This window comes from Melanostigma gelatinosum (genome assembly GCF_949748355.1).
Source record: "Melanostigma gelatinosum genome assembly, chromosome: 15".
Lineage (NCBI taxonomy): Eukaryota > Metazoa > Chordata > Actinopteri > Perciformes > Zoarcidae > Melanostigma > Melanostigma gelatinosum.
Window position 1 is genome coordinate 13,469,040 of NC_136648.1, and position 62,875 is coordinate 13,531,914.

A 62,875-nucleotide genomic window follows, 5' to 3' on the forward strand; every position below is an offset into this window, starting at 1 on the left:
TAACAAATTGTAATGCTCTTTATGCGGATAATACAGTTATCCAATACTTTATTAATACTGCACACAGGAATCCTACACCAAGCCTTTAACAAATTGCAAATGCACTTTTTCATTTAAAATTATTCCTGAATCCAAACAAGACTAAATATGTGCTGTTCTTATTATTATTATTATTATTATTATTATTATTGTGGACAGTAGTTTGCATATTCCCAATCTGAATGGACATGGTATTGTGAGTTGAAATATCTTGGTATCTGGCTGGATAAAAAAAATGTTTAAATTTCACATTGACACACTTGTCATCAACGAAATATTGGATATTTGTACAGAAACAAAGCTAATTTTCTCTGCTCAGTCCTGTCTGTCTGGGATTGTGGTGATGTTATAACAGATAACAGATCTGCCTCCACTCTCCGCCCGAGATTCAGTTTGTCTCTTCGCCCTGGGATTCATGACCATTGACTGTTGTTCTTCTCATCATTGCATCTTGTATAAAAAGGTTGGATGGGCATCTCAAACAGTAAGATGTGTCATTGGTTACTATTTATGTATAAAGCCCTAAATGGCAAATTGACCAGAGTTGGCCAGAGTCTCCTGTACCTTTGTAGCTGGTTCATTATTAGTCCGCTCTGCTTGATGCGACTCTTGAGGTTTCTTTGCAAGTTGTTTTGGGGTCGGTCTCTCTTTCTTGTGCCTGGCATTGGGTTTCTGGTGTGTGCGGCGGTTCGATCCCCATCTTCTTCTCTTGATCATCTCTTCCACAGGTTGTCTGCCCGTTCTCTGCGAGGGATCATTGTTGCTGATGGTATCTGGCCAGTGGATGCTGTTGAAGAAAGTTTGTCTTTGCGGTCTTGGTTGTACTCCACGTCTCTGATCCGTAGAGTAGTATAGGCTTCATAGTAGGGCTCAAGAGTCTGAGTTTGTGTATTTATTCTCTTTTAATTGTACGATCAACATCATTGAAAATGGGGGCATGCCATCAATGATTCCTGGATATTTAAATAAATGTGGAAAGACAGATAACATATTTTTGAGGATGTTTTGGCAGAAAATATCAGCAGTAAGTCTTGATTCATCTATAAATATAAATACACAAAACAAACACAAGCTGTGTGATTAGAGTTAATATGTTTTAAAAACATACCAACCAACAGAACTTTAAATGTTGATATGTATTCTGGAACTCAATCATCCTTTCACATCCCAAAATTTTTTTTGGGATGTGAAAGGATTTCTTTGGGGGTTTTGAATGTTGGGTCTTGGCAATGTTGTATTGCCTCCATCTTGTGAAAACACTTCAAAAACACTTCATCACTTTGTGTGAACAAAGCACGAAATAGCCTCAATGCATCTTTCTCAAGCTGCTGTGTCATCGTAGGGAAGCAGCTGCAGGTCACCTGTGCTTTGGTCCTATGTGTTCAGGGCTCAATGCTTGAGGTGGCCGAACAGGCCACTGACCGCTGTCGAGCTGATAGCGCCATAGAAGGTCTCCTGTGCTGTTGAATGAAAAGAAATAGTGCACAAAAAGACATGTAAGTGTTGATTCGGTGATGAAAGTAGCATTTGCTTGTTCTTTACTAGAATGGCAATCCCGATCCATTCATGGATGTCTCACATACACAAAGCACTAATGCAATTTGATTGATATAATTACAATTTTTGAAGTCAAGTATATCTGCTTCATGGGGTAATTAATCAATACAGATATATATATCAAATTAACTGCAACAAACCTTATTTTAATTTTATATTAGTACTGTTGCACTCTTCACAAAATAAACTATAAGCCCATTCCACACTTACAGCACGAAGCCGCAACACAATAGAAAAACGTGGCCACCGCCGCCCTGTTAATCGACCCATTTTAGCAAATCTAAAGAGAGGAGTTGACAATTTGCTGTCTGTAATAGCACTAGCTAAAAGAGACAAGTCACTGAGGCGGTGAAAACCCACTCTGTCTGAAATGATCGTGCTGGATCAGCTGTGGCATTGCGCGTCTCCCAACCGTGAAGAGCTGCAGGCCGAGCGCCGCTATAATTAAAGCGTTTATTGATTAGACTTTACGTGCTCCTGCGTCCTCTGGACCGTGAGCCGGAGGCACCGGGCGGGTCAGTCAGTCTTACTATGCTAATGTCTATGGTGATATAGCCACCGGTTTGAATCGATTATTGACGGGTTCCCTAAATGGACGCTTGATCCACAATTGAAGCTTTGGGGTCAATGGCAACGAGATTGATACCAGGCAGGAGGTCAACTTCATTTCAACTCCACCGGTTTCAGGAAATGAATTGGGAATGACTTTGTTAATTGAAATATTAATTGGAAAGTAAATGACATTTCTAAACTCCGAGAGGGATTTCTTTTCATCCCCTGGTATTGAGCCGAAATATACAAGGTCCATCTACGGAGACCCTGGGGAATGGGTCAAAGACCCTCAATCGTTGAGGATCAACCTCTCACTGGTTTCATTGACACATTCATATGTCTTAGTGTGTGTGTGCGTGTGTGCGTGTGTGTGTGTGTGTTAAGAGAAGACAGAGACCGATATAAAAATGAAAAGAGCATAACACCATAAAAGTCCTGAGGTAAAATAAAAGAGCAAAGCACCAGATGAGAAGTGGCCATCCCTCGCCTGCTGAAACAGAGAATAACAATGCTTGATGGTTTGATGGACCTCTGGTGGGTGCTGGTGCTCGGGGCAAAGCAGACCATCATGCAATCAGTCGGAGAAAGGTCGGCGTATTGATCGGCGCGTATGTCTCCACTGTTACATATCAAAAACATCTCTGCTCTTCTCAACACTTCTCTCTAAAGATGACCTGAAGTACACTGCTCTTTACAGCAGTCCTTCCCCAGACAGCCGTTCGGCCTGTCACGCTGAGGCACCACCCGACTCAAACCCAGACACATAGTTCTTTGTTACAGCGTACCTGGCCTTTATAGAAGTTTTTTCGGGCATTTTTCTTTTTCTTTACTCAAGATGAACTTATCAGTGTGAGTACACAGACAGGAAGGAGAGGGGGGAGGGATTTCATCTGATGGTCGGATTATTAAAACACTGCCAAATAATCACATGTCTTAATCTTGGAAATGAATGAATCAATAAGATTCGTCAGTGTTAGATAAAAGATATGATGAAACCTTGATCTGTCTGAAGCTGAGGGAAGCAGACAGCTAAATATATGCCACTCTCGTGTCTTGGCTTTCACGTGCGAATGTGTTTGCTTTCAGTCAAGCACAAAGCAGTATTCGTGTGTTTCACATCAGGAAACGCACCTCGCTGCCTCGGCCTGGTCTTTAAAACCTTGTATCTTTTGTAATAGACTAGCACAGAAGAGTACACAGAGGGAACAACCAAAGTTCAGGGTGTGTGAATCATGCATGAAGTGGGTGTGAACGCACACAGTGTGATCAGAGATCCGAAAGTTGTGGTTTGAGGCAGAGGAGTTTGGTTTCCTTATCCCCTTTCTCACATTTTCTCTGTGTATGGTTAACATATGCAATAACCACAGTGAATGCAGCCTTTAAGTGTGTGTCTGTGTGTGTCTGTGTGTGTTAACATGCATGCAAAGCCTATGCAAATGTGTTTTTAAGCGTGCCCTTGTGTCCATGCTTAGGGGGTCGACAATGTGCTTCTCATTCCCATTTGCGGTCGATATCGGATGAGGATATGAGAGTCAGTATTGATTGTAATTTCCTGTGACGCCACCTTCCGCTCTCCTGCTTTATCAGGAGACTAATACCTATCAGCTACGCTGTCGGCCAACCAACAGCTCTGGCTGCTGCCCAGGACAACAGTTCATGAATAAGAGAGGAACGAATAATCCAGCGAGGCATTTCTCCTCTGACAAACAGGTTGCCACAGGGATGATGATGATGAGGCTGGGATATTGGGTACGGAGAAATGTGTGTGTGTGTGTGTGTGTGTGTGTGTGTGTGTGTGTGTGTGTGTGTGTGTGTGTGTGTGTGTGTGTAGTGGCAAGTACATCAGTTCATGCAGGTCATTATGTGTGTGCTTGCTTGCATGTGCGTTTGTGTGTGTACGTAGTATGGTCTCAAGTGTATTTGTGTGTATTCTGCATCACACCAGCCAATTTTTTCATTGATTATAATGACAGGACATTTGGGACGACAGCCGTCGGTGTGCCTTGGGATTTGTGTTGTTGCCTGAATGAGTCAAGGGCGTGAAGCTAAGTTTAGCTTTCCATCCTGACTGCAGGTGGGCGGCCAATCAGGTGTCATTGTTGAAACGCTTTTGTGATTTGCTGGCTGAGATGTGCCAGATACATCCTGCAGCATGTACTCGGTTCTCCTCCATTTCATTTTGTTTTCTGTTTTTCTCTAATTCACACCTGTTTGTGGCTCAGCTTCCCTTCAACTCTCGCTTCGATGGATTTCAAAGGATACCCCTTTGTGTATCTTTTTATCTCTTTGTCGTTACCTCACCTTCTCTATATTTCTCTTTCACTTTCATCCTTTTCAGTATCTCGCTCGATCCATCCTCTCTTTCTTTCTCATTTTAAGCTTTCAATTGAGTCCATTATATTGTCAGTTTGCCTGGCTTTACGGTTGGTTAAATGCTGTGTTAGAAGTTGAAGGTTGACGCATGCCTCCTTCTGGATACACAAGTCATGCCCCGCTTTCTTCTATGTGTGCTCTTGAACTATATAAATGTGCTTTTCAATACTATTCTCTCCCTACTCCTCCATGGAGGCTATTTTCTATTACATTCCTCCTGGTAGTTCAAGTGGGCTGTGAAAATAAAATGGACTTGTCTCCATTCAAAACGACCATCTCTTTCATCACAGGCTGCCAAGAGTGAAGATAGACAGAGCTATGCTGATGATTATGTCAGGTCGTGTCCGATACCAAGATTGAGATTTGAGATTTAAAAAGAAAAGCTGGTAAATTCATTACAAGAACAAACATTTGGAAATTGAAGATAACTGTGACATGAGCGAGATATTTTACAGTTACAGCTAATATGATAACGTCCTCCATTTTAGACTCAAAGGTCGGCACTGTCAAGAGAGTTTACAGTTGTCAAGCGGTCCGAATTCACATGTCAAAGTTCACCAAAGTCAAAGAAATTTAATTTGGAAATGTCACAGATGTAAATGCTGACGTGAAGCCCAACAGTCAGGATCAAAAATAATTGCAACCTACTGTGTGGGAGTACCATACGTGGGCAGGTCCGTTAAGCAAAGCAGTTTGTGGCGTTCACAACCAGTTTATAAATGAGTTAAACACGGTACAAGCATTTCTGGTGAGAATATATGATGTGGCAGAATAAGTCATGTGTAGTTCAGTAAGCACATTCATTTCTTGGGTGTAAAGTAAGTTAAGAGAGTTTGTTTTGTTTCCTATGTGTTTATGAGGAGGAAGTGTTCATTGTACAAAATATTTGGGGTACAGCGTTATTTATCACCAGCTACATTTTCAGGCAGTAGATCCAGTGGATCGCCAGTAGGTGTCAGTGTTGCTATATGAGCAGTGTCTGTTGCGTAGCGTCACAGGGAAGTATTGCGTGAATACGCGAGAGGACGAAAATCTCTGTGTACAGGATGGAAGCAGGAGCGACTGTACACCTAAAGGCATATCTTTGTATTTTGTAGGTAAGCTGGTGATGTTATTAGTTACCCCGGGCTAGTACAATGTTATACTGTACGTTGTGTTAGCCAGCAGCTAATGCAAGATTCCCGACGGCCATTGCAGTAGTAGGAGCGCGAGGCGGCAGCCGCGGAAATGAGCCCTCGTGTGAGGGAGCCCCCGAAGCTGTTATTATCGTTTCATTACGACTGTTAGTATTAAATATGGTGTTATGCTGAGCAACATTTAGGTGTATGGAAATGTATAAGACAAATACAAGACGTATTACCCTCAAAGGAGTTTTTGAGGAGGTGTAACTGTTCATTTTGTGCATTTGTGATATTTTGAAACCGTTAATAAGAAAGGAAATGAGAATCTCTGTGTAGAACATGAAAGCAGAAAATACTGTGTAGCGACAGCATACCTAAAGGCATATTTTTTATTTTGCAGAACATTTTCATTAAATGTGTAGCACCAGGTTGAGCCTGTGTGACATCATTCTGTGCACCGCTACAGCATTTGACTGTGGTGTTATCTGATGTACCGGAGAAGGGCTTGCAATATCTGCCACTCTTCTCGGGAGGGACAGGTAAAGCAGACGTACGCAGAACTGAAAGCGTGGCTCCTGAGTCAACCAAAAATGCAACATTTCTGCCTTAATGTGACTTGTTAACTTTTGAAAAGCTTCATTTTCATTTGAATACATCTAGTGTGTGGGTGTGAGGGATGTTTGTCTGGTTTCTAATATGTGTATTAAATGTACAAGTTTGTGATGTGGGTGTGTTGGTCAGTCCCTCTCTGGCATTCGCCCCTCCGCCTGCTCCTGCGCTCGGTCTGATGGCTGATATCGAGCCCCCCCATCAGCCTTGTCTTTGTTCCATGGAGATTGTGTGCATTCTTATCACCAATGTCCGGGTTGGCCACGTTAATGGCACAGAAAGCCTTTGGGTGGGGTGCGTGCCAAAGTCTCTTCCTCTATGTCTGTCTTTTCCTCCACGCCCTCTGCCTCGTCTTCTCCTCTAGCCTGTCATGGCCTTGTTGAACCTGACGAGTGGAACGTCGTCAGGTTCATTGACTCCTTCAAGCTGAGGAACAGAAGAACTGCTCTTTTCTTTGAGTTGCTGGATATGACTCTGTTGGACTACCTGATTAAAATGAAAACTGCGAATTTACATGACATCAGGAGTGTAATCCAACAGGTAGGGATACAGTAGCATCAGACACATACAGTAGCATACAGTACAATACAGTAAAACTGTGAAAAAAATTACAAAAAATTACAAAAATTACAAAAATGAAAAATGAAAAATTAACAATTAACAATTAAAAATTACAAATTAAAAATTACAAACATTTTGTATAAAAATTACAGTAAAACTGTGAATTTACATGACATCAGGAGTGTAATCCAACAGGTAATAATACAGTAGCATCAGACACAACACTAATGTCAAAAAGCTTCCGGGCAGGTTTCTTTACTGAGAGACAGCATAGCGGAGACATCTGATTGGATAAAAGCTCTACTTAAAACTAGCTGCAACTGAGGAAGACAGTATAGCTATGCAATGAGATAATAAGCTGATGGGAAACATATTTTGAATACACGTAGTGTATTTATGAAAGATTATGAAATGATAAAATAGCTATAACTTTGGGATTCTGTCAGTGTCTAGGCCAGCAGAGAAGGCCTTCCTGGCCCTGAGGGCCCACTACTTAGCATACAGCTAATAATAATGATTCAATGCTCCTTTTAGACACCAACCTTTGACTTTTAAAGTAGAAGCAGTTTGTGGCTTTCAGAGTGAGTGTAAAGGAAAGTGATGAGACTCTGTGTGTGTGTGTGTGTATACACACATATATATATTTATGCTTGTACTTTTGACTGATGCTATGTTGTGTATGTGTTGCATTGTGGGCAGGGCTGTGGTGAATGGTCTGTTTCTCATCTTTGGCTTGTGAAAGGTGAACTCATTTTTTCCTCTCCCCACTCTGCGGCCACACCGAGTATAGTGACGGGTCGGGGGTGTGATGATGGGGGAGAGGCGGAAAGGGCTTGTGTTGTATAAGAGCCAGAAACTTGAATGATCAGAAGGACAAATAGATGTTTGCTTATTGCAACAGCAAGACTGTCTTACTGCTTTGATAACAACTCAAGCAAGCAGCAACATTGTTTTCTGTTTGGTGATTCAGATTGTCGAAGTTTGTGCTGAGAGATACTCAAGAATCGAAGGACAAAGCCAGAAGATGACATTCAGCCTGGTGTTAGCCGCTCTTCTTTGCTTCACCACATGGATGAGCGCTGTCCATGCAAGTGAGTACCGCAAAAATGTTCAAGATTTTTGGTTGAGCGTTTCTTGGGTAAAATGAAGGGTTCTTAATCTTTGTTTCTTGATGTCTGTCTTCTTTAGCCAACGCACCGGTGACCAGCTGTTGTGAAGGGTGGTCAACCACAAAAGTCCACTCTACATGTATTCGGGATTACACCATTCAGACTGATGGCGCCTGTTCAGGCAAAGCCGTAGTGTAAGTAGTCCTGCCAATTCACAATGTAATATAAATAAATATGTAATCAAGATGTATCTGGGAGGGTTCACCCAAATTGCAAAAATAACACAATTGAGGAACACATTTCCTCACTTACCTCCAGTGGTATACGTAGCCATGCAGACAGTTTGCGTTTTATTTGCCCAGGTTTCAGATACAGTGTCTGTCTGTGAGATTTCTGTCACCTCAACAATACAATAGGCGTGAATGGAATTTAATTTTGAGAGCATTGGAAAGTTAGATTAAAAAAAACAAAACAGCAAACATCTCTTTACAGAAAGTGTCCCTGCCATTCTGGGCAATCTAACTGTCAACAGTTTTCATCGGAACAACTTACTCCTGGAAAATAGTCCCTTTAAAAACAGTTCACAGTGAGAAGTTCATTTGGAGTAACAGGGATCCTTTCTGCAAAGAGATGCTGCTGTTATTTATTTTTTTAACACCAATTTCCAATGCATTGTGCTTGAATATTTAAAAACCTAAACGAACTATCCGCTGAAGGTAATTGAGAAAACTGGATTGTGTACTGACATGAAAATGATTTGATGGAAGTGCATTAACAATAACAACATTAAAACAATTATATTAATAAATCACAATCAATTACAGGTTTCTGGGAGTGAAAGGAAAGACGTTTTGCTCCGACCCTAACAGTCCCTGGGCGAAAAGAGTCATTCTGAAGGTGGACGAGGAGAAAAACAAACAAAAGGCACTGCAAGAGAAGAGACAAAATGAAGAAGGATCAACAAGCAGCACCACACCAGCAGTGTCCCTTCCGTTAACAAACACTCCACAGAAGAAAGGCAGAAATGGAAGGAACCGCCAGAAGCCCAGGGGAGGGAGAAGGGGCCAGAAAAAATGTGTGTGAGGAATCACCAGACAATTTGAAGTTACCAGTCAGCAAACGTGACTCTTTCCAATTGTACTTGTCCTGCCATATTCTGTGAATAGTAAACAACCATGAAACAAAAACAGACCTTTATATATTATTGTATCTACATGGAATGTATATTTAATTATATTTTGAACTTGTTGTCATAAACGTGTGTATGTCAAAAGAGCATAAAGTTTGACCTCCTGCAGCATTTGCCAATAAATTCTTCTCGAGCAAATTTGGTGTTTTTGTTGTGAACAAATGTAGCATGGTGTGGAACACAGTTGACATGTTGCAGTATGATGACAAATACAGTACACGTTGTCAGTAGCTCTCAGTGTGTTTACACAAATGAAACCCAGAGCTAAACAGAGATAACAAGTCGAGACACTAGTGTGTAGCTATACTGTGTACGTTTAACAAGGCAAAAGAAATAGAATAAATACTGTTTGGATCATAATAAATGACCGCCATCGAAGGCTTTCTGGGTATTTTGTGCAAGACACGAAAAGGGCATCATGCACATGATATTATGTACACCTCTTGCACAATACATGTGTATGCTGTATTTGTGACACTGATATAATCAACGTATCCTCACAACGCTTTGTACAAAAAAGTTACTCTTCATTTTTTGTGCGTTTTCCTACGAAAGTCCAGCAACTCGTGTCAATTTTCCTTGTTGCGTGCATGCAGTCTTCTCAAAATAGTCTTCATTCTTCACAGGAAGCAACAGTTTTAGTTTAGGCAACAAAACTACTGTGTTAGGTTTAAGAAAAGATGGTGGTTTGGGTTCTAACAACTACGGAAGTGTCTTTTCTTAAGTTCGGAATTTACAATCAATCAATCAATTTTGAGTTATTGTTTCACACGGGGCACTGACAGCGGTCTCCTGGGTCAAAGATAAAATATAAATAGATTTTATGGGATATCTACAAATGTCAGCGCTTTCATTTACTCAGGCATAGCCATGAATTCTGTATGTGAAAAGCCTGAATATAATATGTGGCAAACACTATATTGTTTTGACATTGGTCAATGCAGTGTTTTTTAAATGCCATTGCAGTCTCACTGTGACTGCAATGGCATCAAAAACTGTTCTGGAGTCAGGGGTCTGCAACAATCTCCCCGGTTTCCTTACTTTGGACGTGTCGTATGATCGTTTAAGTCCCGACTGTCTCTGTCTTGTTCGGTGGCCAGACTCTGACGGAGGAGTAGGCCAGAGAGCAGATTACTGTGATACTGCTGGTCATTTGTCATTCATGTATGGAGGTAAATGCTGCATACTCTTATAATTACATATTTGTATTGAGCATTATCATATTGAGCATCTCTATGTTGTACTCACATGTCAAAAGATCTCTTCAACCCACTGTGACGCACACAAAATACCACAGAAACTCCACAGAACTGAATGTCACCGTCAAGAACATAAAAAAACTGGTGTTGGTTGGAACAAGTTGTCCTAATAGAGATAATAATTATTAATACGCAACAAGTAATTATACATACATTTGTGTCGTTTTTTTGCTTTATAATAAATATATTACTTTCTACCCTTACTCGAATGGAATCTAAACCTAAAAATAATCAACAATCACTTTTGTCATCATTCATCTAACTGTAAAGCAGAATCTCTGTCTTTGTGTTCTTCACATATCTCAGAAACAGCTCATCTGGTCTACTTCACACATGTTAAGCGTATTGCTGGGGACCAAAGGGTGTATCATTCAATTTGTTGCAATTTGGACACCAGCCACGTTCATTGTTAATACACTTAATAAAACCACAGTTCACTTTGGCTGCTGGATGCTGGACAACTTTACAACCAGACTTTTCTTCACACAACTAGCTCAACCGAAAAGCCTACACAGGAACAGCACCACTCTGCCTTTGCAACTCAAATTGTGTACGTTTTTGCCTTTTATACAGTCTATGGTTTTTGTCACAGGTACACATAACACTAATAAGGTTGCCGCCACCCACATAACTCCTAAGCTGGCCCGGACGCCTTTGTGTGTCCCACCGGCTCGCTAATGGCCGCTGCGCTGCACTGATAGCACTGATAACGCGGTCCTGACACATTTTTTTAGTGCTTTGGGGACCTTTTGTAAGTTATTTTGGGGTACAGTGAGTTTGAATAGTATTCCATGGTTTTCATATCTAAAGATCAAAATGCATCTACAGCCGTTTGGGGCCCTTTTATTTTGGCCCCCAGGCCTATGGTTGCCTACCTTGCCTAACACTAAAGTCTGCCCCTGTTGTTGTGTTCCTGTGAACCAGAGTGTATTTCACTGGTGTTTGTTGCTATGAGTAGCCGTAACTTGGGTGTGTGACGCAACTGTCATGGAAGGTGTATTGCTGAGTGAAGCGCAGTGTTGAGTGTGAAGTTGTTTGTATGAGTCTGTAAGCAGCAACACCACATGCCAAGCATTTGGCCCTTGGTGAACAGGCATGCTTTGAACGGGTACTGTTTACGTGCATTCAATTTACCACGTGCACATTGTTTTGTTAGTTTTTTCGCATGTATATTAGTGCCTTGTGTCTAATAGTGATGTAGTAGTACGTGTGTGATATTTGTGAGGTTCTTTTGCTGTCTTTGTCAGGGATGTGTTTGGTTTTATTTGAAACTATGGCCATACCACCACAACCGCCACATCCTGAACGCTCAGTAGAGCATGCGTCTTGCGAGTGCATGTTTCTGTTTGCCTAATTCAGCAGAAGAGTTTCCTCTATTCTAAGAAAATCAATTACAAAGTTACATCATCAAAGAGGTCATGCAGCACTGAACATGTATGACAGAACTGTCAACCAAATACATAAATATCTACAAAAGTTGGTGTAAAAACATACAAGGAAATGCTGACTGATTAGAACCTCATTGTCATTTTTTTATTTACAATGAAGTTACTGTAAGTATGCCAAAGGTGTTAGTTACAGTGACTCCTCTCCTTTTTCATTGCATTGTTTTGGTTTTACAGCACACAACTGTTTTGGGTCACTCTCGTTACTCTCATTTACCCTGCAGCAAAAATGCCCCAATAAAAACCACCACGCTGTACGCAGACAGACAAAGTTGGCGACCAGCTGGTGAACATAGCAGCGCATTAAAAAACATAAAGAGCAATGCATTTTCCTCAGGAGTTGGTAGAGACCCAAACAGAGCTAAAACAATAATGAATGTTGGACTTATTCGTCAGGAGCCCAGAAACACAACTCCAAATGCATGTTGCTCTGCATCTGCTCATAATATATTTGCTATACCCCATTATTGTTACTGCCCTCATTATATGTATCATTTCTGTCCTATGCATTGATGTTGTAATTTCATTATGTTGTTTATTCTGTACACATGACATCTTTGCACTTTCTGGGAGATAGAGCCCTCCTCAGTTGCTCTTCCAGGTTTCTCCCCTTTTTTCTCCTTGTTTAAAGGTTTTTTGGGGGGAAGTTATTCCTTTTTGCGAGGGTCCGAAGACAGAGGATGCCGTTTATTGTAAAGCCCTCTGGGGCAAATTTGTGATTTGTGGTATTGAGCTAAATGAATACATTTTAATTGAATTGAATAGATAAACCCAGGCCAAGCCCCCTGCTTATACAACATACTATAAAGAGCCATGTGTTGAGTATGGGCCAATCGTTTACTGAGAACAAACTCCTCTGACTGGAGAATGTATTCATACAATGTTTAACTTTCATTTTGTGACATGACGTGTGAGCGTGTGTGTGTGTGTGTGTGTGTGTGTGTGTGTGTGTGTTGTACATTTCTGTGCACTGGAGAGGTGTTTTGTGGTTAACCCATCAGGAGGAAAGTGCAATCTCACACTGCTCCATGCAACATGAGACTGAATCTAACTCACTGGGAAGATAGTCATTGTCACACACACACACACGCACGCACACGCACACGCACACGCACACACACACACACACACACTGAAAGCATATATGAATATTCCAGCCCTCATGATGGACAATAATGGCACTTACATTAACACAAGCCTCAACACCAATAGTGTTATAGGTATGTATCAAACTGACAAAACATTCACACTAATATTTACGCTTGTATTTAGTCACAGTGGAAGTAACTGCTCATGCATTCAACAACTCAGTCACACATGGCAACAATGGTGGGCCACTAATTAAGGCGAAGGGTGGGGAAAACCCATTGCACAGTGGTTCGAGCAAACGTTGTATTAACCTCAAACGCTCTCCACTCTAAGCCCCTCAAACCTCTAGCTGTAGCACACTGGGACCGAGCTGTACTTTCTCTCTCCTCCCACGCATAGTAAATTACAGTTTGTGTTAGCTCCGCAAGATGATGGAAACATGTTCACTGAAAGCCCCTAAATCTTCCACCTGGTCAACCCCAAGCCCACCATGTCACACACAGTGAGGGAAGGTGGAGCATGGCGGCCACCAGAATGGGAGAAAATGATTCAACCGAGTTCACTGTGAATGACTCACCCACGGTCCATAGACCACGCTTAAAGTACACTTTTCAGTAAAGAAAGTTGGGGTTGGGCTTTGCAGAGGACAGGAAATCCTTATATGTATCATATATAAATATATATATAAATATATGTATTTTTTTATTTTCATTTTGTGTGTTCAAATGAAGTACATAAAGAGATGAGAAAAAGGGATGAGAAGAAAGCGGCTCTAGATTCTAAGATACCGATTTTAGCTTCGACAGTAATCCGTAACACACGATCACCAAAGCTTAGTCGTGACATTGTGACCATTTGTATTAGGTAATTCACTCAGAATCATTGCATATTCTTTACAGATTTACAGTCATCAAATAAACATATAATTGAAAATTATACACAATCTCTCTCTCTGTGTATAGCATACAAATATATATTCATACAGAGAGAGAGAGAAAGAGAGAGAGAGATATAGAGAGAGAGAGACCAAAGAAAAATCCCCCTAACTGCATTTTTCACTTGTTGATGTGATGTTCATGTCTTAACTAAGTGAACTCAACTTCACTATATTTTAGAGGAAAACATTGTACACATTGTACACATTGTACGTTTTACAAACAAAACATACGATGGACTTGCAAAATAAGATGGATTGTTACAGATTAAACTTTCCAACAGTATATAAAATAGTTAAAATTAGCTTTACCTCGATAACAGTAACATGCTAATTACACATGTACTAATAATGTACTAATAATATAAGTTTTAATAGTGTAACAGTCACAGGGGACATTATTCTGCAATTGGTGCTTTTACTTATGATACTTTAAGTAGGCTACATATTGCTGATAATACTTACGTACTTTTATTGAAGTAATATGAAGTACTATAAGCAGGAATGTTTGAGGTATTAACAGTCCGGTTTGCCTATATTTTTACTTTAGTAGTAAAAGCTCTGAATATTTTTGACTGCATACTCCTCTTTGGACTGCTGCCCAGACACTCAACTATGTTTACATGGCAAGTCGTTGTTTTGTGGCCTTTTTTTGGAAATTAAGCGCACAAAGACATGAGTTAAGGAGATGAGAAGAAGGCGCCTCTAGATGCTAAGATACCGATTTTAGCTTCGCCGGTAATCCGTCTATAACACACAATCACCAAAACGTAGCCGTGACATTGTGACCATTTTTATTAGGTAATTCACTCAGAATCATTGCATAATGAAAGTGTTATTTACAGATTTACATACAATTGAAAATTATACACAAAAAAGGTATAATTTCACTAAACTAAAATGAGGTAAATTTTACTTTGCAGTATGTATGAAAACATTCAAACGTCTGTGGAACTCAAATGGCAAAAGAGAATTTTGGAGCTGTGGCCTTTTCATTTTATTTTCAATTGTATGAGCGATGGTGTTTGGTAAAGGTAGCATGTTGGATTTGCCAGTCTTTTCCGTCTAGGTAGGCCATGCTGGTCTTTGTCCACACATTCTCGGGGTCAGAGCAGATCCTCTTATCTTTCACCGATATAAATCTATTAAAAATCACAACAAAGAAAATGCACATTCAGCAACATGTTGCAACGATATTGAAGAGAAAATCCTGAATCATTGTGCTTTATTCTGAAAAACAATACACCACAGTATACATGTACTACACTTTGAGAAACAGTGCACATTAACGTTGAACAGAGTGGATGACTTACACTACTGCGTGTATGGGGCATGGCGGTGTAGACTGTTTGTAGTAACTCTTCAGCTGTTCTCGGTGGACTTGAGTTCTTGAAAGTTTTCGACAACAACTGGCTATCCCACCTTTGAATAAAGACACACGACTCCATTGTTATCGTCATCACGGTTTCCATAATCATGAAATAATATATCACATCATATTAAATAAATGTAAAATGCACTCAAACATCTTCACATTGTTCTTACCTTGAGCTGAGGCTGTGGACACCATGATGGTTACAAGAAGAAGCGAGAGAAAAGAAAGGCTTGCCATTGCTTGTCTCTGGCTAAAATAGATATGACGCTTGTGTCTGCTCTGCAAGCCCTTTTTAAGCCCACCAACACATTCTTTTATGCAACTTGAAAGTAGAACACGCTGCACCCACAGATATGCTCATGGCAGGAAAGTAGAGTAGGCCTACATATTTCCTTCCGCTGCAGCTCACCGGTGTGGCCCTCGCCCCTCGCTTCAGTGGTCCGAGGGTGTCAAAACATGTTCCACTGGAAGAGGTTGTAGTCTGCACGTATTACAATAGCGTTTCGTTTTTTTCAGAATGCTTTTACATGTGACAGTTGGTCAGTATAAACTGTTCAAATTCTTTGTTTGTTAGGTTTGGAACACATAAGAATAGATGCAGTGATAACCTGTTGGACTCAAGACAACCTGGAAAACGAGACTCACAAAACCTTGTATGTTTACTGCAAAAGTCAGGGTTCATTTGATGACATTCTACTGTAACTCTGAAGCTGTCTAATGTTTGTTTTCTGCTGGTTTTTGAGGTGAGTGTTTCTTTGTGCTCCTGAAGCTGGCGTACTCATTTCTGCAACCACAGTGCATCGCAGGGGGAGAAAACAAATTCCTCTATGCTGCTCTGCATTTCCAGGTCATACAAACAGACACAGATGCACATGCATGAACCGATACATCAAACCACGATTCCACTGAAACCCACATGAGGATAAGCATGACAGCAAGGCCACTTCCGTCGAAAGTGAGTGTCCACAGTTGATTAGTCACGGCTGCCCATGTGCTGGTCAGCTTCTTGAGAGGTAAAGTGCCTGTTGTAAATACATCCTGAAACACAGCTAAGTCACAAAATCCCTACAGCAACATCAGGTAGAAGTGAAAGGATCCTCATTCCTCAAAAACATCAGGCAAAATGACATAACACTTCATTAATTCAATACATCATTAAAATGTCTGTGAGGAAGACCTTCAGGGTTGACCAAGAGCAAAGTTAGTCATAATGAGTTACACCTATGCAAACCCCATAAAGTTGATCAAGGAATAGTTTGAACATTGAATTCTTACTCTATTTCTATGAGTTTATATTGCTGTACATGTAATGCAGGTTTCCTAAATGTCCAACAGAGGGCGCTAACACATTCGCAGGCACCTGTCAGGAGAAGGGAAGAAAACCGAAGAAGAAGTTCAAGATAAACGCAAGTTAACGTTAGCTAAAAGATTATAAGTGAAAGTTCATCAGGACAAAGTGCATTGAGTTTTGGGACACTGTGGTTCATTCAAATATTTTAGGAGGACCCAAATGCATCGTGTTATCAATGAAAACATGAGCTGGTGAGTATCTTTGCTGTGCTAATGTTAGCATGTTGTTAGCTAGCCAGGTAGTGTTAGGTCTATTTCCACGACTGTGATGGGTTGTGATGTGACAAAAACACCGTTTTTTAAAATGAATGCAGTGTGCTATTTGCTAGCAGAAATTCCCGCTGCATTTGATTTCAGAATTAAAAAGGAACGTCATAGGGTTATACGATAAATGCAAGATGTTGTCATTGATTTTGCCTTTTTTCACAGTCAAACTGTGTGAGAGCCCAAGAGATGCTGACCGACACGTGAGGAAGGAAAGAAGGCCCATCGCAGGATTTGGACCACGATACACCATCCTTCACTTGGATTCCAGGTGAGCTTTAAAAACTGTATAAAATGATTTTTCTTTTCTTTTTAAGGCCTTTGTTTATTTTATTAAGCAAATTGAAAGTAAGCCATTGAAGGGTGATTTCAATTAAGGTGCTTTATTGAGACTGTCACAACAAAAATGTGTGTGTACATTTATTCATTGTTTTCTTTTAACCATGAATTGGAGGATTTTCTACTTTTTCAGTGGCTATATATGTAGGTTGTCTCGGCTTTACGTAACTTTATAGTGAGTTTCAGCTCTTTACTTAGCTCTCTGGACCGCAGCTCTACTGTTTTTGTTCATTCTCACCACTCTGTGTTTTTTTCGGGTGCAACAGGCAGCTGTTTTCAGCAACAACTAAAAAAAGCTCTTGAAAAACCATCGTTACCTGCTCACCAAACAGCAGACAGACACAGTTAGCGACTAGCTGGTGAACAAAGCTAGTCTCTTTAGCAGCTGAAGAGCCAGATAATTACATCAGGAGACCAACAACAGAGCAAAAAGACAATCATCATGTGGACAAAAACACGACTCCAAACGAATGTTGATGTGTAACTGCTGAATGTGTAAAAAGTCAACTGATTGCTAGTTTTCCACATCAACCAAACAATATGTTTTGTCATTTAATTAGAAGGAGTCTTTGGCTTTTATGGCCTTTTTTGAGCATACATTGTGTTGTTATTTTCATCAAGCAGCAGTTTGTGTTGATAGAGGTGTATTCAGAGTTTCGCTGGCCTCCAGCACATTCCTCCACAAGTAAAACATCACCGGCTTGTAGAGAGACAGCACAGACAGAGTCACTTTCACTTTGGTAAATGAGTCTCTCGCTCTTAGTCAGATGAGACAAAGGGAAATGACAAATAAGACTATTTAATATCACAACGCAGAACACAAAGTGGATTGTCACTCATGTTGTAGCAAACTGAGACCAGACATAAGAGGATAGAAAAGTCAACGCAAAGCTCAAAGATAGAGATCAGAAATGCAACTCCCCTGCAGCCACCGAGTTATCTTGTAATCAATAAGCTCCGATGAAGCTGTTGCCCCAACACTTTATAGAATGACTATGCAAGTGGAATTTTTTCAGATCGGTCCATTATGTTTAATTGACTCTGTCCTGTCCCTCTCCACTGATAGTCAGTTATTATGATTGAGGAATAATCAATGACGTATCCCGTAGTTGTGCCGTAGAGTGCTGAGGTCTGCAGGGCACTGATTCACTTTAAGATTGTTCACCTGAGGATTGAACTACATTGTTCTCTCATTTGGAGCTAATAAAGATAATGATATGAGAGAAGAATAAGTCCGACACAATCACAGTTACAGTCATGATTTAATATTTTAGATTAATGGCCATGATGTAAAATAAAAACTTGTGAATGAGGCTCGTAAAAAAAAGGAGAACTTTCTTTTTCAATTCAGAAAGTGTTTCAGAAATGTTTCATATTTTGACCTTCGTTTTAGCGAAGCCGATCACACGGCTGGTGCTTCCTTCCTCATTTTGAGGAAACATTTCTGCTTTTCATTGAGAAGGAATTCTAGCATTTCATTCACCAAATCCAGTAAATACATGCCTGTTTAATTCAATATCAGCTGACTCGGCTGCTTGGTGGCTTCACCACCTAGAATGCTATACGTTTTAAGATGTGTTACTACAAACCATTAATGCATGCGGTTACCCATCTTCATTTTCCTCTTGATTTACTGTTGTATTATCATCAAGCACATTCATCACAAACACACTAACTAATAAAACGAGTCCATCTGTAATACATGCAACATTTGAAATTATAGTTTTGAGAGTGAAACAAGACTACAAAGGTGAGGAAGTGCAGATTAGGGCTAACTTTCTGAAGCTTTATGTTCAAAGATCATAATACTGTATATTTAAAGGGTTAATGAGGATTGTTGATTGACAACAATGACAAAGATTTCCTCACCAGGTGCTGAGATTCATAGATATTAAAACTGAGAACTGATATATATTTTACCTTAACTCAACTCTTTTTGTTGTAATGAATATTATCATGAATATTTGCCCTACATAACGAGCTGCTGTGTTACCAGATCATCTAAAACACTGTGTCTGAGAAACCTTAATCCCACACACAAACGCACATATGTGGGGATTTTCTTTCTATTATTTCTTAGTTGTCAAACAATCCTACATTTTGTACAGCAGAGCTCAGAAATACAGTCATCATAAGAGAACAATAGGACACAGACATGGATTTTCATGAGGAACTAAGCTTTGGGCATCATGAAGGCTTGTTTTTTTTTTTATTAATTTCTAAAGGTCTTGATATTAATCCCCAGGATCTTTGCATTTTGGTGCCATTGTTTACTCTAAATTAACTTGTTTTTGAAGTCACTGAAAACACTCAAAAATGAACACTGCTGGTTGTATAATCAAATACTGTTTACTACATACGATTATAGATGACTCACTGCCTCTTTACAGTAAGTGATTTACACTTGTGTCTTGTGGGACAACTGGCAACCTCGTTTCACTGGCAGCGAGGAACCTGATTCTTAGTCTTTTTGGTTATTTGGCAGCTTTTTATTGAGCTACAAGTAAGTGAAGAAACTTCCCTTCTTAGTCTGTAGCAAATCAGAAATTCAATTTAGAATGGACTGCATTTGTACTTGCAAAGTAGTTTAATCTTTTATGCTGTCTGAATTGTGTCAATACAAGTTGAGACTTGTAACTAAAAGAACGGAACGGGCAAGGACAAATGACCAAATTTGGGTGGAGGACGATCGGAAATGTGTGGTGGAAAGCCTTCTTCCTTCCCCTTTTCTCGCCCTGCACTGACCATGACTGTCAAAAAAGGAGGGAAAGAAAGAGAAAGATGACACTTTGGTTGGAGTGAAGAGCACATGATGCTGCCTTTACATTATTGCTGAAATCAGCATGATTTGTAAAATGAATCATTTAAAACACCATAAGAAAGAGGCATCATAGTGAACTTGATTCTTAACTGTCCATACAGAATCATATCAATACATCCATTCAATGTATTTATCCATTCTCTAGTCTGCCTTCCTCAGAGCCCTGGATTGTGTCAGAGCGCTGGAACAACCTGGACAGGATCCCGATTCATTCATAAAGATGCTGACGCTCACGTTGCCATGTACAGGCAAATTAATATCCCAATTTACCTTATTTTGCATGTCTCTGGCCTGCGGGAAGAAACACCCAGAGAAAACAAACACGAACATAGTACAAGTATGCAAACTCCACCAAGAATAAATGCAAGAATATCCAATACAGGCTAAACCTGTCGAAAATCTATAACATTTGTTTATTTATACATTAATGCATTTCATTTAACTGTTAGTTACGAATAGTAAAAGAAAAAGTGCTAAAAGCCAGTACTTAAAAATGGCTACGACTGTAGCCTTAATCTGAGTAAACGTCTTAGTCAGCTCAGTCAATGTCATGATGAAATCACAAAAACGGAAATGGTCGACTGCAGCATCACCCAAGTGCGTCCCTCATACTCACACAGTATGTAGAAAGCCCTAAGATACCATTCATCCGGTTAGCTTTCCCTGGTTCCTCTTTTCACGGTATAAATCAGAGGTCTGGTCAGAGGAGATCACTTGCCTCCATCAGCCAGATCAAACAATCGGCTTCTGCAAAGAACCTCTGGAACATCTCACGCAGCAGCCATGCAGTTGTGCATCAGAAGACTGGCATGCCTGGCTCTCCTCGCCGGGGTTCTGGCAATGACGGCATCGGCATCCGGTAAGTCTCCTGTCAGAGATCCTGCACCGCTTTATACAACGAGTGTATTAGTGGTACATATAAGAACTTGTACCCATGCACAATTGACTTCTGATGAAAATTTAGCCCAACACCGTTGATATTTATTCATATTTCACGCTGCAAATGTAAGAGATGTATGCTCATCATAACAACCAATCCTTTCTTTGTTTTCTGAAAAACAGAAATCAAGGTAATGGACTGCTGCAAGGTGGTCAGTGCTGCGAATATCACGGCTCCCATCTTGGGCTACAGGGTCCAGAGGAGGAACCTCCCATGTATCCGCGCAGTCATGTAAGAATCTCCTCCGTATTTTAATAAACAGAGAAGAGGGATGATCAAAAATGTTAACAAGTTCTTGGTGAAAATTGATTTGTCGATTGATCTTGTCTCTCTTTTTTGTCCTCCAAGATTCAAGACCACAGAGGGAGAAGTCTGCAGCCACTGGAGAGAAGAGTGGGTTTTTGAGAAGATCAAGGAGCTTGAGTGAGTCCTCTTAGAAAGTCTCCAGTAAAGACCATTTCTGCCAGTTGGTTACTTGTGTTATACGTATGATTATCGGCAGCACGCACTGTTAATTTAACTGTTGTCTCCTGTTTGTGTGTCTTACAGGCAGATCCGCAAAGCAAAGAAGAACACTCCTCGTGCTCCCACAACCTCCAGCCCCTAGACATATTACATCTACAGCAAATGTTATCTAATTAATTTAAAAATTATTTAAAATGATTATCCTGTCATATTTAATATTTATTAGCAGCGCTATTTATGTGTTTCCCTTTTCTTTATCATTTCCGATCTGTGTTATTTCAGCTGACATAAAGCTTACGTGATAAAAGAAACAAAGTGTTCAAAGCAATCTAACTAAGAGGTCTGTTGTTTAAAATAAATATCCTTGTCCTCTATCCACACGTGTCGTTGTTATTTGGTGATATTGGAAATCAACGGTCGCTGTAGCTCATCAAATGATCATCAAGACCTCACGATGGAGCTGACGGAGGCTCACTTTTTTACAGATCAATTCCGCCATCTAGTGGGGAGCTGAAATGACTTCAGGACCGTTTAGATAAGAAGAGCGTGTCATTGAGGGAGTCACCTTGTCTGACTGGAGCACCAGCCCCGTGGGGGTGCTGATCTGAAATAGCACGAGAGACTGCCTCCCCTGTGTCACTCAAGTCATGCATTTGTACGAGCTTGGGGGTTCAGGACGGCTCATCAAAACGTTTTCAGACACCTTCCAGCAAATGTGCTGGAAGCAGCCTTCTCTAAGTTACATGTGCGTGTTGTAGTTTAATGAAATAAATGTGGGCAACAATGATGGAGTATTATGAAATAAATGTATTTGCTTGTGGGAATAGCATGTTTTAGTACATTAACTTGATTAAGCGGCAGATTCATAGCAGGCAATGAAACAGCAAAGTCACAAAAGCATCTTTTAAAAACAGGAATGTTAACATTTGCTAAGAGGCTAAGCACATAATCTACATCCATCGTCTCAAAGCTCTTCTCAGGTTCCCCTTGGTTCATGATTACATGCACACTGCATATGTTTAGGCAAGTAAAAGTCAAAAGCATTTTTTATTTTTTCTCAGAAATAATATTCCCAACATGACTGGATTATAGACGGTTCAATTTCTCTAAAACTTTCTCTCAAATTAGCATTTCTATAACAAATTATTTAATTCCAAAAGCCAAAACCTGATTTTTACAAATAGAAACGTCGGGTGCTGTTCGGGAAGGTTTCTATGGTACTGAAGAAAGATCCACGTCCGTCATTAGAGGACGGCTTTACTCTTTTTCACATCGGAGTTTCACCTGCAGCAGAGCCGGTCTTGGACATCTTCTTCAGTTTTGAACTGCGTAGAAATAAGAGCTTTTTACTCACAATGCTCCCGAAACAAAGGAACGCCCCGGTTCACACACACAGCTTGTCCTGATTTCAAGGTCCACATCAAACTGAAACTAGTTGGTATTTCGAAGTGAGTAGGAGTCTCATACCTGAGTAGTTCCAGAATTCTCCTCACCCACTCATCTTTGCGTGTCGCACATATCTCATTCTTCTTAACAGTGTAGAAACTACAACAGTGAGAAGCATCGTCAGACATAGAGAGCAGTGCACTATGTCGTAATTCAGTGTAAAGTAGAGATATTATTTTTCATAATGGTGCACATTCGATAACTGAGTTCCAGTTCTGATACATAATATATTTCTGACAACTTGTTTTGAGAAAAGTTTTCTCCAAAATATTTTCCATGCGTATTAGATTTAGTCTTACAGTGCAGCTTTCCAGGAACTTTAAATTTAAATTCAGTCATTGATTTTTTTTTTTTTTTTTTTACAATTCTATCGGTATACAAAACTATTGAGGTTTGATACCGAGCTCTGTTGTGTGATTGGATTTTTTTCAATCTTTAAAGCCCAGACAGCTTGCATGCAAATCATTTGTGAACATGATTTATGGAGATGTGGAGCAGATCAAACAGCTGCCTTTTTAGAGTCATGAAATCCACAGTAATTAGTTTTGACAGTAAAATATTGTGGTCGACTAGATCAATGGCTTATTTTCATGGCAATACGTTTTGCAGAAACAACATTAGTAATGCTTTCCAAAAAACAATTACCAGTGTCTTTGAATATTTTGGAATTAATCCAATTAATCCAATGAGTTGGTCTTCACCAACCCTCTCATAAAGGTTTGACAATGACATTCAAATTTCATTGTCAAGCCCATTCAGATTGAGCCAGGCTTGGAGTTTGTATGGTTTTAACAGGAGACAGTCTTACATGATCGCCTCGATGTGGCAGTTTTCCTCGGTGGTCTGTTCTCTGTAGCCCTTTATACGCTGGAAGGGTACCGGCTTCCTGTTGTATCTTGTACAACAGGCGTTGCCCGTACGGGACCCCACTGCGCACACACACATAAACACACGTCACATTATCAACAGATCAGTTAAGCATCGAGTCTTAATGTAATATCTACTGTATTTCAATCTGATTGACAAGCAGTGAAATGTGGTGAAATGAACTTACGGGCAGCTGGACTGAGCAAGGCCAGGACGAAGCAGAGGAGAACGGCTGTCACGATCATGCCTCCGGGAGCCATGCTGACGATGCAAAGAACCAGTAGAGAACTTACTGAGTACACAACCCCTGTACACATATATATACTTATAGTAGTACTCGTGTTTTTGTCACCTGTCGCTGCTAAATTGAGGACAGGAAGCCCACTATTGCATCATCGCAACCAAAGTGGCACACGTTGCACTTTGATCATACAAATTAAACCTCTGCTACCATCATGCAACACCCAGATTTGTTTATGTGGGCACTATTGCACCGATGCATTAGATTCATACAATTTCCTTGGGCATCTATCCATATGTATGCGTTTTTTGGGGTTCATAATCGTGCTGTGAAGTTCTTCATATACGATACAGCAGATTCTTATCATCACACTTTCTTCCCTTCATTTAGTTTTCTCCAAAGCGACAGCATACTGCTGCATATTTAGCTCTCAGTGCATACGCCTGCATAATTGCGCTTAAATGGAATTTGCTACACAAAATATTGCCCTCGTCTTGCTTCATATATTTTTCCAGCGTTGACAAAAATGAATGTAATATCCATTGTCATAATTTGACATTGTGGCTTAAAGCTGGAGCCCAGGGTGTTTTACATAATCAGCAATCTTAAGATTGTTTTGTGGTGAGAACTGATGGAGAATGAGAGGCTTGTCAACCCCCCCCCCCCCCCTTCGTTAGCTTGACCTATTTAGTGTGCAGAAAGCTGACAACTCCAAATCCATCTCAGCTGACCTAGATAGGCACAACATCTTCACGTTGTAAACACTGTTGCGTACTGTACATCACAAAATCAACATCTAGATTTAAATGACTGGTTGTAAAAAATCAACACCTCCTGCACAGCAAAATACCGTGAACGCTTCACGAATGCTGCACAGTCACCATGAGTTTTCTGTTACCACATTTAGACAACGTACAGTACGGGATTGGGTCTGGGTATTTTGCCAGCCAACACATAAACACTCAAATTCAACTGTGGCAAGAATATTCTCTTTGTACGCTATTCAGACGACTGAAGGGGAAATCCTTTTTGTTTGTTTGTTGCCCTTTTCACAAGGAATTCAAGAGTGTGAAGGCCGGCAACAGATTCGGGCCACTGCAGCTGGTGGGGATTCAGTGTGTCTTGCTCAAGGGCACTTCAGAAAAGCAGATGCTGGAAACCATGCTGCCGGTTGCCAAGTCTCACCCACATGTAGCTATGATTCATAAGTGTGTACATTTGTTTATTCTCTCCTGTGCCCACAGACATGAAGCAGAATGACTCGACAGCAGAGTAACTTTTCCCCCTTAGAATTAATGAGTCTGATGTCTCAATTAGACAGTAACTAAATGAGCTGTGTTGGCAATTTACTTTGTGTATAACAGTGTTGATAAAGCATGTCCTTCAATGGAAATAACCGTGACAAGGGAACACGTATTATTGTCTCTGTGCCGATAGAATTGTCGGATTAGATTTATTAATTCGATACAGTCACACTTCAGTATTGGTTTTGTCTGTTACAGGCATCTCGTAAGCCTATTTGAGTGCTCTGAGCTTTGTCAGTTCGTGACAGTTTCAGAGATCATGACTCATTATGTTCTCGTGATAACTTGTGCCCTCCTTGAAGCCTCCTCTGTCCTCCCACTTGCCAGTCAGGCCCACACATCTCAATTTAGCACATCACACACACACACACACACACACACACACACACTCACGCCACGTTTGATGGTGTCCAGCAGCAGTTTGTGCTATACCGTCATCCATTGGGTGCTGTGTTGTTTAGGTCAAGCGTGACATGAGAAATGGATGTGAAGTGAATGTCACACACAACCTGAATATCTGTCATAACATTAGCAGGGGACCAATGTTCCCTCTAAGCTGCGCGCTTGAGCAATCGCGCACTGCTCGCACAGTCTCAGCGCACAAGAAAATCTATGCAGCGCATAAAATAAAATTCAACATAAACGTATTAATTAATATCTAATATTAGTCCTAATCTTATCTAATCAATTAAACCAATAATAATAATAATAATTTTGTTTTCTGTACTATTTTGCAACGTAACTCAGTGAGTGACAGGTGTCCAGCCAATGATACGATTCGGTTCACTTACGCTACGCAGCCAATCATAGCATTGACACTATTGCCCTGCCCATTCGCGCCGTGCAGGTTAGCTAGCTAACAACAGTGCGGCGGAGTTACGAGACGCAAATGCTAACCCCTTATCATGGCGAAACGAACGGGCAGCGACACATCCACTCACCAAGCCATTGGAAAAAAGAAATGTGGTTCTTTTAAGATGGAATGGCTGTCGGAGTATGTTCAAATAGAAGAACAAGCGGTGAAACTGGGTGAGATGTTTTCTTTTTCGAGTGAGAAGGGTCTACTCTGCAAAACATGCAGCGAAGCTAAAGTAGCAAATGAGTTTTCCGAGGGAAAAATGTGGACTGAATGGAAGTTGGACTACCTCAAGCGTCACATTCAGCAGAAAAAACAAAAAATTAAATCAAAACAGCATCCAGAAATCGTCTTGAAGTGGCACATTTGGACCAGCTGATGCGCATAAAGTCAAAGCAAGAAGCAGACGAAGCCATCAACCTGGACAAAGTGTACAACCATTGGAGAAGTGAGAAGGACAGACGTGAAAAATAAGGTAACATTTAAGTCAGATTTGTGCATATTCTAGTGACATTTATTAAGATTTTTTACTTATGGATATTAATCATTAAATTATGTTACTATTAGATAATTTATGGGTAGTAGAAATGATAATAAAAAACTGAGTAATTACATATTTTACAGACAGAGTTACAGGAATTTACACTGTATCACAAGCTACAGCACACGTCATTGTGCAAAATGTGAATGTTTTAATGTGAACAAAATGTTATGTCTGAAAGGTGTATATGTATCATTTCTTCCAGAACAGGACCCTCACACAGGCCAAAGCAAGACTCTTCCCATGGCCAAGCAGGACTCTCACATAAAACATACTACACATCTCATGAACAACAAGATTTTTGTCTTTTTCCTTTAAAGTTTGTCAAATCACTTATATTAAAAGTAAACTAGTGAAAATTGCTGCTGTAATTTGATTATTTTAATAAGCCATGTAACTTGCTATGATCCAAGGTTTTGAACAGGTGTGATACTGGTGTGTGGCCACAGCGTGCACATCTGATGTTGCTCACAGTGGTCCTCAGTGTGCTCAGGGAGCTTGTGTGTATGCCCAGACACATGAAAAATTAGAGGGAACATTGCAGGGGACTGCTAGTTATATGTGAAATGCAAGTCAAGCTTCTTCTTTCCGTAGAATACGTTTCAGCGCTGCAGCGCACTGATGTCATTCAGCAGCAGAGAAGCAAACCAATACTATGCTGTCACAGTGCAGGACAATGTTCAGTTGCAGTTTTTACATGGTGGCTTCTAATCCATGCTCCTTCCGTGTGTTTGCGATCCGTTGCGCCTGCTGATAAAGGAAACGGTGACATGATAAACCGGACAATCGTTTGCTAATCCTCCGTAAAACACGGCCTCTTATCGTCATCTTGAGTTTCCTCACTGAAAGACTTCCAATGGTTATTTTCATTCTTGATTCATTGAGTTGGTTTTTGATCATACTATTAATCATTTTAAAGAAGACAATCACAGGAAAGTAATTGGGAATAATTTGATGATAATCTGTTCGTGGTTCAAGCGTTTGTATTAAACATAATGTCAATAATTCAGTTTTAGCTTCTTTAATGTGAAGATTTCACTGCTTTCCTCTGTTTCAGTCTCAGACTTCTGTGTAAACAATCAAAACAAACTATTTGCAAATGTCTCCTTGGGAAATAACTGGCTGACCGATGATGAACACAATGATTAGTTGCAGCCTTAAATCCTCAGTCTAAAAATAATTCATACCTAAAAAAAGGCATAGCACGTGTTACTGAAGTTAAAGTTACTAAATTGATTCATTTTGACTTTCAATGAACAAAGGTTTTGAAAAGAAGCAGTAAACCCTCACGTCTGAGAAGCCATATCCAGAGAATGTTTTATTATCTTCACTTTGTAAATGACGGTGTAACCCGCTGTAAACACACAACATTGATCATTATTAGCTTGATTGGCTAACATGTTAGCAAACTGTTGCCTCACATTCTCATTAGCATTCATTGAAAGCCCTCCGTAGAGCTGAGGGGGACTGAAGAGTTCAGAGAGAAGTCGCTTTGTAACAATGAGCGACTCCTTTCAGATCAGCCATTATTTGACCTGTTGTCAGGATAAAAACAATGTTGAGTATCGCAGCTTCAACAGTTACTGTCTTATCAAAATGGTCATTGGTTTATGTTCTGTTTACTTGTTACTGCTTCACAAGAAACACTTTGCAACCACTCTTCATGCTTTGTCTCATCAAGCTTCATGATCAAAGGCCAAAAAGCATTCTAATGGCCTTTTCCTATTATGCTGTGATTTTGGTTGATTTTAATTGCAAAATTTTGACCAGTGCCTTTGCTTGAGGGTGGGTGCGAGACGGACTTTTTCTCCTCCTGGGCCCCTCTCCCTCTCTCTTTGGACTGGTGGACTGTGGGCAAGAGAAGGGGAGGGAGGGTGAGGGTGAAGAGAGGGGGTCACCATTGAGTTGTCCACCCACACAAGGCCCCCTCTGGTCACCTGCGTGGGTTTGGGCCAAAAGAAAGGCAAGGATGTGCGCACACACACACAAACACACACACACACAGGCACACACAAAAAGAACAAAAACAACAGCTTTCTCACCCCAAATGTGGCAAAGGAGCTTGGAATAAAAGTGTTTTAAATTAGCGAGAAACTTCCTCAAAACAACAGAGAGGGGCATTGTCAGTATCCTTAAAAGCCCTTCACAACAGAGGAGAGTTTAGGCAGCGGGAAGATGAAAACACTCTTTAAGCACTTGGCTGTCGCATGATCTTCAAAAACATGCCGAGTTTATCATAATTAGCATTGTTCCAGACCGGCAAACCCGCCAGGCACGGAAAACAATGCACGCTTCAATATTTTATTGAGGAGCTATGTTGAATTACTTGATGTATAATTATGTGAGCCCGGCAGATTCTGTCCTTGCCGTCTCCTCCTACATCCCATCTGCCCTGTGTGTCCAGAGTGTGGGTGACTGAAGTAGCTGCGGGGGGGGGGGGGGATGAGGAATTATTGTGGAAAATTATAAGAAAACTTGTGATGTAACAGTCTGAATTGCACTTCTACTGTTCAAGCTGACACTAACATCCACGGCCTCCAAAAGAATGAGGAAATATAGACTTAAAGGACCTCTGTGACATTAGGAAGCGCTCAGAGGTATTTTCGTCTGGCAGAGCCAACTCTTGGCCAGGCAGACTCCGGAGAATACTGTGAGCCAGAAGAGATGAGAAGAAGAGAGGGGAAGAGTGAATAGTGGTAGGAAGAGTATTTTTAGGGTGGTCTGTTATCTTTGGAGGCAAGGGGCGTGCGGTATCACAACCGGGTCACATCGCCGAGGGGGGAAATAGCACGGGCTTTCCGCCGAGACGGCAGATAAGGAGGAACAGAACAATGAGATCTCTCTCTCTGGCTCTCGAACGCGCGCTCGCACGTCCACGAAGGCACACACTCAGAATCTGGTAACCACATCCACAGGAAGGACTCGCTCTCGCACGTCCTCTCACAGATGCTTTAAAACCCTCAGACACGTTCAAAGATCACGTCTGAATGGAGCCTCGGAGCTCCGGGGGGGGGGGGGGGGGGGGGGCGACCTGAGAGTGTGTTGTTGCTCCGGTGACTGACAGACAAAACCAACATTATAATAGAATCTCTTCACTCTAACTGTTTAACTGTCTTTCTTGTGCTCTCTCTCTCTCTCTCTCTCTCTCTCGCTCTCTCGCTCTCTCTCGCTCTCTCTCTTTCTCTCTCTCTCTCTTTCAATCTCTCCCGTAAAGGATCCCTCTGAAGATGAATACGCCAGCAGAACAGATGGATGGAGAGAACATCTCATCACTCTGACACCATGTTTATGCAATCACACACAAACACACACAAACACAAACGAACTCCATGTGCACACACACACACACACACACACACACACACACGTACGTATACAAGCAGAAACAAGATGCTGATGGAGATTTCTTCAATCATCAAAGTGAGCGAATGATGCACGACACACACACGTTTGGTGTTTTGGTGTTTTTGATGAAACCTTCTGTTCGCTTCTTCCTTTGTTTATACCGAACACACGCATGCATAAACACAGACGCACATCCCCTCGCACACACACATGAATTGAGTAATTCGACCAGACTAGCAGCTGTTACGGAGCGAACCGAGTACCAACGGAACGCCTCTGACATGCTAATGACCCGACGAGTTCAAACCGCACACACTCGCACCTCGCAGATTTAGAAAATCTGACAATTATCTGTCATATAGCCCAGAGAATATCGGCCAAGTGGAATGAATATGAAATGCTTTTAGCTCCCAGTACGATGTAAGCACTCTGTGTGGGACTGCAAGCCAAATGAAAACCTAACTCACTCCAGGAATATCTTCGTGAGGCTTTGAGGGAAGATCCTTTTTCAACACCCAACCGCCACCCCCCCCCCTTCCTCCTCTACACCACCACCCACCCGCCCAATCAAATCCTCACTGGCGATGCGCTGCTCCTCATCTCTCTTCTCTGCTTCTTTTGTTCATCTCTCTCATCCACCCACACCTACAGTCCCTCTGGCTTTTCTCTTTACACTCTCACACATGCACGCCTTTACATTTGTCTTCTTCGTTTGTACTTCACTTTATTTATTCCTGCCCTTTCCGTTCTCTCCATCACTATTAGACACTTTTTGTGGATAAATGCAGGTTCACATGTGCAAATATTTAGACTATATTTGGTGCTTTACAATACAGATGTGTGGGCAGCAGCCATCTGGGGCCCCAAATGGAACAAAAAGCGTGCGTGTGTGGATGTGTGTTTGTGTGGGTTAGGGCTAAGGGCCAAACTTAAAGTAGGGGTTCGAGGCTGGGGCCCCGTTGTGGAAACCCCCCTCCAGAGAGCTGGGAATCTCAGGGGAGAGTGGGAAAAACATCCCGACGGTCATCAATCAAAACTTTGGTGACACAAATGACCAGAAACAAGAGCCCGTTCTCCATCCATGTCACTGTGTCACCTCCGCCCCACAGTCATGTCCCACCCACCTACGCCGCTGCCCCATAGGCTCTTGCCGTGCACCGCGCGATGTGATTCGTCCGTCAGTCCCCGAGCGAAATCGTGATCCCCTCTTGGCTAATTGGGTCTTTGTGATTGCGCAGTCTGTCGTGGCGCTGGGGGAGAATGAAACGTGAAAACGGCATTATGGTGGATGGGGTAAGAGTGGCAGGTCGAAGCGGGGAGATCGTTTTTTTTTGGCGTCTCAAAGCGCCAGATGCTCTTCCTGGGCCCATTATTACGCTTTACAGGAGATCGAGATGCTTTCGGCATAGCAACTGTGAAGACACAAAGCGAGATGGAGACCGGCCTAGACGGAGACTCACACAAGCACATACATGCAAATGCAGGCACACACACCCTTACACATGCACTCACATATCGTTCTCTGTTCAAAGCACTCTACTTGAAACACTTGCTATTCAGTGCTCAGGGTTGGTCGATTTCAACAACGGTTATCAGAACTTAACTTTGCACATGCTGAACAAGGACAAAACAAAGAGAAGCACATCTCTGTTCTTCCTTTTGTGGTCGAATATACACACAACAGTAGACATTAAGGAATGTACTTCTTCAAGCTGTGCCTCTGTCGATGGTAATTGTTCACCAGAGTCTTTGACAGAGGGAGAGTGTAGGAGGACGGCTCATGAGCCGGCTCTTTGTTTGCGCCACCACGCTTCTACATGAGGCCATAGTCCTGTGCCTTTTTGTTTATAACTGTCTTATTATTAAAGAATTATGCTGCTCTTTTTCTTCTTCATTGTATCCTGTTGCTGGGGGAATGATTGAAGCTTCTTCTCCTCATCGTATTTGCCCTAAAATATCCAAAAGCCTACTAGGACAGATCTCTGATCATCCATTGGGTTTCTCCTCTTTCCCCTAAGAAATCACCAACAGGTGGCGCTGCAGTCACACTCTTCATACTCCTCAGGACAAAGAGCTTCCAACAAACCCCAGTTGTTATCAAGGCAACCAAATCCAAGCAGTTGAGTTCTTTATCAGGAAATTGTGACACATTCATGTTTTGGTATTCATATGACTTTATTTTTTGTGATGATGTGACCTTCCTGACCCCGTGCCTGCTGGCACCTTTCAGGGTTGTCACTGCGACACCGACCGTGCAAAGGAGTTAACTGTATCCTCTGTTTACCTTCGATTCGTGTATTCAAAGTGGGGTCCTGACCGGCCCCTATACCTGCTGTTGTTCAGGAGATCACGAAGTGTCTTCCTGGAAAATTACGCAAACATGTCAGCATTATTTCATTTAAAGTGAATACAGTTAAGCAGAAATATGTGCTGTTACTCAGGCTCCCCTGTTTAAATACTTAGAGCTACAGATAAGTCGACCAAATCGTTTCAACAATTTCTAAAAATCCATTTCAGTGTGTCCTTGTCTTTTTATATGTTGTATTTACGTAGACATGGAGCACATTACTGTATGCCAGTTGGCTCATGTCACTTGAATTACCATTGTGGGAAGCATCTGAGTGTAAGAGACCGCCCCAGTATCCGCTGCTGCATCCAACTCGCTTTCACACTTGGGTTCATTTACACACACTTTTCCCACCGGGATGGAGCCGCTTCAGCTCGCGCGCAGAGCCAACGGGCAACACACACGCCGTCACTCGGCACACATGGCTGCAAATGTATGGCGAACATTTTCCACGTTCATCTGGATATTACCACTCGTTTCAAGTTCGAGGACGAGGAATTATCCACCTAACGAAGGTGAGTGAGGAGGCGATCGTCTGAGCGCGTGTGTGACACATTCGGGTTGTCAGCTCCCGCACGCGGGGAGACACCGCTGCGTGCGCTCCGCGTCCTGGAATGGTTATAGGAGCAGGGCGAATATATGCATGAAACTCGGAACGGACGAGAAGTTGGATTTGGGGACATTTTATTATTTTCTCCTGGTTTCTCGCGGACTTTTGCCTCCAAGTAGTTCAGCTGCATGTCATGTCTTCACAGTATGGTCACGAACATCTTCCGTTCCTTGGATATTTTCGCATGATGTGGTAGTGTACAGATAAGTGCGAAACATTTAGGCCTTTATTCATTTATTCAACAGTTGAACGTTGAAACTCACACCTGGTGTGTATGCATAAATACGATTTGAAGCCATTACATCAAAATTATAATTTGAAATGATCTTGATTTATCTGATATAATGTAATAAACACGGTAGTTGGAATTAACATAGTTTAAAACAGCCCATCAAGAGAATTAGTTCCATGATAATATTTTCCCCACGCTTCCTCCTTGGTACTTTATTTAGTGATGATCGTGTGGTGTAAGTCTCCCAATTGCAAAACAAATTGAACTTATTTCTCACTGCTGGAGAATGTTATTTGACTGCAGTGATGTAGGCTGTTTGCCCTGAAACCACTTGCATGTGTGCATGTGCATTTTAGTGACCCTGATGGATACCAGGACAGTGCCAGGAGAGCTGAAATGGGCCGCCAGTCCTTCCGAGGGAGGGGTGAGTGGGAGCTTTTTTTACAGATACACTGTTTTCAACCACACTCACTCTATCTCACTTGTACACACTTGGTCTGGAAACTGTAAATAATCATCCCACAGATTTTGAAATGTGCTGTTGTTCACCAAGCCGAAGTGCTAATATGAGACTGCTGGCGTTGTGTTTGGCACATGAAAAGGCATACACCAGCTTGGTGGTGGGTGTAATTTCTTAGGGATTTTTACTACCATGCAGTTGCCAGGATGAATCCTGCAGATATATATTTTGTATTGCATCCTCTCATCTTTTTGTACTTTTTGTTATTGGTACATTGTGATCTGCCATCTATGTCCTTCCTCTTCCTCTCTCACTCCCTTTTGCTCAGTGTCTCACTTCTTTGTTAGTTTAAGAGTTATTGGTGAACTTGACACTTATTTCTTCAGTCACCATGCTCTCATTCTCTCACATGACGCTTGATTGACGGGGTCCTGGTCTGCACGCACTGAGCTTTTGATTACAGAACCCCCCCCACCACCACCTTCCGCATCCCTCAGCTACACGCACACACAAAACACCATCTCTGTATGGTTGGGGCAAAGCTTCCTTTTTCCTCTGACAGCTGTGATTTTTGTCTGCTGACAAAAGAACCCAGACAAGGCGGCATCATACCCCGCGATATTTTTTCTTTTCCCCAGCTCTCATCCTAATACACACATACATTGCAAAGATACATGTAAACATTCAACAGCACACAAAGATATGACCATGTCGACACACTCTTATAGTCACATACTGTAGTGCACAGTTCCAGACTAAAGAACCGGACCGATGTTAGAATTGTGAGGGTGATAACGATGCCGATAATGTGAGGATAATACAAATCTGATATTGATATCATAAACCAATGTTCAAACATTGAACTCAATTGTCCAAAATGACAAAATGCTCAACATTAAACCTCACTGGAAATGAAAAAATCGAAAGAAACAAATACAACAAAAAAACGTAAATAATGAACTTGATTTCAGCAAAGTTTAGGACAAATGGATACATTTTTTTTACTGCACTGCAGTTTCTGCCAACATATGCACCAATATGAATTCATTAGTATATTTGTAATAAGCCGATATCGGCCAATAAGATCAGCCCTGATGACATATCGATCAGGCTCAATTAGTCACACTCAAACACGGACCCCCTCCTCCCAACACACACACACACGTCTTTCTCTGACTCGCCCTCTCTTTTTCTCTCTTTCGACACGGCACGTTTAGTGTGTATCTCTCACCAGAGCAGATTATTATTCAGTGGCAATAAAAAGCCAATTTGGAGTTGGGAGGCTAAGCGGTCATTTGAAGGGTCACAGTACGAGGCAAATACTCGGCTGTATTGAGATGGATGGTGCAGTGAAGGCTGAGCATTCTTCTCTTGTATGGAAATGTGCCTTTAAAATCCTTGGAGTCGCAACAAATCTGAACCACTGTCCACTGCAGAATATTGATGCAAGACGGAATATTTTCAGATGTGCCCCAGCATCTGAAATGTATTTGAACCTGTTTTTCTGTGTCTGTGAGGCCAAATATATCTTCACATGGCGAAAAAAACAAGAGAAGTTCTCCACAGGGAGCATGTTGTGATGGTCACTGCTTCTGTAACAGTATTTCTGTCTACTAAGGCTCAAGATTAGACTTCAACATACATTATTCCATAGGTTTCAGTTCATGCCTGTGCAGTATGAAAATCCCCCTTTAGAGACGTGCTGTAATAATCATTGTTGACATTTAGCCTTGTTGACTTTTTGTCAAAATTGCATCATTTGCAGCAGCCACCACGGACTGTTTCTTTTAGCCTGCTTATTTTTGAAAACCCTTACCTGTGTGTGCATTCAAGTACTTGTCAGAAACGCAACCTTTTATATACAAGCTGCCTCCACATTCACGTCCTCTTCACAACATCTGTATACAGTATCATGTATTGTTTGTATCCCGGCTTTCATTTTCTGACATCACTTCGCATAACTACTTGTCAGCTAATCATTCAATGTGTTTATTGAATCAGAAAAAGTTTTGACCTGCTCTTAAGTGCCTTTCCACACAACAATTTCACAACTTTACCAATTCATTTTCACTGTTTAATGATCCCTTTGATACAGCATCTGTTTTGATGATATTAATGGCACATGGTTTAAAGTGGCGGCCTTTAAAGTTAAGTACGAACAGTTTATCGTTACATAATATCAAGACGTCCTCACAAGTGTAATAACACATTTGCATGTGTGTTTGTTTGCAGTGGGAAGAAGTGAGTATAATGGATGAGAAGAACATCCCCATCAGAACATACCAGGTGTGCAATGTCTTGGAGCCCAACCAAAACAACTGGCTGAGGACTGACTGGATCCCTCGGTCCGGCGCTCAGCGGGTCTACGTTGAAGTCAAGTTCACCCTGAGAGACTGTAATAGCCTGCCTGGGGTCACCGGCACCTGCAAGGTACCACAAAACACACGCATGATGATCATTGTATGGTTCGGGCGCAGTAGAAAATTAGATGACATCAAGGATTTCTGTTAAATACTTTGACTCTTTAACTTGTTAACTTGTATGCTAATTAGTTAATGGACAGGCGGCTGCTAATGGGGCTTTATTATATATTACAGCTGCTGGTCATTCAAGCACAAACCCCCCGTCTGACTCATTATCATATTAAGAGCAAAGATGAGCGCTGATGATGATAAATAGATGCTTCAGTCTCACTTTTTTTCTGTCCCTTTTGTCTTGTAGGAGACATTCAATCTCTACTACCACGAGTCTAACGAAGACAGAGAGAGCTACATCAAAGAGAGCAGCTTCATTAAGGTGGACACTGTGGCAGCAGACGAGAGCTTCACCCAGGTAACACTGAACAACCGAGTCAGGCTTTGAGTTCTTTATCTTCCCGCCTCCACTCACTTTCATTTGCTCTGATCTGGAAAATAAAAAACTCGGTGGCACTTAGCAGTCATTTCTTATTTGTTTCACAAGCACTTTCATCTCGGATGTCCATTCTGCCGTCCTAGAAATGCTGGCCGGGTGCTTTTTCCTCACAAGAATTACTTCTGATTTCGGCATTGTTGGCTTTGCAGCTTCTTTTACCTTTGCAGTCAATAGAAGTCAATCTGGATGAGAGCCAAATGCTGAAAATGTGAAGATCAGCCGCGGTTCAACAGCAACTCCCACTTTAGATTGAACAAGCGAATTGAATTAATAAGAGCTGCCACAGTTTACTGCATTTCATTAACGCAGCTCCATTCTCTTTACGTCCAGGTGGACGTTGGCGACCGCATCATGAAGCTGAATACCGAGGTGCGAGACGTGAAAGTCGCGACCCGGAAGGGTTTCTACCTGGCCTTTCAGGATGTCGGCGCCTGCATCGCTTTGGTTTCCGTCAGAGTTTTCTACAAAACGTGTCCGCTCACCGTTCGTAACCTGGCAACGTTTCCCGACACTGTTACTGGGGCCGATACGTCTTCATTAGTGGAGGTCAGGGGGTCTTGTGTCAACCAATCAGAAGAGAGAGAGGAGCCTAAAATGTACTGCGGTGCTGATGGAGAGTGGTTGGTTCCTATTGGTGGATGTCTCTGCAACCGGGGATATCAAGAGAAGGGCGGCACGTGTAAAGGTAAGTGAGGCTGCGTGCACCAGAGCTGCTTGTCTGTTTTTGTGATGGTCCGGCTGATCCATTTTGGATCTATAAGCTCTCCACTGCTCTTGTGTTGGAACACCACAACAAATGAATCAGTGTTGGTGTTTTTTCCACCTTTTACAAAATGATAGTGAGTTGAATCAGACTTCTCTTCAGGGCCGGAGTCGTTTGGAGATAGTTTGGCAAAAGACTATGTTACAGTTGGCAATCCACTTTGTTGCATTAAGAATTACACGTGTTTATTGCTAAAATTGTCGACGTACTTTTTGAAAGGTGAAACATTGTTCAACGGAATTGGCATTTGTATTTTTGGCAGGCGCAAACTCACGCCTTAAAGGAATAATTGTTTGGGAAATCCACTGATTTGGGTTCTTGCCGACTTAGATGAGATGACTAATCATCTCTTTCACTTTAAATATACATTTGCCACTTCAATAACAGACTCAATTTAACATGCTCTTAATTTGTTTTTTTGTTATTCTACTTTTGCACTGTGCTTAGTGTTATGCACCAAGTCAAATTCCTTGTATGTGCAAATGTACAAAAAAACGATTCTGATTCTGATATCTATCCATTTAATATGAAGTTGGAGCCAGGAGATGGGTAACTTAGCTCGGCGCAAAGACTGGAAGCGGGGAAACAGCTAGTCTGGCTATGTCCCAAAATTACAAAATCTACCACCTACCAACACCTGAAAGCCCACAAAGAAAGATGTTATATCGTATGGACACTCCACTGGTTGCCTGACAACGTCACATTGAAAACAAGACTCTCGAAAGTTACTGCACCCATAAAACCACAATCATTGTTACACATTGTTATCGTATGGATTAAACAAAAAACGTGTAATGTGTGAATTAGTGAGCGTTAGGCGTTAAGGGTTAAGGCTGTTTCCAGTCGTTGTGCTAAGCTAACTGTCTTCTGACTGCAGCCTCTTTTCTAACAGTCTTATATTAATATTATTAATAGTTTTTATCGTTCTAGCAAGAAAGCAAATAAGCGCATTTCTCAAAATGTTTTGTCAAAACACCAGTTTAAATATACCGTTATGTCGTACAAATACAATATCCTCAATATAATGAGTTAATCCCTTTGAATAAATCCAAGAAGTAAAGAGGGTTTTTTTATTTCTTTCCCTGCAAAGATAAGTGGAAGCTCTCAGGTCTCACTGTGAGGTGTGCTGACATAACAACAGCCATCTGGACCAAATTGTCATTCTATCACTTACAAATCTGGCCTGAACTTTACAGTAACTAATATGCAAGCTGTTCACACACGTCGCACCAACATACATGTGGCGTCGATGACGTATAATGATTGAAAGTGACTTGTTGTGATAGTGAAGACAACTAAATGTGTGAGAAAGCTGGGCGAGCGGGGGCCAACAGACTTTGTGGAGACACTTTTACAACATTGCTTCACTCCCCTTATTCAGTCTCATACACAACAGACACACAAGATGTTCTCTCTCAGACACACACACACACACACACACACACGCACACACACGCAGATGCACAGAGACCAATAGAGACAAGGCAGAGGGACTCACTGATCTGCTGCCTCCGTTATATTTATGAAGCCTATCCCAGCAGGCTAATTGTATAACAAACAGACCCATAATTCAAAGAGAAAAGAAGAGATGCTGAGAGAGAGGAAGGCAAAAAGATGGACATAAAGAGAGCAATGCAGTCAGTGCCAGTTGGCGTTAAAGAGAGGGGGAAATAACGTGACATTTTCTCTTTGCAATAAGAAGAGCAGTAGCCAAAATTGTGTGTGACAAATGTTCTCTAAAACCTTTAGTCCCCTAGCCCTATTTGTTCTCTCTGAAAAGAAGAGGAGGTTTGCGGGGTGGTCCCTGAAGGCTGAAAGATCTTCCTCCTCAACTAGATTTAGGAGAGACCCTTGACTGTTGAACCTCCAGCAGATGTGAAGTGCCATCTATCTGTCTGCTGCTCTCTTCTCCTTCTCCCCGCTCTCGCTGCCTGTCAGGTTGTTGGCCGGGCTCAGCTGCCTCAGTGGAAATCCATCAAAGTCTGGATGAATACCGAATGCTGCTCGGCGAAAAGCTCTGACCCTGCAGTATTGGATAGACGACTGAACACCTCTTCCATTTTAAGTTTGAAATTCGCAGAGCGGGAAGGAGGGAGAAGGCATTGAGTTTTGAGAGGCGATTTGGATGATCTGCCTCTCTGATTCTGGATCCTCGAGACTCACGTGCCTTCAGTCAGCAGAACAGACACAGACAGAAGCTGAGTGCATAGAACCACTTACAGCTGGACAGAGACGCTGTGATTATGGGGAGGTTCATACTGAACGATATGGGGTCAGATCAGTCTCAATAATCACAAATGCACACAGAAGGATTTACAAATACATTCCAATGCACAAATGAATAAATTACGATTTATATAAATATTTTAAAAAATCACAAATATATTTCTGCATTTGCAAGTATTTCTGTGTGGATTCTTTATATTTGTTTGTAGATTTGTATGTATTTATTTGTGGATCACACTGCATTTCTTTGCAAATCGCTACAGAACATATTTGTGGATTATTGAGACTCGATTCACAAATGCATTTTTTCAACATTCTCTTTTTCAACCAATCACATGAGCGCAGCTCCCCCCTCCCCTCCCCACGACGCTGCCAGGCGTTAGAGTTACGCAATTTGCGGAAGCGACAGGGGAAGCTCAAAGGCACTTCCTGTTGCAAGCGCCACCGTTTTGGCGCGGATTAGTTTAGCCTTTATTTGTCATTATTTGACATTATGTGACAATACATTAAGGTCCTTGAAGGTATGACTGTTGGTAGTTGTAATTAGTTTACAACGCAGCTCCATGGGTTGAGAAACAGTCCATAACCCCCCTTATAACAACAACTAGTTGTTTCTTCAATCTGTCTGAAACAAATTAGATATGATATGTTTATTAGTGAGCTGTTGAGGTTCTTTTTACCTTTGAGCAAAGCCAGGCTAGCTGTCTCCCCTTGTTTCCAGTCTTTATGCTAAGCTAAGCTAACCTTCTCCTGGTTTCACATTTAACAGACAGTTATGCCTGTGGCATCATTCTTCTCATCCAATTCTCAGCAAAAGTGTATTTCCCAAAACATCAAACTATTCCTTTAATTGCATCCATGATACACCTCAAAGCACGGAAATACTCAAAAACAAGCCCAATTCAACCTTATGTGCTTTGTAACTTATCATACATCTTAGATTGTTATTTACAGCAAACGTTGGCATTATTTATTTCACATTTTTTCTTTATGCTAAGAGCCCTGGTGTAACAACCACAGTTTGCTTCTGTGTAGATAGTTTTACTCTCTGTCCTGTCCTTTTGCCTTTCTAATGCATTTTAGCATTCCCAAAAAGTGCTGTGGAATTGAACTGAAACAAGAGTAGACTTAGCTAACGCTGTGAAGCGTGAAAAGTTCATTTTCACTGTTGACACAGAGTAATGAGGATGGAGAGGATGAGAGGAGAAACTCTGGAGAGGAAGAAGGGATTAGAAGTTGAATGGGGCGAGAGGGGGATTGAAAGAAGGCCACTGACAGCAGAAGGCATCAATACAGGGCCGCCCCTCCCCCGCTGGGGGTTCGTCAGCAGGGGCAAAGGGGACCAGCAGAGAAACACAAGAGAAAGGGAACTCCCCCTCTGTTCTAAACCCGTGGTTAAGACCGAGGTCATGACTGAGCCTGATGAAGACGTCAAAAACTCTGACTGACAGCCACACACACACGCACACACACACACACATACTCATACAGAGAGAGTTTAGCTACAGAGTGCAGGGTCATGACCGAGGTAGATGAAGACGTCAAACGTTTGACAGCTGCGATCCGTCTGGGAGGATCAGAAACGAGGGAGGAGAGAAAGAAGAGAGAGAATCTGAAATGTGAACGGCCGGAGAGGCGGAATGAAAGCGGAGCCGTCTGCTTTTTGTTTCACTGTCTCTGCACTGGCCTCCCTTTTCTGTCGTCTGACTCCGCTCACTGCCTGGGAGGGTTGGACTGTTGCTCTGTGTGTGTGTGTGTGTGTGTGTGTGTGTGTGTGTGTGTGTGTGTGTGTGTGTGTGTGTGTGCGCGCGCGCGCGTGTGTGTGTGTGTGTTTTCCTTGCATCCAGAGAGATTTCACGGTTGTGTTTCTTTCCAACGCACCTGCAGTGTCTCGTCAACAGCAGAAAGCATTTGCAACGAGAGGGATGAAAAGAGGGAGAAGAGAGCAGCGGAGAGAAAGAAAGCCACACTCAGAGAGCGATGACAGAAAGAAAGAGTGAGCGGATGAGAGAAAGAGTGCGTAATCGCTGTATTCAGTCCCTCTAATTATTGCAGCGCAGTTCTGGACTCTGGTTATGTTGGATTGCTGATTTACTCTGTGTGTGTGTGTGTGTGTGTGTGTGTGTGTGTGTGTGCATGTGTGTGTGTGTGTGTGTGCACCCGTGGATGTGTGTGGGTACTGTATCTCTGATTTTCTGCCGAACAAAGCCCTCCCTCCCATATACTCACAGTTTGGAGGGCTGCCCAGAAATGCCTGGAGTGTGGTGGGGCAAACAGAGAGGGAGGACGTGTGTGTGTGTGTGTCTGTGTGTGTGTGTGTGTGTGTGTGTGTGTGTGTGTGTGTGTGTGTGTGTGTGTGTGTGTGTGTGTGTACACATGTGTGTATGCAGGTGACAAAGCAGGCAAAGGAATAACATGAGTGAATGTCTGAAGCAAACCGAACCCAGGTGGGGGGAATGGTTTGCATTCCACCATCACAATCAGAGTGTGTGTCCCTGTGTGCGTTCTATTGTCTCCAGGTTGTTCTTCATGAAGAGGGGGATTGGCAGCTCCGCCAGTCCGTCTGTAGCTCTCTGGCATCGGAACAAGCCCCGCTCTCCCTCGCTGTCTCTCTGTCTTGCTCTCATTATCCCTCCTTTCTCTTCTGAAACTCCTCTCCCTGATCCACGGTCAGGGAGGAGGTGTGGGGGGGCGGGGGGGGGGGGGGGTGCTGCTGCTGCTGGTGGCGGGGAGTGTTCTGTGTTTGATGGGGAGGGGGGGTATTGTTGTAGAGCCCTTTTCACATGCTAATGCTCGCACTGTTGGCTTTGGGCAGGCACACACAAATCCATACACATTTCTCTTCAAGCCACCAGTTTTTGTGAGTATTTAAATTTCGGCAAACTTAAAGCTGCGGCTTCCCCTGAGCACATTCCTGAGGTTTTAAACGCAGAGTGATTTGAGTCGCTGGTGCTCACGTTGAGATATGAGATGGATTTGATACCAAGCTGTGTCGGAATGTGAGTTTCTGGCGAGCGGGCTGTCCTCTCGATGAAGGATGAAGACATACAGTAGGGTGAAAGATAAGAGTCACATCTTATCTCTGGCATTTTCCGTGGGTTTTAATTAACAGGGCATGACCCCTGTGGTTAATAGTGTCCCTCCTTCTTGCCTGACAGTCTATCAATCCCTCCATCCATCCGTCAATCCGTCCCTCCCTCCATCCATCACAGAGACAGGTGTCACACTGGAGCGGTCGGGGGTACTTCCTCCATCTACACCCCTCTGCTGGGAAGGAACAAGGGATGATGACAGATAACACGGGGTCAAGGAGAATACACATGCACACCCACCACATACAGTGTGCCGACAAGGCTCTTAGTTGGATTTCATGTGAGCCGCATTTGCATTTTAGGCAGCAGATGAATGCATATGCAAATGCCGACAATGCTGATAGTAATCAAAGGGCACCTTCCCCTCCGCTTCCCTCCCTCCTCTTCACTTACTCTCTTTTTCTATCTTCACCTCTTTATATCTCGCGCCTTGTCAGTCTATTTCTCCCGCCGTCTGTCCCAGTCAACCTTCCCCTCCATCCTTTACACTCTGTCACTTTCTCGCACTCGCCACGAGCAGACAAAGAGCCGATTGCGGTGCATTTGCTCTGCTGCTGACAGGCACAACGTGGACATGCTCATCGCCATGCACACGTACCTCTATCCCTATCGCCTTATCTCATCGGTATGTGCGTTAGTCCAAATCCCCCCCCAGTTTATTGGGCGAGCTCGGGCTCCGCGCGGTCCTCGGTAGCGTAGGGTTAATGTCGGGTTAATGACACTCTCATGAGCTCTTATTCCAGGTCAGCAGCGCTCACCCCCCTCCTGCCAAAACCAGCGCTAAAGAAGACACAAAAGGCTGCACACAACAGGGAGAATAGAGACATGTGAGGGTGCTGAAGGAAGTTTATGGCTTCAAATACTTCCTCCTTTCTTTCTCTTCCTCCTTCTGTCTGTCCTCTGTGTTGGAGACAAGGATCGAGGATTGGGTGGGACAGAGACAAAGGCGGTGTGCTACCCCGCCTGGCAGAGTCTTGTTTAGGTCCATAATCAACCCCTAAGTCCTGAGCAGGTCAAACACTTTTCTATGTCTTTCTCCCTTTAATTCCCTGCCTTTCCCATCCGCGGCTTACTTACCACTTACTTACCCACGTTGATGATTAAAAACAAAGGAATGTGCACAACAGCCGGAGAGTGATACTACTTTGTCTTATCTCACATTTGACTATACCAGCTGACACATTATGATCAGTCATTCACCGGATGAAAGCCAGCTTTATCAGCCGTAAATGTGTTCATGAATGTACAGGTTGCGACTTTGTAGTTTCCAGCCGTGCGTATTTTCGTGTGCGGTCTCATTTGAATTGATATCGAAATCGAGCCATAAACGCTGCTGGTGGACTTCAAAGCTTTCCCGAGATTTGCCACTTGGAGAGGAGAGGGGTACGCTGAGATGCAGCAGGAGTGAGCGAGTTATCAGAGATACAAAGACAGATAAGTAGAGGTCGAGGAGGAAGTGTGCAGGGAGCGAATGAGGGAGGTTGTGAAAAAATTTGAAAGGGAGGGCAACCGAGTGTGCGAAAGAGCAAATCTATGGTGGCTCACGCAGATGGGGCAGGATTGTCGGTGTGAGTAGATTGCAGAGGAGACTTCCTCCCTCTCATCTGCTGATGAGAGTGTCATAAAGCACTCTGAGACACACACACACAAACACATACACGCACACAAATCATTCCCACATTCCTATCCACTCCCACTGGGATGTCTTCGTCTCCCTTGGAAATGTGAAAGGGTTGGGGGGGGGGGGAAGGAGAGAACTGGGAAAGATGGTGGGATTGAGGAAGTGGAGTGAATAGGCTGTGATGATGAAAAAGGAAGGTGTTGAAAGAATGATTGCCGTGGAAACAAAAGAAGGATTTCCTACCGAATTTAAAGAGAGAGAAGTGTCTCCAACCAGCCACGCTTTGCCATCTCTTTTGCTTCACCAGTGGATGTCAAGCGGTATAATTAGGCACTCATTTATTGTATTGTTGCTCTGTCAATGCATGAATATCTTGGGATACAGAGAGAAGATTTCGCTCCCCTCCCCCCCCCCAGTCTCTCTCTCTCTCTTCCTCTGTTTCTCCTCCATATATTTCAATCTCAGTAATATTTGTGTTGGCGTTTCGGTTTTGATGTATTCAGTTCAGTGTTTCTGTGAGTGGGAGCTGATCAGTGAGTGTTCTTTCGGTGTTTCTTTCGTTGCTTATCAAAGATAGAAGACATCACAGTGTGCCCATCCCTTTCATGCTACAGTATATCTATCGCTCCCTCTAGGTTTTGTCGTTAAAGTTGTTGTTCTGTGGATCGAAATGAAGTCCATGTGTTGATTAACTTGTTGTGTGAGCTGTTGAAGCTGTCAATACGGAAGACAGCAGAGACTGTGTCAGGGGTCAGGGGTCAGCTGACCTGCAGTCAGTGTTGACTGCTCTGCTTGCAGCACACATCAGGGCGGACTTCAATTTTGCTATGAACTGACGAATGACAGGAACGTTTTAACGGTATCCTGTTGAACATACTTGTGAAGACTATTGTTGTTGTTTATTTTGAAACAATCGTTGCTTGATATTTTATCTTTATCTTTGGGTTGTGCACAATAGGGCTCCAACTAATGATTTATTTTCATTTTAATTAATTTCTTGATTAATTGATTCACCGTTCGTTCTTTAAAAAGTAGGAACAGCAAATGTCCCATGTTGACTGATTTTAAATTGGTTATTTCGTCCAACAAACAGTCCAAAACTCAAAGACATTCAGTTCACTTTCACAGACGACAAAGAAAAACATAAAATATCTACATTTTATGAGCTGCAACAACAAAATGTGTTTGGCATTTTTACTTGAACAATGAATAAATCATCCAAATATATTTACTGCCGATAAACATGTCAGCTCAGCCTATGTGCATACGATAGCTTAGAATAAAATACATGTAAAGTACAAGTAAAACTGGGAACCTTTCATCAAAACATTGCTCCACCTTTAAACATGTACCGCGTTCTGTTCAAGGTAACATGCGAGCTCATCTGCCCAGTACTTGTTTCGTGTCTTGCATAAAGTTTGCATCAACGTGACCTGATGCTGGTGTACTTGGCTAAGCATTGTTATTAACACAGAGTCTTAAATCTGTCTTTGTCTGTCCCTCTGCAGCGTGTTCTGTTGGTTTTTACAAGGCCAAGTCTTCAGATGCAGGATGCTCTAAGTGTCCTCCACATAGCCACTCACTCAGAGACGGGGCGACCGTCTGCGACTGCCACTCTGTATTCTACCGCGCTGACAGCGACCCTCCCTCCATGGCCTGCACCCGTAAGAACACACACACACACACACACACAAATATTAGTAAGACTATACATAAGTGAAAACAAAGACAATATGTGTGAGCATCATTGCTTCCCACAGCTCTATCTCTACCAAACAGAGGGATACGCAAACTTGTCTGAATGCCACCGCTGTTTCATGATCCCATTACTTATGACTAAGCCACCATCTACATCCTGTCTGCAAGTAAAGACATTGAGAAGTGAAGACATGTCCTCTCACTCTGTCTTTCTCTCTCTGTCACTCTCTCCAAGTCTCTGTGTGTCATAAACTTAATTATGCCGATATACAGCACATGTTTCCTTGGCCTGGGAAAAATGAAAACACACACACACACACATACACACACACACACTCTGTCCCTCAGACATAAGACACACAAAAAAGGAATACCACAGAAGAAAACACCAACCCATCAAAAACATCTCTGAACAGTATGGTTTTCAGTCTGATGCCAGATACAATCCAACTCGTGCCAACAGTTTGCAGCACACACACACACACACACCCCTATAACCCTGTATACTCTCTCCCCAGTTATGTGCAGATCGGATGTAAACTTGGTTGCTTTTGTTCATTGTGTCCTCCTCAGAGCCACCGTCAGCCCCACAGCAGCTCATCTCTGTGGTGAACGAGACCTCGGTGGTCTTGGAGTGGGCCCCCCCTCGCCGGCTGGGAGGACGAAGTGACACCAGCTACAGTCTTGAGTGTCTCATTTGTCAAACAGCGAGCCACGGTCACAGTAGTGGTAAAGCTCTCCCCAGGAATCACAGCATCTCGCAGCTTGAGGCTCAGCACAGTGGCCAGGGGATGCAGTCAGACCAGGGGATTGTGGGATCTGAAGTCCAGTCAGGGAGAGGTGTCTACCAGAGCAGACCAGTACCTGGAGACTACCCGAGACTCGGCTCAGGCTCCATCTCCAGCTCTCAGCGCTGCCTGCCCTGTAGCTCCGATGTGCTCTTCTCTCCCGACCAAACCGGCCTGAAGACCACCAGGGTGGTGGTGAGCGAGCTCAGGGCCCACACGCACTACACCTTCATCGTCCATGCACGCAACGGGGTCTCCCAGGCCAGCGGTGCGGGGGCAACCCAGAGTGTGTCTGTCACCGTCACCACCAACCAAGCTGGTGAGTGTGATAAATCTGTTCGTCAGACTGTTGCAGCATCACAAAATGTGCTAATAGATGTTGTCCGTAAGTGGGTGAGCACAATACAAACTGCTGTTCACTGCATGTTGGCCTCAGGGAAGCAAAGCGATGTAAACTAACTAGCGAGGTAATGTTTGAAACTGTGGAAGCATGTTATGAACAACCTCTGTATGGAGCTGCATACTTGCATGCTGAAACTACTATCCACCCGAAACACTGCTGAAAACAGCTGTTGGTGAAGTATTCTTTAATTCAAAATGATCAAAGAAATACATTTTGAAGACGTATTTCTTTAACGCTTTCCAAATATATTTTCAGTGCATCTTGTGCTTCGGCCATGTCTTTCTTTCTCACCTAAAATACATGTTGAGATAATGAATGAATAATAAATTAAATATTTCAAATACATTTAATGAAGAAAAACGGACTAAATTAGATTTAAAAAGCAGTCCTGCGTTTAAACATATTTGCTGTAATTTGCATTACATTTGAATAACACATAAAAAGCATGGCCACATTGTAATACTGTATAAAAAATACCATATATAGCAAATGTACTACTTCTCTACTAATAACAGCATCAACACGAATTGCTTCCTCTCAACTGACAACTCTTGCTCTTACTATCACTGGCATAGTTGCCATAGTTATTACTCTGTCCTGCTACATCTAACAACAGCTGACTTAATTATAGGGCTGTTCTTAAGAGGATGTCAGAAAGCATTCTGGGAAATGTAAATCACTGACTTAAATACAAATAGGAAGAGCGTGTTGAGGGGAAAGTAGATTCGAGGGGAAAGTAAATGACAACACCCCATCGCAAAATAGTAGATCGCCCAGATTTTATGGCGTGTTTCATTTAAGTTGTGATGATGTCAGCCGTGTCAGCCGTTGTGTGGCGCTTCCTCGCACATGCTCTCCATTCGTTTTCAGTGTGTGCTTTTTCTTTTTTTGCATGCTGTTACATCTAAACTGTCATTGCTTTAAGTCTGTACGATGGCATTCAGAAAACAGCACACCTGCTTAGTTCCGGGTGCCCCGGGGAAATAACTTCGCTGTGTGTGCACAGCATGAGAACTGACTGGGACTTGTCAAGTCCAACCTGCACCACCATATGGCCCTATATCATACGAGCAGCCACAAAGGAGGAGAAACGCCATGAAGGAAGGGGAAGTGGAAGGATGTAAGAGGAGAGAAAGTGCAGAATGAGGCTTGTCTCTACGGAATATGAAGGAATGAGATTTAGCTAATTTCTCAGGTGCACCTGGTCAATGGGATTGCTGACAAACCGGCACCGAACGTATCTTTTTAACTGTATTCAAGGCTGTGAAACTATTAGAGACGTCATCTTATCAGCAGCATCACAATACACAGTATGTCATTCTACAAAGTTATCCTATTTTCACCTCATCATGCCCAGCTTTCTCTCCCTCCCAGCTCCCTCTCCGGTGTCGGCCATCTTAGCCACCGATGTCACAAGGCACAGTTTGTCGTTGTCGTGGCAACAGCCGGATCGACCCAACGGGGTTATCCTGGAATACGAGGTCAAGTTCTATGAAAAGGTGAGCCGGCCGCAGGTTAATGCGGCTCAGCCGGCTGTCTGGAATGCCAATATGCTGGCACGCTGTTTTTATTTCACTGATGTTGACGATGGATTTGCAGTCAAGCATTGAAAAGAGCCCCCTCGTCTTGTCCCGTCTAATCAGGATCAGAAAGAGAGGTCCTACCGCATAATGAGGACCTTCTCTCGCAGCGTCGATGTCACCGGTCTCAACCCACTCACTGTGTACGTGTTTCATGTGCGCGCTCGCACGGCTGCTGGGTACGGAGAGTTCAGCCCCCCGTTTGAATTCGCCACCAATTCAGGTATTCTGACAGTAATGTGTAGGAGTTTGAGAGGATGCACCAAAGTTTAGTGTGACGAAGTTTTGCAACTTTCTGGTTGATGACCTTTTGTGTCCTTCCCTGTTAGATCCCTTCCCCCTGATTGGAGAAGGAGTTAACTCAGCCTTCCTGCTGCTGTCTGTCAGTGGGGTTGGAATTTTACTGCTGATATCTGCAGCTGTCTTCATCATTAGCCGCAGGTATACATGCGCGCACACACACAGACACAAGCACATACAGGCATCCATACAGGCATGCGTGCACACCTATAGGTTGGTTAGAAGTTTCCCATCAATGCATCACTGACGTCAACATGAGTGCTGTCTCTACCTTAACCACTGCTTTTGACCAAATTACCACAATGCTCACAACTCCCCTGCTATCGTGTGGCTGAATAACGTGTGTGTGTGTGTGTGTGTGTGTGTGTGTGTGTGTTACCTGGAGCTTTTAAAGGGGATTAGAGTGGAGACAGTGATAATCCCTTTGTCCCTGACTTGTCATTACTGTCTCTTCAGCAGCACAGCTTGTGTGTCAGCTTCCACTGACGTACACACTCACGCACACACCTGCTCACCCACAAAGGTGTTTTTGACAGTTTCTTTGTTTAATGGAAAACACCTTTTATCGAGCGCTACCTGAGGCATCGCCCCTCCTCCCTCTCTCCCTTGAATGCTTTCATCTCCTCGCTCCGTGTCTTTCCTGCAGCCCGTTGCTCTCTGTTCTCATTGTCATCGCTGGTTCTCTCGCAGCAAATCCGGAAAACCCCAATGAATGCACAGCGCTACTGGGAAAAAAAATAGTGTGTGTGTAAAAAAACATTTGGACACATTTGCCCTTCTATCAGTTCTCTTAACTGTAAAAAAAACATGTGAAAAGAATTGTTACAGGAATTCTTTGACAGACTTAAGTGTCTTTTCTATGATTGTGTGTTAAATGTATCACTTCTATTGTCTCATCAGGAGGAGCAAGTACAGTAAAACAAAGCAGGACTCAGAGGAGGAGAAACATCTTAACCCAGGTATTTAAAACACACATATACTGTACTGTTCAAAAAAAACTGAGAGACAGATGGATGCTCTTTTTTTCTTAGATCCACCTGCACACATCTCAGACACATACTGCCAAAGACATTTACGTAACATATGCACCAGCAGTTATACAACTCATATTTCATACCCTCCTCTGCATCCCTCCTCCTCCTCCCTCGTTTCCTCTCCCGCATCTCCTTTATGGCAGGAGTTAAAATCTACGTGGACCCGTTCACCTATGAAGATCCCGATCAGGCTATCCACGAGTTTGCCAAGGAGATTGATGTTAGCAGTATTCACATTGAGAGGGTCATTGGCATGGGTAAGCCTGGCATTAGAGCTCGCACACAGACACATACACACAGGTGCTCCCTTGGTGCTGACACTGCTGTTTGCTCTATGTGTTTAGGAGAGTTCGGGGAGGTTTGCAGCGGTCGGCTGCGTGTTCAGGGAAAGAGGGAGATCTACGTGGCCATCAAGAGTCTGAAGGCGGGATACTCTGACAAACAGAGGAGGGACTTCCTGTCTGAGGCCTCCATCATGGGCCAGTTTGACCATCCGAACATCATCAGGCTGGAGGGTGTGGTGACAAGATGTGAGTTGTTGACGGAACCTGTGAACTCTTAGTGTTAGTAGTATTGGGGTTATGTGCCTGTTGTGTTTCAATATTTCTAAACTTACCTCTTTAGGCAAACCATTGATGATCATCACAGAATACATGGAAAATGGATCCCTGGATGCTTTTCTTCGGGTACAGGCATTTGATTATACAGTTTCATTTTCATGAATTTAGCTTTTAGTAGCATTTCTTTCCCCACTGGACTGAAAATGTACCAATTACCCGATAAAATGCACTCACTCGTGACTGCCCAGCTTGTGGTCGTGGCCCGTGTTAAGCTGTTCTCTTGTCTCTATAATTCTAATTTTCCAGAAACACGACGGCCAGTTCACGGTGATCCAGCTGGTCGGCATGCTGCGCGGCATCGCCTCAGGCATGAAGTACCTGTCAGACATGAGCTACGTTCACCGAGACCTGGCAGCTCGAAACATCCTGGTCAACAGCAACCTGGTGTGTAAGGTGTCCGACTTTGGCCTGAGTCGAGTTCTGGAGGACGACCCGGAGGCTGCCTACACTGCAAGGGTAAGACGCTCACAGAAGTAACGTATGCACGCAAGCTGGGTGTGAACATATACATCCTATCTGATGACAGCCTATGTGTATGGACTGTTAAAAGCTGCCTTTGTACACAGATGTATTATAGACGATAGATGCATCAATCAAAGAATAAATCTTGAAACTAAACTTTTCGGATCTTTTTTTGTCCACTGAAACGTTCTCCATGGACTAGGAACCTTTTGAGGAACCCTTTCTAACGACCAGCGTCTGAATTACATTCAGGGGATGTTTTGGCCCCCAAAAAGGCCCTAGCCAGGGGGTAGCACTTTCCGAAAATAACTTTTGCCGTGTGGTTTGCAAAGACGACTGTTGCTGATTGGTCAAACACACACACACACACAGCGCCGCTGCTTCAAAGCGCGTTCCGCTTCATTCATAAAACAAGTACTCTGGTTTCGATTTATTTTATTTGCTTGATGCCGTTCAAAGTAAAGTTTGGCTTTGCTCTTGGCTTCCCAACTTATTTTTAAAGAGGCAGAAAGAAAAAGAGAGAGAGTTTACGCGAGCAGGCTGAGAGGGCGAGAGGTAGACGAGAGGGACAGAGCAGCAGTGCTGTGAATGAGGAAAAAATTCAGATTGCCTCACGGCAGTTACATTCTAAAGCACAAATAGATGACCGTCAAACACTCACAGATGATTTACAGACACTCTCAGTTGCATTTGATTCATTACATCCAGTGTGCATCAGTAAAGACTCTACAGCAGTAACAGGTTTTTTTAGATGAAAGGGGTGGGCACACTGAACATACCCCTGTGACCATCAGCACCCCTCGTCCCATGTGCAAATTCATATGTCAATATACTTATTTGCCGAATCTTTCCAGGTCTTTAGACCATTATGGAAACACTGACAATAGTGGGCTGGAAGAACTTTTTAGTTCCTTTTAAAAGTAGTCTCAGAACTTAAATTACCAGGAAGTCCTTGGTGTAAACATGGCTATTCTTCACTAAAACAAAATGACTTGTACTGCTGTTTTAGGAGGCCACTGGGACCTATCTGTCCCCTGGAGGGAAGATCCCCATCAGATGGACGGCTCCAGAGGCCATCGCCTACAGGAAGTTCACCACCGCCAGCGATGTGTGGAGTTACGGTATCGTCATGTGGGAGGTGGTTTCTTACGGAGAGAGACCCTACTGGGACATGAACAACCAGGATGTGAGTCATTTTTATATCTACGAGTAGCCTTAAAGACAAAAGAGTGAGCTAAATCACGAAACACTTTGCTAAATGTCAGATCAAAATACCGTTCACCTCCATTGTCATCATGTAATGCATTCAAGGAATGAAGGATTTGCCTCCAGAACAGGGATTACTCTCAAATATTCAAAGAAGATTCTGTTTTTATTTCAACTTGTTTTCATTGTTCTGGCCATAAATCCTGTTGGTGATGAGGACACTCCACTCGCCAGCTTTACTGTTCACTTGTGGGGAATCCTAAACAGTCATTTAGAAATTAAAACAAAAGTCACGTCACCCAAAATGTTCTTCATGAAACTGTGTGTGCGGTAGGTCAAAGTCTGACCACAAAGTAGCCCTTTAAGATCTAATGAATGTTTACGGTTTCAGTGATAACTCAAAGATTCATCTTCATGATAATTTCCCAAATATGTGGTTTATATAATGTGGTAGAAGTGGGGATTTGCTTAAAAGCTGTCTGTGTGATTGCACTTGAGGCACTCTGTCGTAAAGCTAGATTTTAGCAAGACAGTTGGTGAGTACAATGTCATCATAACTGAAAGGGAAGATGACAAAAAAGAGATCAACAAGTTCCCTGTCTAAAAAACTCTCCACCAACATTACAATCAATTACTATTTCCCTTCAACATAATCTGTGAACTCTGATAAATCAAAGTCATCGTAAACTTTCACTTCTGTACAGTCCACAGATTGGATTTAAATGAGCTCAATTTAAATAGATAAACACATGGAAAAGGCACCACTTCTTGAGGATATCTTAGGAGAGGACTTCTGGAGGAAAATGATCTGTCCTCTATGTGAGGCACTGCATGCTGACCCAGAGGCTTTGACCTCTGCACCATTTTAAAAATTGAAAACTTTGCCTTCATCCGCAGAGAGGGCAGCAAGCCAGGATTTAGTTCTTCAGTCACAAGATATTTCGTTGAAGATAAAATTTAGTCTTAATTAAAATTGACTAGAATATGCTGCTTAGTGTTATCCTTCAGCCAAGCACACATTATATATATATATATATATATATTTATATATATATATATACATACATATATATATATATAAATAAATGTAGTGGTGATTCAGTTATTCTGAACAGTTTTTATATCTGAGACAAAAATCATATTTCAGCTCAAATTTGCAATCACTTTGCTAAAGCTTGTTAAGTTTGAGTAGGTCAAAGACGCAGTCTGGCACATGGAAATATTCAGACATGATTGATTTCATCTGCCGCGCAGTTGTAGTCTTAGAAAACTTTCCTCATAAGCCGTTCTCAGGACATTCTGTCCCTCTTATTTCCTTTCTTTTTTTTAGTGCAAATTATTACACGCTGAGTTGCTTGTCTGTCTTTCATTGGCTTATTTGTTTTAGTGAAACAACGAGATATGACTTTAAAAATCCTATTTTTTTATATAACTACATAGGTGTCACACAATTCCTTGTTTCATACTGAGGCATTTTTGAATATGAAGTATTTTCATCGTCAAAATGTTGGCTGAGCAGCACTCGAAAGCTGCAGCAGTGCCTGGGACACACAGCTCATGGAGGCAATTACACATATGGCAATGGTCCAAAATGAATACAAAATATAGGCTAAAAAAACGCTAACTCCATGGCAACAATATAAAGCCCCCAAACTATAGGTCCAAAACATAGACATTTCTTTCCCCAAATTAGGAATACACAAAGAAAATGCATAGGAGTTACAAAGTCCATTGATATGAACGTTTTTCATGTTGCACTATAGTGTTGTTTTTGACACTCAGGCTCAAAATGCGTAGTCGTCTCAGTTCTGTCTGAGCCGAATGAAAAGTATTGTCCCACAATATAATGTGCAAAGGAAATAGTGGTGCTGGTCACAGCTGGAAACAATTAAAATAAATCTGATGGTGAGACAGCTCTGGGAATATTTTGGAAGACAACAGAAAAGCAATAAATCTAAGGTTCCGCTTTTTGTAAAATTTAACTGGCAGTGGCTTTTCAAAGTGGCAATTTGATTGAAGTCTGTTGGCGCATATATTTAATGATTTCCTGCACAAAACCATAATGATTTATTGTATACAATACACACAAGTGCAAACACAATATCCTGTAACAATCAGTATAGTGTGCAGTTATACTATCAGTGTAAAGTATGGCATTTGGACAAACACATGACACCTCAGCCTGTTTCATGAGCAAAGTCTTTTTCTTGTTTTATGTTGTTCCAGTTTGGCATTAGGCAACGTTTTTAAACTGGATCCAAGTTTTGGGAACTTGAAAAAACTTTGAGCTGACCTTCCTACAGGTGATTAAAGCGATAGAAGAGGGCTACCGTCTGCCTGCTCCCATGGACTGTCCTGTGGTGCTGCACCAGCTCATGTTGGATTGCTGGGAGAGAGAGCGAGCAGAGAGACCCACCTTCAGCCAGATACTCAACATGCTGGATAAACTCATCCGTAACCCTGGTACTCTGCGCCGGACCGGAGGGGACAGGTACACATAGAACACACACATATCCATTTCATATCAATTCAGCATTCACACTGTCCTCACACCTACACTTCAATTATTTCAGTACGTTGCCACCACCGACCTCTCCCTCTCTGTGTTTTCACAGACACACAGCCACTATGTTGGAGTCAGGTGTGGGTTCAGAGGCGTGTGTGTCAGTCCTGCCAGAGGTGTGCGTGCCAGTGTGGTCGGTGTGCGAGTGGCTGCGGTCCGTCGGGTTGGAGAGGTACAGAGACACTCTGGCAGCAGCAGGATATACCAGCCTCCAGAGCCTCCTGGCTCTCACACACCAGTAAGTGCACCGTCATGTGAAAAAATGGACTTCGGCATTCGTTCATCACTTTTCTTACTGCAAAAATACGAGCTGCGTAAACAGAATCATCTTTTGCTCAACAGTCATGCTCAAGCCAAAACAAGAGACAGATCAATTTCAGCAATCCTAAAAGCACACTGACACTATTACAATGTGTCAAGATGTCAGTAGCTTTATGTATGTACTGTGATTGCTCCAATTAATGAGCAATCTCAGAACCCATCAGCGATCGGTCTGAATGAGGCCCTGGGGGCAATCGACTTTATTTCTGGGGATCCGGCTCAAAGCCGGCAGACTTCTTTTACCAATGCGCTGCTCAGCGTTTACAGTCCGATGAGCAGCTTGAGATGCGAGACTGGAGTTGAGAGACGTCGAGGTCGATCTGTTTGTCTCATATATAGCCATTTCATAAGCTCATTTTATACCAATAATAATCGAAATCATCGTCAGACGACAGCCAATGGGGTCCTGAGATTAGACTTTTCGGTCTATGTGTTTACGTTTACTTGCATTCAACCAAAGACTGCTCCAAAGTCCTGTCCTTTTGCTTCTATAGAGATTATTTAATGAGTAATGTGAGCCGGTTTCTATTTTGTCAAACTCTGAACTTCTCCTTTGATTAAAGGATAAGTCCAGTGTTTTTTCATCATTTCATTTCATATGTATGTATCAGTGAATTCATCCAACTAAATGGTATTGTTTGTCTTAGATTATTCAGAGAAGTCTAATGTCATCTGAAATCTATTAAAAACCTAAAACATACACAAACAAGATGACATATTCATTTATTACAAAAATGTGGCTCTTGAATTTTCCATACCACTGAGCATATAGGTTGTGGTTTCTTGTTAACATTGTATTTGTTATATGTGCTTTAACAGTTCTGAATAACAAGTAGGTTATATGCCACAAAGGCGCAAACTATATCAGGCTTTGGCTACACAGACAACTTGATAATAAGGGTGTCGCTTGACAGGGTTGGCTATTGATGGTCAGGTTGGTGGTTTAACGGTTGTACTGAATCCCAATAAGCTCTTAATGTGTGTGTATGGGGGGAAATTGAAGTATCTGCCAATCGTCATGAAACCGGCCGTGTCCTTTGAATACTGCATAATGTGGATTTGTGTGTTTGAACATATATTTTTGTCCCTGCACCCACAGGGAGATGGACAGACTTGGAATAATCACACCGTCACACCAGGACCTAGTAATTGCTGGTGTGCAGCAAGAAATGTTGTCTCAAATCCAGCATATGCAACACACAATGGTTCCAGTCTGAGCTGGAGATGGATACAAGCCTTTTTTGAGAAGAATTTCATTTACCTCATCCATGCACTTTAGAGAAACGTTTCACCAGTGGAACTACAAGGAGTGGCTTAAAGTACAAGAGAATGAGAAAAGCAGCACTTTTGTGAACTTCCATCCTGTGGAGTTTCCTGAAAACCACGATCTGGACGCGGCCACAGATGGCATTAAGCTACTGAGAGCTCAGACTGAAGCCTCATCCTCTTATCCAGTTCTATTTCTCACTATATTATTATCTGTTTTGTGAAGGCTGACGTGTTAAGGCTGTGCATAAGCAGAATGGCTTCCAACCTTTCTTTTGCTGCTTTGGGCTTGACTTGAATAAATTGTATTTTGTGTTTACTCGTGTGTGTGTGTGTGTGTGTGTGTGTGTGCGTTTGTGTGTGTGTGTGTGTGCGTTTGTGTGTGTGTGTGTGTGTGTGTGTGTGTGTTTGTGTGTGTGTAGCGTGAATGCACACAACATGGAATCTCCGTTGTCAAGACGTCAGCTATCTTTGAATATTCTGAATATGCAAAGTTACCCAATAGAGAGAGCGGGAGGAGCCGGACAGAATGTATCATTACGAGCTCTTAACGGGGTTCATACTGGAAGATCATACGAACAAACTGTATGATTTGCTTGTGTTTTTTCATTGTTCATTTGAAAGATTTTTACTCGTATGAATTTCTGTTGAATTCAACATTTAGAATAGAATGACATCCCTCTGTGTCAATCGTACATGTCTTTTGTTTGATGCTAAGAGTTAGCTACATGGAGCGTTTTGTGTATTTATGGTCTTTTTTATAGTTTGTACATTGTAAAATAGAAACAATGAGGAAATATTGTAATGACTGTCTTATTGCATTGCAATAAATCCCCAAAACCATCCATTTATGTACGTTTTCATGTTGTTGAAACAAAGCTTTTGCATTGTAATGTATATAATGTACAGCATGTATTGTAATGTAGACAGACCATCAGATGAAGCCGTAAGCTCTTTATGAGTTTGGCAGAAGAAAGTGTGGAAGTTGAGAGTTAGTCAGAGGTTTCTGTAACACGGAAAAATCCAGAAGAACGCCCAGTTGAAATGCTTCTGGTGTCATCACGCACAGTGTTGGGTTTGTGTGTGTGTGTGTGTGTGAAAGTGAAAGTGAGGAAGGAGAGAGAGAGAAAAAAGAGTAGTGGAGCGAAACTGAAGCTTGAATTAAAATGACTGAAAATGGGTGGGCTGTCACCACGAGCATCTGTGTGGCATCGTGTTTTTTATGGGCTAAATTGGGCTGAGTTTGCAGTGCAAACTTGTCGACTCATCAACATCTGTTCCCTCTACGCTACCACACACACACACACATATGTGTGTGTGCATATCGACACCAGGGAATTGATTGGAGGAACCCTTTGATTGATAAGATAAAGGATGAAAAGATAGGATCCTGATTCTGTGGGAAATGTCAGGGTTTTTCGAGCCTAATGAGAGTTTCCTGCACACACACACACACACACAAGTGAACACATTGACACACACGCAAACATACCACCCCCAGCCTTACTCCCAGTACATCCAAATCACGCACAGCAAACAAAATGCTGATGGTGGTTAATGAGGCAGATGCCTCTGAGTTGGCGACAGGAAGAGACAGAGAGAACGAGTCGGGCTTGGCTCGGGGCAATGAAACGAGCAGCTTCTGTCAAATAATGAGACACTGACAACACATTTAGCAGGTAGCTTTTTGTGGTGATGCATCACATGCTGAGCTCTACTCCAAATTGAGACAATGGCATCTGTTCATGTAGGAAATGACTGCTTGCACACTGTAGATAAACTCTTTTTCAGACCGGGCTCTATTGATGTCCACCACTTTGGTCCAGGCTGAAATATCTGTGCAGCTTTTCCAGGTATTAAAAGCCACTACAGACGTTGTATGAATCAACTTTGGTGAACCTCTGACCTTTCCTCTGCAGCCATCATCAAGCCACAAATATAATTAGTCCATTACTTTGGTTTATGCACCAAATACCTGCAAAACTGATTTCATTCCTGTCATACTGAGTTCTTTGTGTTAAGTGCTAAGTAGAGCATGTTAGCATGCTACCACACAAAATGTATACCGTGAATATCCTAAACGTTGCAGCTGCTAAACATCCTCACGGAAGCGTTGTCATTGTGTCAGGTCAGCATGCCGACATAGCTTAAAGCATTGCTGGGCCTAAGTGCAGTCTCACAGAAATGCTGGCATGGCTGCAGACGCTTGAACCTTCTTTTCCATTTGCATTCACTGCCACAGAGCACGGCCTGTAGCTGCTCCAAATTGTTATGAAAGGGATCGATAATAGGGATAAAAAGGACACGGTTTCGGGCTGAATCCTCATTGACTGATGGTAGAGTGAGCAGTGGTCATTTTAACCCTAAAAGACGCTCTTGTTATCATGAGGAGGGCATGATCAAATTGAATATTTCTGTCTCAGTGGGAGGCGATTGTGGGTTTTTGTCCCCAGATTAGGGCGGGTATAGAGCTGGCTGATCCTGCCTGCTCCTCTATGTGGGAGTGGCAGTGGGGTGTCTTTGCTGCGCGGCCAGCCGTAATCTAATGGGTGTGAGATTGGGCTTTATACACGGGCACGCTGACTCACACACAGCCGGAGACACACAACACAAAGTCTAGATTTGTTTCAGGATTAAAGGCATCACCTCAATGACTGACATACTGCCACGGGCATTCCCACGGTAACCCCATGAGGCTGTCTGTATTTGAGTGTCTGTGTGTGTTCGGCTTTGTGTGTGTGTGTGTGTGTGTGTGTGTGTGTGTGTGTGTGTGTGTGTGTGTGTGTGTGTGTGTGTGTGTGTGTGTGTGTGTTAGGCTGTGTGTGTTCCAGTGCATGTGGGTATAGCTGCGTTTCTGGATGCTGATGATGAGAAATACATTGAGAAAAGAAACAGAAAGATCACAGGAAGATGAGAAGGCACAAACACACACACACACACACACACACAAACTTCTCAGACCCACTCGAGAAGCAGCTGCCCAAGTTGGCAGGCCATGTCCCTCTCATTATGCTGGCCAGTCACTCGTGTCCTGGCTCCCTCTCCCCTGCTGCTGCTGCTGGACAGGTAGCATCTGACACACATTAGCCTGCTATTAATGACTTCTGCTGCAGCCATTATCACACATTTAGGGAGAAACATCCCCAGGGTGCCATTTTTGCAGTCGCATGGATTGTGTGTCCAAAATCATCCGATTTTCCAAAAGTTTTGCAAGCAAAGCAATGTTGTGTCTTCAGGGTTGCACTCCCCATATGCCTCGATCGTTCCCTTCTTTCTCCTCTTGTTTGCCTTTTGCCTGTGATGGCACCTCAGGTTAAGTCCAGGATGTCTGTGAGTTGCACTCAGAAGCAATTCTCAAGGAATGTGGAGTGTTGCTGACGGACTTCCCACATCAGATTCATTGTTTACCCGTGATCCCAAAAGGGAATAGCGCTGTGATTAACATTAATCCTACAAGTCTCTGCACAAACAACACAAATACCGTCTCCAAATACCCACTCTAACAACAACAGCAGGTGTTCCAGAGCTTTCCTCTCGTCCTCACAATCTAGTTCAGTGTCTGTCCAGGTTTAGGGTTAAGTAAGTCCAGAGAACACATAGAACAACATTGCTTACGGCCATTGTCAATCAGCTGATCTTCCCCGCATTCTTCTCTTTCGTTAAAACCTTGCTGCGATCGCAGCGTCAGAAGGACAGAGGATCACAAAGGGTCAAGCATTTGTTCTTCAAGTCATGGACATTTGTGATTGCATAAGAATCTGTTGAAAATGAGTTGGAGGGAAACTTAACATTTACCGTAAGTCTAAATGTCATATCTAGTCTACTGTAGTGGTCTGAAAGATCAGTAGTTCTTGCTAAATGCCAAGGTGTGGAGCACAAATACGATATACAATACAATGACAACAAAAATGGCTCTCAGCAGGAATGAAGTGCAGCATACTTGGACAAAGGTAAAAGAAAAGAAACACAGAAGGTTTATCTGAGCTTTTACACTAGAAATAGCTGCCTGCTGAGACTGGAAACAAGATTGATGAGAGCTATGGGCGGTAAAACCAAAACAATGAACTGAAAGACGCTAAAACACTTCATAGCTGAGGGAAACTGTAGCCGGGTAGTAATTCTCTGTAGATTCATCACCAAGGGAATTGCTCATACAATAGTAATGATAAATGCAGCTAAAAACAAAGATTTGACAAGACAAACCAACTTAACATGTAAAACCTTCTGTGACAATTAAACTACATAGAACAGCAGAAGCCAATAATAGCCACTGATAAATCATTGAAAGTTAGTATTGAGGAAGATAATTAACTAAAACTCCTCTAAAGGGAACTGAGTGGCATCAAGCCAACTCCACTGAATCAGACAGGGACATATACCAGAGAGAGCAGACGTAATCGGGTGCAAGTACCAGCAAGAGGGAATCATCCTCTCAACAGCTTCAGTAGTATTTGTTTTAAGATCAGGTGGATGAGGGGGCAGAGCCCAGGGGAAACACGGTGAAACCCCTACAGCTCTGCAAGCCTCTAGGTTTGATAAACCACACAAGCACCAAGGCTGCGGTTATTTTCTATTCCATCATAAAGGACGTCAGGTCAGTGAAAGCCCCACGAGCAACAGAGGCCCATTGAAAAGAGATCGGTGGAGAGACAAAAAGGGACGGCACAGCAGCAGGGAAAGTTTTGCCCTTCATCAGCCCTCCATTCCTCTCTCCCTCCATCTCATTAAGGATGGATAGATGATCAATAAGAGAGAAGCAGTAGAAGGGGATTAGGATTAGAAATCGATGGCTTTGTTTTCTTCAGCCTGCCAAAGATAAACACTGCCTTAAGACACTGACAACGCAGCACAGAGACTTTTATGGCTTTTCATGTGTGTGTGAGAGGGCACGACGTTCCCTCTGTGTGGACAGATAGACATCTGCTTGTAGCTTCTCATGCTGAGTTAAAAAGCGACACGTCGGTTCCGAGATTGGGAGAAGGGGGGTGGGCTCTGATCCAATTTAGTGGTCGTATATTTAGTATATGTAAGTAGTCAGAGTATAGACTGAGACGCTGTAGATATGTTGTAGATGTTTCCCTTCATACACAGGTTTGACGTGTGTGGGAGTCAGAGCTTCACTGTCACAGATCAGAGGTTGACGGCTTGTTCACATCAAGTCACAGTTTTCTCGGAGAATAGCTGGAGAGGATTGTGCAGAGGTAGTATCACAATAAACCAGCTGAAAAGAAAAGTGAATCTCCTAAAACCTGAGTGGAATGCAAGAAGCGAGGCAGGGCATTCTGGGTAGGTGAGGCTATACACCTCCCACGCAGAGATTCAAAAACATACCCCCTGCTTTGATCTCTCTCTCTGCTCTCGCTACTCTCTCTAACACCATCTCCTCTTCCCTGGCTCTTCTTCACACACACACACACACACACGCTCGCCTGTTTGTTGTGGCTTTCGCCCCTCTGTCCTTTGAAAGAACAAAGGCATTTGTTTATGTGTATCTGCAGATGAAAGCTCAGCTTTGCAACGGCCCATCTCAGATGTACAGATGCTGGCGCTCCATGATTTATCTTACCATAAAGTGGAAGCAAAAAATAGAAATGACCATAAAGTCATAATAATAATAATAATAATAATAACTTTAATTTATATAGCGCCTTTCAGGGGACCCAAGGCCGCTTTACAAGAGTAACAAAAACAGTTTAGACAAACAGTCAGAAAAACAAAACAAGTAAACTAGGGGCCGAAAGCCTTGGCGAACAGATGGGACTTAGTTCTGAAGTTCTCATTTCAAAAGATTTCACGAACTGATGATTTTTGGTTTGTGTTCCCTGATCACCACGATGGTACTTTTCAAAGTCACAGGTTTCTGATGCCTCTCCCAGCATGAACTTAGCAGAAAGCTGGGGGAGGAGCAGAAACATAAAAAGACATTCATACCTCATATTGTCTTCAATCCATCTGACATGCATGATTTTGGACTGTGGGAGGGAACCAGAGCAGCCTCAGGTGGACGCTAGGAGGCCATGCAACCACCTAGAAAGGACCATGTCGATCGGATGCCAACATGAAACCTTGACTTCAAACCTTGCTACTTCAAGCCCGCAATGGGTTAACCAACCTCACACTGGCAATAAGTGCTGCAAGGGAGTTTTTTTGTATTGTTTAAATGCCCACTTATATAAAATCCCATCCTTCACAGAGATTGGCAGTTGTGCAGATTGTTATTTACAGTAACTTGAACTTTTTTCCCATTCACATTTTATTACTATGACATTTTTTTATGATATCCTTCACTATGACCTCATTTTCTAAACAATCTGGCATACCAAATTATTGCTTTTATTGCATTTTTTTATGGCATTCTATACTATTTATTTTATTGGAA

At 42.5% G+C, this 62,875-nt stretch overlaps 4 protein-coding genes and 1 long non-coding RNA gene across 5 annotated transcripts; 3 read left to right on the top strand and 2 right to left on the bottom strand.

Moving 5' to 3' along the window:
- The first annotated feature begins 7,696 nt into the window (after positions 1-7,696).
- LOC306789482 lies at positions 7,697-9,212 on the top strand. The gene is made up of 3 exons (XR_013772661.1): positions 7,697-7,903; positions 8,001-8,115; positions 8,746-9,212. It is a non-coding gene; the product is annotated as an uncharacterized lncRNA (long non-coding RNA).
- A 5,539-nt stretch (positions 9,213-14,751) lies between these two features.
- LOC306789815 (C-C motif chemokine 2-like) lies at positions 14,752-15,994 on the bottom strand (the record flags this gene model as incomplete). The annotated part of the gene is made up of 4 exons (XM_079285883.1): positions 14,752-14,979; positions 15,151-15,259; positions 15,383-15,523; positions 15,991-15,994. The coding sequence occupies 4 exons, from the start codon at positions 15,992-15,994 to the stop codon at positions 14,841-14,843; spliced, it is 393 nt and encodes a 130-aa protein (XP_079142009.1). The 3' UTR covers positions 14,752-14,840.
- A 4,719-nt stretch (positions 15,995-20,713) lies between these two features.
- Positions 20,714-21,765, top strand: LOC306788976 (uncharacterized protein). The gene is made up of 4 exons (XM_079284720.1): positions 20,714-20,845; positions 21,049-21,157; positions 21,275-21,349; positions 21,476-21,765. The coding sequence occupies exons 1-4, from the start codon at positions 20,770-20,772 to the stop codon at positions 21,531-21,533; spliced, it is 318 nt and encodes a 105-aa protein (XP_079140846.1). The 5' UTR covers positions 20,714-20,769; the 3' UTR covers positions 21,534-21,765.
- A 450-nt stretch (positions 21,766-22,215) lies between these two features.
- LOC306789859 (C-C motif chemokine 20-like) lies at positions 22,216-23,980 on the bottom strand. Its single transcript, XM_079285926.1, has 4 exons — positions 23,892-23,980; positions 23,646-23,766; positions 22,859-22,936; positions 22,216-22,716 (listed from the first exon to the last, which is right to left on the bottom strand). Exons 1-4 carry the CDS (start codon positions 23,962-23,964, stop codon positions 22,659-22,661), a joined length of 330 nt encoding a protein of 109 aa, XP_079142052.1. The 5' UTR covers positions 23,965-23,980; the 3' UTR covers positions 22,216-22,658.
- Positions 23,981-32,696: 8,716 nt separating this feature from the next.
- Positions 32,697-56,473, top strand: LOC306789335 (ephrin type-A receptor 4-A-like; the record flags this gene model as incomplete). Its single annotated transcript, XM_079285236.1, has 19 exons — positions 32,697-32,853; positions 33,537-33,604; positions 35,873-36,070; positions 36,362-36,472; positions 36,884-37,238; positions 45,764-45,919; positions 46,527-47,060; positions 48,519-48,643; positions 48,788-48,947; positions 49,054-49,165; positions 49,925-49,983; positions 50,202-50,315; positions 50,403-50,588; positions 50,683-50,744; positions 50,925-51,134; positions 52,150-52,326; positions 54,650-54,837; positions 54,962-55,147; positions 56,330-56,473. 19 exons carry the CDS (start codon positions 32,697-32,699, stop codon positions 56,445-56,447), a joined length of 3,276 nt encoding a protein of 1,091 aa, XP_079141362.1. The 3' UTR covers positions 56,448-56,473.
- Between the last annotated feature and the right edge of the window lie 6,402 nt (positions 56,474-62,875).

Bases quoted from the DNA above. Each gene is read 5' to 3' on its own strand.
- LOC306788976 (XM_079284720.1), top strand. From the start codon at position 20,770: ATGCAGTTGTGCATCAGAAGACTGGCATGCCTGGCTCTCCTCGCCGGG. The intron at 21,158-21,274 runs GTAAGAATCTCC...TTGTCCTCCAAG, and splicing joins CCATGTATCCGCGCAGTCAT to ATTCAAGACCACAGAGGGAG. The intron at 21,350-21,475 runs GTGAGTCCTCTT...TGTGTCTTACAG, and splicing joins GAGAAGATCAAGGAGCTTGA to GCAGATCCGCAAAGCAAAGA.
- LOC306789859 (XM_079285926.1), bottom strand. From the start codon at position 23,964: ATGGCTCCCGGAGGCATGATCGTGACAGCCGTTCTCCTCTGCTTCGTC. The intron at 23,767-23,891 runs GTAAGTTCATTT...GTGTGTGCGCAG, and splicing joins CTTGCTCAGTCCAGCTGCCC to TGGGGTCCCGTACGGGCAAC. The intron at 22,717-22,858 runs GTATGAGACTCC...ATTTCTACGCAG, and splicing joins AGAATTCTGGAACTACTCAG to TTCAAAACTGAAGAAGATGT.